This window comes from Oratosquilla oratoria, chromosome 35 (assembly GCF_046742065.1).
Source record: "Oratosquilla oratoria isolate Oo_2021 chromosome 35, ASM4674206v1, whole genome shotgun sequence".
NCBI lineage: Eukaryota > Metazoa > Arthropoda > Malacostraca > Stomatopoda > Squillidae > Oratosquilla > Oratosquilla oratoria.
The window spans coordinates 6,563,690-6,635,778 of record NC_134811.1 but is presented as its reverse complement, the minus strand read 5'-3'; the positions used below and the strand labels follow the sequence as shown (position 1 = coordinate 6,635,778).

The following is a 72,089-nucleotide window of genomic DNA, read 5'->3' as shown; positions in this document are numbered from 1 at the left end:
CTGAAGAACTACTTGCAGTGCACTGATTATTTTTTGTAAATTGTATGCAGATGCTGGATGAAAAGTATATCCCATCTGAGGAAAAGCCTTAAACTTGTTCCTGCTCAAAGTTGCCACAAAATGTTCATGGAATGCCACCTCCAATTGACAATGTGCAGACCTCTTCTGAAATTGTAATTTATTGATTACTTCACTGTTTTCATCAGGCATAATCCAGAGATGTATGCATGGGTAGGGTGGTGCTTTGAGAGTTAGAAGATTTGTTTTAGTTCTTTATTTTTGGCCTATTTAGCAGTATGAATAACTGCTTTTTTTAGTGTAATGGTTGTTCCTTCACCACTTTTGTTTGCACGCGTGTGAACAAAGGTACCACATCTTGCAACAAGTTTGTGGAGGAAATGCAATTGAAGCTAATAAGGATCTTGGTTCTGGTTTGGAGACATAGTGCCAGCCCTCTGGGGCTGCACCACAATAAAAAATGTGAGGGTATTAGTAGGATTTGCAAATGAGTATTTTTTTATTTTTTTTTTTCAATTCATTCATTCATTCATTCATACAGGTGCAATGTGTATGTTTTATTTATTCTAGTTATTTCTGAACTCCATAGGTTAGGTTAGATAGGAGGCTAAGTAAAGTTCTGGTTGAAGTGACAAGTTAAAGGTGTAATACACATCCAAAACCCCTCCCAATTTGTCATGAAATTGTGTTTGCTATGAATCTTTGAGGTGATTTTGTTCTATTTATGTATCTATTTATTTCTTTAATTTTATGTACACTTTATTTAGAGTGTTTTGGGAAAGTATTGAATTATTGGGCCTGTTTAGGCTTATTCCACCTTTTACCTTGAACTATAGGTTTTACTTCAACTCCGCAAATTGATTCATAGTTATGGCATAAAATCGATTGAACATGAAGTATTATACATTTTTTCAGCCTGGGACACCTTGTATATCAAAAAGAAATCTGTACTGGATGCTGTGGAAGTTGGCTGCAGCAAATGTGAGGAACTGCAGTGTGATGGAACTGTGGGTTTTGGCGGTGATCCTGATGAAAATGGAGAGACAACGCTGGATGCAATGATCATGGATGGGCAAGTTTATTCTCATTTCTTTTTCTCTCTCACTGTCTCTTGCAACATGTGTTGAGATTTAATTTTATTACTTTTATGAGATAGACTTGCTTTAAGTATGACTGTTTTCTAAGATTTCAGTATTAATTTATTTTTCCATGTCTGATGTATATCTATGATTTTTGTTTTCTTGTAAATTAGTTATTTATACAGTATGATGATGTCATTCTCTAGACTGGCAGAATAGTCCTGTCTCCCTGAGGAATGCCATGGCTGGAATGAGGTTTTCCCATAAATTCCTTATAGAGTGTGTTGTGTTGTTGGCATGCATGATTGTGTACAATGCAGTCTTCCATAATGTGTTGTATAGTATGAGGTAAAATGTTACATCTTGTACAGTTATCTGCAATGTTGTCATCCAGCTTTTTCTGGTTGCTTAGAAGGGCTTGATGATGGCTGCACTGTAGTTTGGCAAGGTGAACTCTGTCCTTTCGGTGGAGAGAGGATTCTGAGGGATGGATGTCATGTAGTCTGGCATGCAGCAGTATATTGTCTTTCAGTTTGTTGATATCTTTCTTCAATCAAATAAAAAAAAAATAATGAGAAATAATTTTACGCAGCCCAAAGGGATTTCTCCCCATCTTCTCCTTTCCTGCATGAGGGGACGGAGTTTATGAAGTGGTCCTGCTGTGGATGTGCTGTGTCTTGCGACACTGCTTCTGACCCAGGGCAGTGGACAGGATGCAGGGATGACCTGTCATCCAGGAGGTGCCAAGATAGGGAGGAGGGTGGAGGGGAGTGGAATAAATGGGAAATGAAATGGGTGGGAGTGATTTCTATGCCTTTTTCTTTTTGGCTACCCTCCCATGTAAGGGGGAAAAAGCCTTTGGTATATGTATGTATTTTGTTGATAGATCAGTGAGTAATATAATTATGGATATGTTTCTGGAGGCTGGTGTATGTTAGTTGTGGAGGAAGAGAAGAAAGCATTTGTGTGTGATATAGGTATTTGTGTGTTGTTTTCATGTTTTTTGGTGTGTGTGGGTGTTTTTTTTTTTTCTAAGTGCTGTGGGTGTGTTGTTTGTGGAGGCTATGGTAGGTGTATGTGTGCCTCTCATGTCAAGGTGATCCTGGACTTTGAAAACTTGTTTCATGGTGTAAATGGTCAGTAGGTGTTGTATTTATGCAGCTTGAAATTGTCTATAGGGTTTTGTTTTGTAAGGTCTGTAGGGTGTTGTGGTATGTCTTAGTGAGATTAGGGGCCCATGTGGGGCTTGCATAATTCATCACTGCACTTATGCATTGCTTATATACTGTAGTATTACTGTTTTTGTTTTGAATGATAAAGTGGCATGGTATCTATTTGTGCTCCACTGTCCAGTTGATGAGAAGTGTGGCTGTAGATTTGGTTAGGGCTATTTTGAGTCTGTTTGAAGTGAGCCAGGTGTTGAGTGTGTTGAGGTATGGTTGCAGTATTTCTGCAATATTATCTGTGTTACAGTGTGTGCATGTAATCGATGGGAATCAATACTCTGTTTCTACACAATTATATCATTATGCAGAGACAATTCTCCTTTTACAGCAGCATATTCTAAGGCATTATGCCCTTTTGACCATCCCAGTTTTAAACAATTCTTTAACTGAGCCAATACATGATCTTTATTGGTCATCTTTCTAATCACTTAAAAAGAAATATCACCAAAATCAATAATCTTTACTAGTTTTAAATATTCAGCTGGTGTACCAGACTGCAATTCATCAACCATGGATAATCTACCCAATGCAACAGTAATTACATTTTCTTTCCCTGGTTTATAAACCATTAATATTGTAAGGAATCTGCTTTTCTCTTCTAAACAAGCCTAACAAGGGTTTGCAATCTGTTCTAGCAACAAATCATCTGCCAAGTAGAAAATACCTGAATCTTTTAACAGCAAACTCAAGAGCTAATTTCTCTTTAACCAGTTGAGAATAGTTCACTTCAACTTTTGACAATTTCTTACTTGTAAAGGAAATGGGTTTTTCTATACTATCTACCTTTTGTAACTCTACACATCCATCTTCATAAGAGACGCATCTACTTTGATTTCCAATTATTGTATTTATATTTGAACTCATGTTTTATTTAAGCTTAGGCTATATCACCTTTAAGCTATTCCATATATTTATACATGTATATGAAAAACTGTATTTCATCATTCTTTTGACATGTGGTCTTTCTTAATTTACTTCCATGAACTCTTAAAGCCCTCCCATCTTTAATCAGATCACCTCTTTATTTTCGATCTTTCAAAGTTGGCAGACCCAGTACTTTTAGTCTTTCCTCATATGGTTTAACTGCTAGGCTGGGACCAGGTTGGTTGATGCCCTTTGTATTACCTCAATCTTGCTTATATCTTTCACTCTGTGTGGGGACCATATTCCTGATGCATATTCCAATCTTGGTCATATCAGGGTTTTGATGATTTTTTCATCATCTCTTCATCCATATAATGGAACGCCACTTTAATCTTCTATAATAGTCCATATGTCTCTCCCACAATCCTGCTGATATGTCTATCAGAAAACTGGTTGTCTTTCTCCTTTTTTTGTTTTTGTAATGGGTTCACTTCCCAAGGAATAGTTTAAGGATGGCCTTTTGCCACTATTGCCCATTTCCAGTACTTTGCATTTTTTGGTATTGAACTTCATTTCCCATTCCTGGCTCTGTGCAAAAAATAGGCTAGGTCTTTTTGCAACATTCTACCGTCCTCTTCATTTTTCACTCCTCTCATGATTTTTGCATTATCTGGGAGAATTATGGGTTATATAGGTCACTTAGAATTTAAGAGATGCAGAAAGAAGTTTGAATGGGTGTGAAATGAAATGTCTGAGGAGTATGGTGGTGGTGACAAGGATGGATGAAGTGAGAAATGAGGAGGAGAGTGGGGTTAGAAAGGGAGCAAGCAGAGAGGACTGATGAAAGATTATTGGGAAGGTTTGAGCACATGGAAGGAATGAGTAAAGAAAGATTAGGAAAATGAATATGGAAAGCAGAGGAGGAGTGAACTTTAGGGTACAACAAAAAATGAGATGGATAGATGGGGGTGAAAGGAGCTTTGAGCAAGATGGGAAATTCGGTTGAGCATGGGAGGTAGAAGGTGTGGGTGGAGAATGGTTGTGTACAGATGATGTTTTGATAGAGTCTGTGGCAGGGCCCTCACATGGGGGGAGGGGGTGCATATGCCTTGGAGTGGCACATTTAGGGGGGGGTGGCAATTCTAGTATGGACATGCTGCCCACAAGGCTGACAAAATAATTATAATAAAAAAAGGTCAAAGGAGCCCCTAATATCTTACCTCAATATACGAATTTTGTGTTAGAATCAACAGAATATGAAATATTTTTCCCATATCCTTTCTGCAATAGGGACATTGAATAAAATGTTTAAAATCTGTTTAATCATCTCGCAAGTCAGTAGCTATAATAGGCAGTAAAAAATTGTGGAGATTGGAAATGATGGGGTAAGGGGGTGGCATTTAGGCATGTAAGGGCTCTGGTTTGAAGGGATTTCTACTCACCTTCTCTATTTTCTGTATGAGGTGATGAAGAAGGAGGGTCACCATGTAAATAAAGTGGCCCTGCTGTGGATGTGCTATGTCTTTGCTGCATTGGTTTTGACCTGGGCAGTGAACAGGAGACAGGGATGACCTTTCTTCCATGAGGAGCTAAAATGAGAGGGAAACAAATGGGTGGTGGGTACGTCCCTTGGCTGAGTACCTCCCTTATATGGGGGAAGAGGCCTTTGGTAGATAGAAGACCTCACACAGCTGACAACTAGATAATGTTTTAAGTCAAAAACAGAAGAGCTGTCCCACACTAATACAAGACTGGCAATAATCCAAAATTTATTTTCAGAAAGATCTATGGGAAGACTTTGAGGACCTTTGCCAACCATTGTGGCTAGAGAGATCTAGTCTATGAAACTCGAGATGACAGTTACTATTATGAGTTGAGGAATTATGCTAATGTGATATCCTGTTCACTTTCATCAGGGAGACACATGATGTTGGTGCTGTTGCTGATCTTCGAAGAGTCAAGAGTGCCATTTCAGTTGCAAGGAAGGTGATGGAGCATACTTCACACACACTACTTGTTGGGAACCAAGCCACACAGTTTGCCATCAGAATGGGGTTCAAAGAAGAAGATCTTAATACAAGTTCATCTATGGAAAGTTATAAGAAATGGAAGGAAAATAAGTGCCAGCCAAACTATTGGATAAATGTCACTCCTGATCCTAAGAGTTCTTGTGGACCATACAGCCCCATTGAAATGTTGAAATATCACCATGCAGGTGTTTCTGAAGGGTATAATATTAATCTCCATAACCATGATACCATAGGTATGATTGCTGTTGATGAAGATGGTAGTATTGCTGGAGGTACATCCACTAATGGTTTATCTCATAAAGTGCCTGGTCGTGTTGGGGATTCGCCTATCCCAGGAAGTGGTGCCTATGTAGACAAATATGTTGGTGGAGCAGCAGCCACAGGCGATGGTGATGTGATGATGCGATTTTCCCCTGCTATGCTCACTGTTGAAGGTATGCGTTATGGCCTAACCCCAGACAAAGCCGCACAAATAGCTATAATTAGGATCTCAAAATATTACCCCAACTTCTCTGGTGCCATTGTTGCAACAACTATTGATGGTGACTATGGGGCTGCATGCCATGGCATGGACACGTTTCATTATTGTGTGGCAAATCCAACCCTTCGTCAAACTACTCTAGAAAAAGTAACGTGTGTAAAGACTTCAGGTGGAGTCTCAAAAGAAAGTCCTCCTTGGTGAAGAAAAATAGGTAGTTATTTGTAATCATGATAACTAGTGTTATATTGTTATGCTTTTGGAATATTGAATGCTGTAAACCAGATTATATATATTATTTGATTTAAAAAATATTATTAGATATTAAAACATTGATTTTTAGAATTATCCTACATATCTTTTCCAAGTTTTAGGTAGTAGAATTTTTTGCATGCAGAGAGGACGAAATGGTCATTCTTTCAGTATGAAATTTACTCCTCAGATCGTCCTCTAAGCACACAGCCTCACAAACTTATGATCACACAAAAGAAGGCCACTGAGATGACATGCAAAGACCAATGTTAGTATTTTGTATTTCATGGGCAATGATCAATATGTCTATCTTTGAACAATATTTTCCTAAAATACCCTGGTGACTTTATTGAGATTTGTAGGAGATATTATGAGTGATTTCATATGTGACTGGAGTGAAGGCTATAAAATTTAGATGTCCAGAGAAGTTACTTGTTTCTTTTGGGGAGCTTGTTTGGTAAGGAGTTCCTTGGGATTTAGTATGTTTAGGTTGGGGAGTATATGATTATACTCCCTGTTACCAATTAAGTGAAGCAGCCTTGCTCTGCTACATTGGTTCTGATCCAGGGCAGTGACCCGGAGACAGCGATGACCCTTCTTCCACAAGGAGCTAAGATGAGCATGGAATGGGTGGAAGTGGGTAAGTGCCTTTTGACTTGATTACCTCCCTTATAAGGTGGGAAAACCATTGGTATATAGATAGGTCGGGGAGTTTATAAAGGATTTTGTTACCTCTTTGATCTATGTCTGGCCCAGCCTCCAGAAGGAGCTTATGTTGACTCCCCTCAATGGGAAACAAGTCTCTCTTATCAGGCTTACGAGAGTAATGTTGGTGGGCTATCCTGTACCATTCTCACTGGGCAAAGTGCAGCAGTACCCGATTGTTTCAAATGCTGGGAGATGTCTTGGCCAGATGAAGGAAGCACGGAATCACATCATACTGGACATGCAGGGATTGCTCCCTGCAAAGCTGAACCTGGGGTATTGGGGCAAGTTCAAGCTCATCCTTCCCGCCTCAGAACCACTTTGTTGCTTCAGGTGACAACAGTATGGACACCATCAATTGCACTGTCGACACCAGGTCAAATGCTCTGTCTACATTGGCACTCGCCAGTCTGAAGAATACTTCAGTAAGCACAAGGAAGGGAAGGAGGTCACTCCAAAGTGCCCTAATTGCAAGGAAGAACACAAGGCATGGAGTGCCAATTGCAGCCCCCAGAAGAGAATCTAGGTAAAGGCCACCCCTCATAAGCAACTATTCAGTGTACCAGCATGGAGTAGTCAACCACAAGCCATCCCCCCACCCCCACCACCCCTTATGTCAGTGGAGGCATATACGCCCTCTGCCCCCACACTTCCCACGGTACCTCTAATGTCAGTTAAGGAATGTCTGCTGTTATCCACCCTTCCCTATACCTTGGCAGTAACAGTGCAAAAACAGAAGCCGAGTGCACATGTACTATCCCAGGCCCCTTTCCAGGCTCCCCAACCTGCCATGGCCAATGAAGGCATGAAGGAGTTAATGGCCACCATGGCTATGGCCATTATGAAGTGTATAAGGGTGGATGACCCTACCACAAACGTTCATGTCAAAGGCTGTACATGAATTATATGACCAATTGATCCGAGTTACCGCTCCCATTCAAACCTCCACGCCATCACTGTCTACAGAAGGAGAAACTGCAAGCTCAAAGGTCAAGGTCACAGCCAGCCCACCCCTCCCACCAGCCTATATCATCAGAAGCCAGTGATTTGACTTTGAAGGACCAGTACCCATTACTGTTATCTCCGTGCAGCAGCAAGAAGGATACAACAATGAAAAATGAGCAGGAGGGATAGATGGGGTTCCCCCTACCTCTACAGCACCACAGCACCCTCTACCTCTCACCCCTACCCTACTCCTCTTCCTTGTCCCCCCTTTCATCCTACTCCTCCCCCTCCTCCCCACTCCCACTAAACCTGCTAACAACTGGCATTGCATAGACAACAAACTGTATATATGAACTGTTCTGGACCACCTGTATGGTTGAGGTCTGAGCAGGTACTAGCCCCACAAACCAAGAAGAAGAAGAAGAAGAAGAAAAATGAAAAAAATTGGGTCTAGCCACCTAATAAGGTGCTAATTTAAGGTGATCTGGTAATGAATAATAAAAGTTCTCTCCGTAGGTCTTTCTCCCCCCTCTCCCTCTCCTTTTTCTTGTCCTTATTTCACATTATTGTTATTAACATCTTAGTGCTGGAGATAGTGTTATCATAAATGTCACATTTAGTGAATTTGTTTAGTAACCTATACAGATTTACTGTATTAATAGAATTTGTCAGTAGGCTTACATAAACGTTTCAAAACTTTTTGTATATTCTACATTGTTTTTGTCAAATGTTTGCCAATTCTGTTATCATTTCGTGTGTTGAGGAGGGGCTGCAGGGCTGGCATCCATTCAGACCTCAACTTAGTGATGGTCTGCAACAGTCTGCATGAAAACTCAAAAGGCAGTGTCCACATATGCCAATGTTTGGAGTAGCGGTACCAGAAGATCAAGAAGGGAAGGCACTCAACCCTAGACAGGGCCAGGGGGAGGGTGTGCCCCAACAAATTTGACCAAAATATCTGTGTTGTATCAACAAAATATTGTGCAATGCCATTTAGTCATAAAGGAGCTATAGAATTTGGACCTGATTTGGCAAATTGTGTATGAAGAAACACAAATGTGTTGTTCGTTGCATTTTATTTGGGTTTATTTTGTATAACAATAGTCATGTCTCACTGTCAGTAAATGTATTGTGGAATTGTTGAATTGATCACCCAGCCAAGCTCTGTAACCACACAGGGTGTTCAGCTGTAATAACGACATTCTACTGAATACATTGATTGGAAACGGATGATAAGTTGTCTTAGCAGAGTGCATGCACTCTAAGAAGTTCAACAAAATCCTCGAGTAGTTTTGCAGACCGAACAATATCATATCACTCAAGATCCATCATCTACAGTTCATTTGAACCTGCAAAAAGGAAATAGTTTATGTAACAGCTCTTCTATACTTGGAGGCAACTATTGTCCTGGAGAGGTGGTACAGAAGAGTAGCAGAAAGGAGGGATGGTGTAATTAAAATTTGGTAAGCACTCATTTCTTTGACTGGAGTTCCTTGATCATAGAAGAATGCTGCATGGATCTGGTCCATAGGGGTCATCTGGTTGGCCTCTTTACCTTGGATTGCCAAGTGAAAAAAGGGGAATGTTGTAAGGAGAGGATAAGCCAACTGGAGATATGAAATGAAGTTCACAATCCTTATTCCAATTTGCCCTGACAAGATGACCTATAAAAGAAGTTAGATAAAATTTTATCAGTCTTCTTGAGTAGCTGTTATGGAGTGTAATTTACCAGATTTTAGTGCATATCCATTGAACTAACTCTAGTGTTACTGGTGATATCTCCTCTGAAACATACACACATACATATACCAAAGACCATCATGAAGCCTTGATCCAGAGTCCTTCAGCCTGTGAGTTCCACATGCTACCAATGTAACATCATTTGATGCTCTGGTGGTACATTTAATAATTAGTCTTATATGGATATTATATAACTGCATCAACAAGTAAATTCTATGTTAAATCAATTATATACATGTTTGGTTAGTTGCTTGCTTAAGGTTGTCCTTTACTGTTGAGGATGACATCCTCACTTTGCTACAAAGAGGGAGGAAAAAGATGAACTTGAGCCAGGAGGTGCATAGTGGTGGCCTTTGCCCTACATGGCTGGACTGTTGGGGCAAGTAACAGACATTGCTGGGAGTCAGAGTGAAATGCAGGATTCAAAGCAGCAACAAAGAGAATGGAAGACCAGTACACCTTTGATTACAGCAGCAGTGAACTATGAATAGAGGAGTGGGAGAGAGTTCATCAGTGAGGTATTCAAACAGGTGTATAAAAAGATGAACATGAATAACTGCTTTATAACCCTCTATCACTCCTCCAGGTATGAAGTAATACATACATATACTAAGGCTTTTTCCCCCCTTACGAGGGAGGAAGCCAAAAAGAAAAAGGCATAAAATCATTCCCACCCATTCCATCCCTAAATACACTCCACTCCCCTCCACCCTCCCTCCCATCTTAGCACCTCCTGGATGACAGGTAATAAAGCGAGTAAATGGGGTCATGAAAAGCATCCTCTGCTGCCTTGTCTAGGACAATCAAACCGGATGGGATCAAATGCTACCATTTGTAGTCTTAGTTTACAACACCGCATACCACAGAGTCCTACGAGACTCTTCAGACATTTTGCTAGTCCACAGGGAGCCCATCCTCCCATACATTTATCTTACAAAGAAATGTACCCCTTGGTGTAATGTAGAAAATTCGTCTCGGGAAACGAATGTCATCGTGAACAAATGCTTTGAACAATGTGGTGCAAAGAATTCCTTGAAGCAGCCATGATAGAAAGGGATAACTATAGGCTGAGAGCAAGAGTGAAACCAATTATCATAGGAGACAGAGTATATGTTATCTCTCGGAACAAGCAAGGAATGGAAACCACACCCATGTACCAGGGTCCATATAGGGTGATAAGGAAAATTAGCAATGTTGTGTTCAAGATAAAAGATGGGAGACCCAGCAGTGAATTTTCAGTCCACACAGACACAATAAAACATGGAGGAGTTCTCTCCTCATGTGAAAACAGAAATGTGAGACAGGCATTCCCAACTGCAAGGAAGATACTTGGGAAATACTGGACAAACAGGAGTGAGAAGAGACAACAGGAAAAAGCATGGAATAAACTTAGTAACCATGTAGTAAGCGCTGAAACTATCAGTTGTTTTAAAAAACGATTAGACAACTTTATGAATGGGGATGACAGGTGGTGATGGATACGGAGCTGCCTAGTGTTGGCCTTATAGTCTCTTGCAGTCTCCTTTATTCTTATGTTCTTATGATATATGTGTAGAAACAAAAGATAATATAGAGCAGACCTCCCAGTACAAGGTAAGTTTGTATGGATGGGTAAGGTATGTGAAGGATAGACTAACAAGAGACCATGAATATTTGGTATACTAAGAAGAAATATACTGCCTTCATCTCAGCTTGTTTTTCTAGTATTCCATGTCTTAAACCAAGAACTTCAAACAAGGATGCCTTCCCTCTTGGCGCCCCAGAATTCAATGTCGTGATTGAAAAAAAAAAAAAAGGAGGGAGAGGTGGTGAATGGGAGTTGAGTATGTGGGGATCAAATGGATGGGAGTTGATTTACTCATATACTTTTGACTTTGGCTACCTCCCTTGTGAGGGGTAAAAAGCCCTTGGTATATGTATATATATATATATAAACACGTATGTATATAATATATACATATATGTATAATATAGATATTATATATGTGTGTGTGTAAAAGAGAAAAAGGCTTTGGTATATGTATATATATGTACATATATGCATATACACACACATACGTAGACGGATTCACAGCAAAGATTGGAACTCCGAAAAAGAAGGGAAATTTTTGTGGATCTCAACGTTGAAGAAGTACCTTTTTGTATTTATAGGGAAGGGGAAAGCTCGTGGCATAGTGGGAAGGTGATGAAAAAGAAGGGGAGGGAAATGAGGAAGGGGAGGACTTGGTCCAGGCAGGCAGACGCCATGTCAACAAATGAGGCCCGAAGGATTTTGGGGATGAAGAAAGGATTAACAAAAATGTAAAGATTAGAAATATAGGTAAGAGCAGCACAATGGAAGGTGAAAATAATAATTTCCATAGATTTAATGAGGGGGGGAAGCTAACCCTCCCCGATTAGCAAGCCTAGAAGAAAAAATTGAGAAAATTGTCAAACATTGGGAGGATAGGTTCGGTCAACTTACGCAGATCATGCAGAGAGTTGAAAAATTGGAAGAATTAGAGAAGGTGAACCAAAAACTAACTAAAGAAATAGAAGTATTAAAAAGACAGTTAAAAGAAGTAAAAGATGAGAATGAGGAACTAAAGAGGAATAATAAAGAGAATAAAGGGTCATTAGCAAAAGAAGCACAGGGTTGGAAAAAAATCCAAGATAGCAACAAAATTGCATTTAATGATGTAGTGAAACAACAGATGAAAGAACAAACTGAAGACACATTTATTAAAGTGATGAGACAGAAGGAAAATATAGTAAGAGACTTAGAAGATACAAAAATGTATAATTATATTAGGGATGGAAGAGAAGGATAATCTAAATAGGACTACAAAAATCAAGGAGGAAAAAGAAAAAGTAAATAATATATTAGAATTAGTTCAGGAAGATGAACCTGAAATAGGGAAACAAATTGAAGAAATGTATAGATTCGGGAAATATAGTACAGATAAGACCAGACCAATTAAGGTTAAATTCAGGTCACAAACAACAGCAGAGAATATCTTAGCAAAAACAGGGAAACTAGCAGACAGTGAATAATATAAAAAGGTATGGATAAAAAAAGAGGATGAGAAAAAAAAAGACAAGAAGCTAAGGAAAAAACGAGATGAGAACAGAGTCAGAAATAAATGAATTCTATTGGAGAGTAGTGAATATGAAAGGAAATGGGTCATAACAGAAAAACAAAAGGGAAATAGAAAATACAATGGTGGTAGCAGAAAATTACGAGTGTTACACAAATATAGCTCACTTAATAACAGGATTGAATGAACTGAATGGTTATCTGAAGGAAAAAGAACATAATGGGAATTATAGAGACAAAATTAAAAGGTCCACTATCACCCAACAGTGTAGGACATGGTGCATATGATTATTGGATTAGAAACAGAGGCAAAAAGTGGGGGTGGAGTTATGTTCCTGACTAAGAAGGATATAAACGTGAGGAATGTCACATATGGAAAGAATAGAGCACATCACCGTAGACAGCACAATCCTCAGACCAACGGTGTGTCCGTCAGAGCCCTCCAAACTTCCCCCTTTGGACGTTTATGCCTGTGTATATGTGTGTTTATATGTATATATATATGTATATATATATTATATATGTATATATAATTATATATTATGATATATATGTATATAATATATATAATATGTATATATATATTATATATGTATATATATTATATATGTATACACACACACACACACACACGCACACACACACACTTTCAACGAACGGACGGCTTGACGAACGCTCTGAAGAAAAGTGCAGATTGTGGATACCAACGCAAAGAGAAGTGCCTTTTTGTATTTGCAGGGGGGGGGGAATTGCTCGTGAGGTAGTGGGAAAGTAAGGAAAGAGGAGAGGGGGAGGGATTACTGGGGAAATGGAAGGTAATGAGGAGGTGGAGGAAATGGCCCTGACGGGCCGCCGGGTAGACAAAAGACCCCAAGACGAGTTGGATGATAACATGTCTAATAGGAATGTGAAGATTAGAGGTATAGATAGGAGCAATATAGCAGAAAGTGATGAGAATATTTTCAAGGGATTTAAAGAGAGTGGGGGGGACTCAAACCCCCCCCGACTGACAAGACTAGAGATGAAGGTTGATAAGGTGATCGAAGACTTGGAGAGTAGGTTAGGTCATATGAACACCATTTTAAAAAGGGTTGAAAGATTGGAAGAACTGGAAAAGGCGAATAAAAACTTAACTGATGAAATAGAAGAACTAAAAAGACAGTTAAGAGAGGTAAAGGGGGAGAATGAGGAATTGAAGAAGAATAGTAAAGAAAACAGAGAAACAATAGCTAAAGAAAGTAAAAATTGGAAGCAAACCCAAGAAGGAAATAAGATTTCATTCACTGACATAGTCAAACAGCAATTGAAAGAACATACTGAAGACTCAGTTATTAAAGTGATGAGACAAAAGGAGAATATAGTAAGGGATTTAGCAGACAAGAAGAAATGTATAATTATATTAGGAATGGAAGAGAAACACAACACAGATAGAACCACAAGAATCAAAGAGGAAAATGAAAAAGTAAGCCAATTACTAGAATCAGTTCAGGAAGATGAACCAGGAATTATGAAACAAATCGAAGAGAAATTTAGACTCGGAAAGTATAGCACAGACAAGACCAGACCAATTAAGATTAAATTCAAGTCACAAACAACGGCAGAGAATATCTTATCCAAAACAGGGAAACTAGCAACAAGTGAACAACACAAAAAGATATGGATAAAAAGAGAAATGAATAAAGAGGAAAGAGAGGAAGAAAAGCAGAAAAGACTGGAAGCTAAGACAAAAAACGAGAACAGAACGGAGTCAGAGAAAGAGAGATTCTATTGGAGAGTAGTGAACATGAAACTAAGGAAGTTTGACATACAAAAGAAAAACATAAGGGAAACAGAGAACACAATGGAAGTGGCAGAAAACTAAGAGTGTCTTACACAAATATAGATGGATTAATAACAGGATTGAATGAGCTGAATGATTATTTGAAAGAAAAAGAACCGGACATAATGGGAATTGTAGAAACAAAATTAAAAGGCCCACTACCACCCAACAGTGTAGGACATGATGCATACAATTATTGGATTAGAAACAGAGAGAAAAAGCAAGGGGGTGGAGTTATGTTCCTGACTAAGAAGGATATAAACGTGAAAGGTGTCATATATGGAAAGAATACAGTAGAGATGATTATGATAGAAGTGGAAGACAGAGATAAGAAGAGCAGAAAATTTGTGATCAATTATGTGCCTCCGAAAACAGCCTCATGGGAGGAGAGTGAATATAAAAGTATGTTAGAGGACACAAAGATAGCATTAACTAAAATAATGGAAGACGGAGGAAGAATAGTTATGATGGGCGACTTTAATTGCAAAGAAATCTGCTGGGAAGAAATGACAGCAAAGAGTGGTGATGACTCATGGGGAAATGCTCTACTTGAGATGATTACTGACCATTCAATGACACAATGGATACAAGAGAACACTAGGTATAGAAATGAAGAAGAACCATCGAGGCTAGACTTAATAATTACATCTGAACCTAGAATAGTGGACAAGATTGAATATAAAACACCAATAGGTAAAAGTGACCACATATTGATTGAACTGGAACTTAATGAAGAAAAATATATGAAAAGAAATGAACAATATAGAAAAGGAAGAATGATGTATGAAAAAACAAACTTTGATAAAATAAGAGAATTCTTCCAACAAGAAAACTGGGAAGAAATATACAAAGAAGAAACATCAGTGGAAGAGAAATGGAATATTTTGACAAAAATTTACAAAAAAGGAGTGGAAAAGTATGTCCCAAGACAAAAACAAGAAAAAGAATATGTAAAATGCTGGTACAACAAAAGTTGTAGGGAGTTAAAAGACAAAAGAGACAAAGCCTGGACCAGATGGAAAAAAGACAGAAGACCTGAAAAATGGAAAATATATACTGGTTATAGAAATGAATATGTACAAAAGTGCAGAGAGAAAAAAAGAAAATATGAAAAAGATGTTATAGAAAAGTGTAAAGATCAACCAAAACTATTCTACAGATTTGTAAACAATAAACTGAAAAACAAACAAGACTTGGAGAAATTGAGACAAGGAGGAGTTGAATACACTGAGGAAATGGAAATGGCAGAAATTATGAACAAACATTTTAAATCAGTGTTTACAAGGGAAAATATACAACCTGAAGAGATTGAGTGGAAAGAAAAAGTCCCCCCTATGGAAGAAATAGAAGTAACAAAGAATGAAATATTGACACACTTGGGTAATTTTGATGTCAGAAAATCGCATGGGCCAGATGAAATAGCAAACTGGATTCTGAAAGAATGCAGGAATGAACTGGCAGACAAAATACATAGCATAATAAGCAGTTCCTTAAAAGAAGGAAAAGTTCCAGAAGATTGGAAAAAAGCAAATATAGTACCTATATATAAAGGAGGAAATAAAGAAGAACCTACCAATTATAGACCAGTCTCTCTAACAAGTACAATAGCAAAAATTTGTGAAAGAATTATCAAAAGTAGAAGGGTAAAATACTTGGAAAAAAACAACGTACTAAATCCAAGGCAATTTGGATTCAGACAAGGACGGTCATGCGTCACCAATTTAATATGTTTCTATTCAAGGCTAATAGATATAATACAAGAAAGAGATGGATGGGCTGATTGTGCATTTCTAGACCTAAAAAAAGCTTTTGACAAAGTACCACATAAGAAGTTGCTTAAGAAATTAGAATATGAAGGAGGAATACAAGGTAAATTGCTAAATTGGATGGAAGACTTTTTGCAAGAAAGAAAAATGAGAGTAGTGATAAGAGATCAGCACTCAAAATGGAATGAAGTAATAAGCGGTGTCCCGCAGGGAACAGTTCTGGCCCCAATAATGTTTGCTATATATATTAATGATATGGATGAAGGAATTGAAAGCTATATGAGCTTCTTTGCAGATGATGCAAAACTACTGAAAAGAGTGAAAACTGAAGAAGATTGTGAATCACTACAGAGGGATCTAAATAAAGTACAAGAATGGAGTAGGAAGTGGGAGATGGAGTTCAATACAAAAAAGTGTAGTATAATGGAATTTGGAAAAAGCAAAAACAGAATAGCAGGATCATATAATTTGGGAGAAGAAGGAATAAAAAAAGTAGAAAATGAGAAGGACCTGGGAGTCATTGTTATGAATAATATGTCACCTGAGAAACATATAAATAAGATTTTTGGAGAAACTTATAATTTAATAAGAACAATCAAAGTGGCATTTACATACCTGGATGAAGAAATGGTGAGGAAAATCCTAATCACCCTGATAAGACCAAGATTGGAATATGCAGCAACGATATGGTCACCAAGTACAAAAAAATGTATAAAAAAACTTGAAAGGATACAAAGAGCAATTACAAAACTGGCACCAACACTCTCAAAACTATCATATGAAGAGAGACTACAAAAACTTAAACTACAGACACTAGAGCAAAGAAGAGAGAGAGGAGATTTGATAGCTATTTACAGAATCATGAAAGGCATAGAAATTACTGATAGAGAGAATCTGATAAAATGGGATGACAGAAATACAAGAGGACACGGAAAGAAAATAAAAAAAGACAGCTATAGAAGAGATTTTAAAAAGAACAGCTTTCCTCACAGAGCAATAGACAGTTGGAACAAGTTAGATGAGAAAGTGGTGTGTGCAAAAACAATACATGAATTTAAAAATAGTTTAGATAAAATGAGATATGAAGACGGTACCCCACGAGCATAGCTCCCCTTCCCGTAAAATACAACTAGGTACAACTAGGTAAATACATGTATATATATATATATATATATATATATATATATATGTATATATATGTATATATATGTATATATATATATGTATATATATATATATATATATATATATATAAATAAATATATATAAACAAATATTGGTACAAGATTAACACAACTAATCGCAACTCTAAATTTAATTATATTTTTCCATATATTAATGATATAATGTGTGTGCGCGCACGTGTGTATGTATTTATGTAGCCTCCAATTACATAATATATCTACACCGTACAGTATGTTACGTTACTAGCACACAGGAAGTATGAATTCATACTGTCGAACGCCCACTTCAATCGTCGCAGTTATCAGTTTGTGTGTGTGTAATATATATATATATATATATGATGAAGGTGGAAAAAGAAGTCACGGGTCTAGTTCCGAGTTACTGAGTTTATTCCTGACCGGTTTCGCTCTATGCTTCTTCAGAGGAACTAGACCCGTGACTTCTTTTTCCACCTTCATCAACTTGTCATAATGTACCAACATATATATATGTATATATATATATATATATATATATATGTATATATATATATATATATATATATATATATGTGTATGCATATATGATATATATATATATATATATATATATATATATATATATATATATATATATATGTGTGTGTATGTATGCATATATATATAGTATATAATATATATATGTTTATATATATAATATATGTGTATATATAATATATATTATATATATATATATATATATATATATATATATATATATATATATATATATATATATATATATATATACTGGTGCCATGTTTGTCTTCATGTATTTACTTGTATTTTGAATTTAACAGGAATTAACCATATGTTAATTTTTACAGTCATTAAATTTACGCATTTTGACAAAATAAGCAGTGCTATCTTTGTTCATATTAATTAATTAATTGCGATACGCTATTCCAAGCGTCACTACTCATTATTCGATTTGATCTCTGTAGTGTGTTTTAGATATTCGAAAAGATTCTCCTAGTACTTAAAAGATGTAAATGATATGTTTCCTGTCATTTTGGTTGACACGTGAGAAACTTTTTGCAGATTTCAGCCGATTTTGGCTCGCGCTAAAAAAGTTGCCCACCCCTCACCTACTAACTAGTCCTCGAAATTTTCAAGTCGGTAAATTAAAAAAGAAGATTGTTGCCCTTTCCTGATTTGAAAAGAACCAATATATAAACAAATAAATAAATTAACAAGCACGTTATCATACATCAGAGAACACGACTTGTTTTAGAATGAAATGCAGTTGTAAATAACCGAAAGATATGCCACGGGCTGTTTCTGGGCCCGTGGAAATACTCGTAGTCATAACCCGCCATAATGGCTAAACATGGCGCATTGACAATATTGTCGTAATTTAACTTTACATCGATTTCAACGAAAATATCGTCACAATTTATGGGATATGATTTTTTTTTCAGCACAATTCCTTTCTCCCCATCCTACCTTTTTCTTTTCATTTGGAATCATGAATCATATTGTCTTAGGGACTAGTGGCCTTCGTGGAAGAGCAGGAGCGTCGAAGGGCAAATGTTGAAGAAGAATGTCGACGAGTCGAAGATTCTCCATCCAAGGGAGGGCGAGGCGACAACAAAGGTCCCCCTGTACATCTTTCTTCTAGACGCGAAATTATCCTCGACAGGTGGGAAGTCAACAGGGAGTGGGAAATTATTCTGTACAATTTATTTATATTAGCTCTAAATATACTGAGTGGTACTGATTTATTGACCTGGCGCATAAATAAGAAGACCAACAGATGGATCAGGTAACAGTCACTGTTATATTAACAGAAAATTGATATACCGTTGCTATTTCTTTTGAGTATGAGAGGGAATGTTGTTAAGCATGTAGCCTGATGTAGGTATAGGTTACATCTATAATCTCTTAAGATTGTCATGACATTCCACAGGATATTCCGTGCAAATGCCACATTTCTTACAGAATTCGTATTTCGATTAAAAAAAAAAAAAAAAAAAAAAAACGCTGCGCGTCATTTCAAATTGTCTATTAATTTCAAACGTTGTACCTTATTTTCGGGCACAAATTTCTTGTATTCTCACCTGTGTACCTGGGGTTGCCAGACGGGCCTGCTCAGGTGCCAAGTTTGACAACCCGAGCAGTGTGCTGCAAGAAAACGATAAAATTAACTCATGTTTTATGTAGTTAATATTAAATTGTAAAATATGTAATGAAACAGTGAATGCCACAATGTTAACGCAATGCAGTGATTAAGTGACAAATGTATCCCGGAGTATTATATATTCATAAACAGCAAATTTGAGTTGTTGCCTTGGGGTGGGTGGGTGCTTGATGGCATTCGAACTTGAAAAAAAGTTTCAGTTTTTCATTCATTTTTCACACCACTTCACGTTATTTTCGGGGCATTGTGAAACTTAAAGGTAAATAGAAAAATATTTGCATGTTTTTTTTTAATGTCATTATTTACGATTTAGTTGAAAAATATTGCATGAGAAACCGAGAAGAGGATTGTTTGTACGGATATCTGATCCTAAACCGCCTGTGAAGTGTGAAAAAAAAAAAATAACAGGTGGATCCAATGGACCAAATAATTTTATTTTAATTAATTTTTATTCATACTACCACTATTTCCTAGCTGCATTATATATGATATCAGGTGAATGAAGAAATGTTTCTCACAAATTTTAACAAAATGTTGACAAAACTGCAGTTATGTACTGTACTATTTAGAATTTTTATTTGGGATGAGTATAATCAGGTTTTGATAGTGAAGAGAATAATATTGCAATCTATTAAGAGCGACTTTTCAAAGCTGGTACAGTAAAGTATTGGATGAATTCTAAGGAAAAGGAAATGAAAACAATTGAGACGTAGTGACCACAAAATTAATACATCACAAATTACTGGCGCGGTTCACTGGGCCCAGTTTTTAAACTTATTATTTTTCACTAACTAAGGTTTCACAGTTATCTTATATATAATATAAGTATAGAAAATAGTGGAAATTTTAAAACTGAATTATGCAATTTGTATTTGCAAAATTGCACTTCTTAGCAATGAACAAAAATATCATTGATCTTAGCCGGCATAGTGCCTACTGAATTACTGTTCTTTATGACAGTGAATGCACACACCGTTGGAATGTTTTCGGCAAGCATGAATATTCTTATTTTTTTCCACTCGAAGAACATCTTCATGTTTTCGTTGGCTGAGGAATATCAGAAGAGCTAGAAGATGGTCTTCTTTTCTTGTTTTGTTGAGAAATGTCTGAAACGAGAAGACTGTCTGAGATCTTTTTTTAGCATTAACTCCAGCAAATTCCTTTCCTAACTGAATTAAGATTTTTTCTCTATCCTTGAAACTTTGGAAGTGAAGCCGTTTTGCAATAATGAAGGCATTCACTGCACATATATCAATCGATGTTGTAGAATATAGCAATAGTGAATAGGCCATCTTCCAAGTCATTCTTTTGCAAATGTCCTCACCGGCTTATCTAGGGTATATATTCCTTTTGTTTTGTTGTTGTATATAATAACTTTAGGCCTTCTTTCAGAACTTTTTGAATCATTTGAAGGCTGAGAGTGCATTGTACTCATAAGTGAGTAAATAATTTTTCTTTGGGATAGGATCAGAGTTCTTTTAAAATAAAAAATATTGGGTTGTTGATTTCTCTTTTCCATTTGTGAGAGCACTTGGAAGTTCAACTTATTTTTTTTTATAATTGTTCCAATAAATGTAGTTTTCTTGCAATGGAACTTTCCAGCCAATCCTAAACTTATAGAATTATGATCAGAAGTTATATTGTGACCACTATAGTGACTATTTTCAAGTTCTTTTATTAGGCCTTCCACAAATCTTGAACCATGATTTGTCTCTCTCCCTTTTCCTGGGTTATTCCCAATGTAGCTTTGCATTTTCCAGGCATAAGGTGCTTCACTGTCACATATTGCCCAAATTTTACTTCCATGTTTCCCTGGTTTTGAAGGGATATATACCCAGAATGGGCAGCACCCTCTAAATGAGACTAATTGTTCCTCAACTGTCATGCATGAACATCTTGTAAATCCTGATTCCATATATCAAACGCTTGTCTTATGAGCTCCAATGTATCATCACTTATCTTTCTTTTTCTTGTACTTACATCATCAAAACTCAACACTTGTAAAATCTGTTGAAATTTTCCATGCCTCATAATTTTGTTGAAGATTGTGCGGCTACCTTTTTGACCGTATAAGTGAGTGACAGTTTCATATTTGGATTTACAAACAACTATAAGAGTAATACATATACCAACCACTTTTTCCCCCTCACAAACCTGGGTGCCTGTTGTCTTGGTCTGTGTACAGGAGAGGGGCAGCAAAGCCACAGGTTGTCACTGGATGACTAACTTCTCAGGTGACCCAAGTTTGATGTTGGAGAACATTGCAGTCATCTTGTTGTGTTACCGGGATTGTTCTCCTGTGAGAGGAGATTCCACCTGCCTGGGTCACCTAGTTGGCAAAGGAGACTCTGAGGAGATCCATCTCTGCCATACAAACGTTGATCTGATTCATAGGGATGCTTCCAAAAACCTTAACTTATTAACTACATATCTGCAGTCATTGATATCCTAAATTTATATATATAATTTCTGCTCTTTGTGGAGATGTTTGGAAAACTTTTTGTTTTGTTTTTAACTTTGGTTGCTGAGTGTATGGAGCATAAAGGAATCTTATAATTGACGAAACAGAGAAGCTACACTGCTTGTCCCTCTGGATTCTTTGAGTTGAACAACGTAACCATGTTAGAAACAGAAGTTCTGTTGAGATGGTGTGGCCAAGTACCATTTGTTGTGGCTCCAATGATAGGAGTCAAGGTTTGATTCCTGAAAATGGTGAATCATAAGTACAATCTTGTCATAAAGTATGTATATATTCTTTTGACAAGCCTGTGGTCAGCGAAATAAAGAAAATTATATTGTGATTTTGTGGGTGTTCTTTGCTGAAAGCTTTCGGTTAATCAAGTATTTTGAATATCTTTCATCTTGGATTCGCTGTGATAAGAACCAGAAATTAGTTGCTAAAAGTCAAACGACAAGTTCAGTTTGTTATGATTTACAAGCAGATGTTTGACAAGAAAAATGTATCTACCCAATATTTTACCAAAGTGGAGTTATTCACATCTGTACAAACACTGACATGACAAAACTGGACAAATAAGTATATATTGTGTTACACACGAGGGCAATTTCTAAAAAGTGAATAAAATGTCGAGCTGAGAATGGTAATTACCCTAGATTACAAAAATAATACATTACAGGGGAGCTTCCCTCTCGAACTTAAGCAGCTTACCTCAGCCCCAACAGTCGCCATTGGCCGCAGGAGCCCATACCCAGCAGCACCTCGACGATCGCCTGCGGTCCATGATCAGGAACATCAAGCGTGGTGCCAGCTCACTCCTGTTTGGTGCCTATCAACATTTGGTTGTTGATACGTAGGTTTAGTCTTTATTCAGTCCAAGGTGGGGGCCACAACACTCCCTAGTGATAATTCTTCAGGCAGTCTTCTTTAGGTAAACGGTATTCTTTGACTGACTTGGTTCTTTAACCTAACTGGCATCTATATTTGATTCTTTTGTATATTCTGGGTAGCTCCAAGCAGTTTTATTCAGCTGAGGGAAACTTACAAGTATCAAGGGGTTAAGAACTATCTTTATTAACCCTTTGGTGTCTGCATTAGATTCACATGTTTATTTTGGCTGCTGGCAGCCACCTTATTCAGGTGAGGAAAACATTTATAGGTGCCAAAGGTCTTCTTTCACTGTCACCTGGTATAACGGCTTTCTTCGTCCATTGTCTTACAGGAAACATACAATAACTTTGGTTTCATTGCATGTTTATGTGCACACAATCTGTGTAAGAACTTTGAAATAAATCAGCTGATGACAGATGGTGTTCCTTTGTTTTAGGAATAACCCTGACATTGACAGGAGTCCTCACCCTAATGCAAGATCATATCTACTTTAGCAGGACAGTTGCTGTCACATTCCATGCCAGTGCCTTTGAAGTTTTATTAACTTTTCAGGAACAATTATTATTCCTTGTGAACTTTGCACATGTCAAACTTATTAGGGAACATGACAATCTGGTCCTCCTCCCCTGTAAGGGGTGGTGATGGTACTTTGACAAACGAGTGTCTATACTATCTGCCTTAGGCATGACTAAACATGTTTACAGACTGAAGAGCACTGGCAGAATAGACACGAGCTTAACATATGAATATCTAGTGTGGACCTCTAGCAAGAACCTGAGAGGGCAAACAGTTGACTATGTAACCTCATTGTCATAATGTGTTGATACTAGGCCAACCAACAACAACAAGAACAGCTTATTGATGTTGTTACTGAAAGGAGTAATTTTGGTCAGAAACCACCAATAAACTATGTTGACAAAATCACAATGTATGTTTCCCATACAGCTGTTCCTGATACTTGTCTTTCTAAGGTTGTTCTGCATGCCACTGGTAATATGATAACTGTAAATTGTGTCTTGGGTTTCATACAGACTTTATTGCATGAGGATATTCTTTTGCACATACTACATGCACCCTACAACATTCATTGTAGTCTGTCTTTAGTATCCTCTTTATACTGCCTGTTATCTGATGTAGATGTTAATTATGTTATGAATATTGCATTTGTTATGCTATAGGTCAGAGGTTCTCAAACATGGGTGGAGTGAGGAACATTTTGGTCAAAGATGTTTCTGCCTAATATGGTCTGGTGGTCATGGGTGTTTTGGATGTGGGTTTGGTCAGAGGAGGATGTTTTGAAATTATGTGCTTCATGGACAAGTCAGCAGTGTTTCTACCCTTTGTGTATGTTCTCCTTCAATGAAAGTTGTGGATGTATGGAGAAATGCTTCGAGACTAGGAAGCCAGTGAGTGTGACTCAATCACAGCAGTCATTGACTGTGGAAAGACTGTCCATCTTGCCCTTTAGCAAGTGTTTCATGGACTTGTTATTTTGCAGTTTTGTTTCTGTCACCCCAGCCAATCCATTTGGTGCAAGATTTAGCATTTGGTTCTTGTGAGTCTTTATGAGTCAGACAATGAGTTTTGTGTATTTTGTAATGAGATAAATGCTCGAGATGTAGATGAAGTTTGATGACATGTGGTATCTTTGAGATTGAGCACCAGATCAAATCATTCTGGTACTTGAATACTTTGATGCAACATCCATCACAGGACATTAGAAAGTGGCAACACAGAGCATGGCCAAGATCACTGTGAATAGGCATTTGTCTACATCCACTAGCTTTCCCAATTCAGTTGTTATGCCTGCAATTACCATCAGTGATAAAGCACTCACTAGTATATACATATACCAAAAGGCCCTCTCCCTCTCATTAGGGGTGTGGTTGAGTCGGAGCATACATCCATTGTATTTTCTTTCTTCTTTGAACGGACACTGTGCTCATATCTTAATGTAAAACTTGAGCAATCGTGCCACACTTATCCTATAAACACTCAATTGGCTTCGAGATTGTGAGATGGGAATATCCAACTAAAGTCTTAAGTTTATTGTTCTAACTTTCTGATACATCATTAATATATAATTGCAAGATTTCATACTAATAATGTGTCAGGAAGCTTTAACAATAAAATTAAGACCTTAGTTGGGTATTCCCATCCAGCAATCTGGAAACTTAATTGAGTATTTACAGGTGTGGTATGGGTTGTTGGAGTATCATTTGAAGATGAGGATAGCGTCCTATTAAAAAGAGAATGAAGAAAATTGACCCCACACTCTAAAACAAGGTCCACAATTAGTGCAAGGAGAGAGCAATAGGTCAGGACTATTGCAGTAATGCTTTAGGGAGTCAGCTTGACCTGTGAGATGTGCGACCTAATCTGTGAAAAGTCTCGTTCATATCTAACATTTCAATAATTTTAAATTCCCTGTGATTGAATAAGTATAGTGTACTTTTTTATTTGGTTTAACAATGCAAAACTACCCCCTATCAGGAGGCTAGGATGGTGCCCCCTACAGAGGACTTGGTAGCATGGAACTTAATGAACTGTGCCCTTGGTTCAACTTGCCAGTGGTATGGTTCAAACCGCCATCACCTTGACCTCTTTTTGAAGGAAAAACGCCCTAACCTGCCTGGCCATGGAGCATCCTTAGTGTACTTAGTCATGCATAATTGAGTGTGCATGTATGTCTGCATGAGCATATCATATCACTGCAGCCGAAAATCCTTCCCATACCCAGAGCTGGGCACATAACCGCTTGACAGGTAGTGCATTATCATCAGTGCATTACCGAAAAATCTGGGGTGCATTTCAGTCAGTGCATTACTGATTTTAATTTCCTTAGAGCAGTCCACATTACTGCGTATGCGCATATGTGAGTGTGTGTGTGTAAGGAAATTAAAATTAGTAATGCACTCCAGATATTTTGGTAATGCATTGACGGTAACGCACTACCTGTCTGACAGTAATGCGCCAAGCTCTGCCCATACCAAACTCATGTCCAAAACATCCATCATTTGAAATACCTGTCCACACATTTTAAGCATCACAGATTAAATGAGCAGAAAAGGTAAATATTTCACCTTTTGAGTAATAAAAAAAGGATGCAGGGGACAAAAATTATTTGAGAACCACTGCTATGGCTAGTGTCAAATATATTTATGTTGTAAAAACTAATCATAATTAATCTATACTGTAAATATGACTTATATTGACAGTGCTCAAGGTAGGTATTGATAATTAATTTTTGTATATGCTAATGAATGCCCTCATCATACTGCAAGTTTTATGTATACAAGTTCTTAGAATCCTGCCCACTAATGCTTGAAATTGGCTGACTCGGTACAGTGACTTAATAGGTTTGTGTTCAGGCTTATGTCAGAGGATTTGGTATTATTATATGGCTTGGCCAGTATGATAAACTTTATTTTTGGTTTTATTTTGTCAGCATTAGGTGCTGCTTCAGTCCTTAGGGGACAGTATAGGTGGTAGAGGAGAGATATAATAAAGACGGCAGAATGGAGGGATAGTTGGAGTTAAAAGTAGTCAACCTTCGTTTGAGAAGGGATTAGTCACCAATCATAAAACAATGCTATGTGACCCAAGTCTATGAAGATGTCACACTCAAATCCCTAAAACATTGACAACATAAAACTTTCTGTAGTTAGTATCCAATATGGGAGCTAATTTTAGTTAGTATGTAGGTAGTGTGTTAGGATGAGATCAATTTGTATGAAATTAGCAGGAATGCCAACCTGTAGAAAATGCTACCTTGTTGAAGGGGCACACACATTACTAGATAAATGTCAGAACCTAAGTGTTAGGCTTAAGTTGTTGCTCAAACAATGCTATGAACGTTAACTAACACTGTGCCTTTGTTATGTTCATACCAACTCTGCCTTATCACTGCTTTCATAACATTTGAAGAGACCATAGTGATAATTGTACAAGATTTTATTGATAATTAGTCATTACCATTAGTCCTACTATAACTTTATTTTTTTCAGCTACTCTTATTTTAACAATACTATTTTGGCTTTCCAGTTATTTTTTGTTTTATTTTGAATATTGTTTTTGTTATTCCTGAATGATTCCATTTCTGAAAAATTAGCATTGCTTCATGGTTGTCATATTGTCTCCTAATTTACCATGCTTTATATCACTAGGCTACTATTACTAGAAGCTAGTAGGGATGATATTACTAGTTCCAGGCACAAGAGACCAATGTGATAATTGTACAAAATTCTATAGATAACAGCAGTTCATCATTGCAAATATGAAGCCTACTGTCACTTTCCATGATTATTTTTAGTAGTTACTAAGGATATTGACTTGACTTCTCATAGGAATAGGGTTGTAGAGAACAGGACCTAATACCATAACTCCATCCCATTTTAGTCACCTTTTACGACCCGAATAGGAAAACTTGGTGGCAGTATTCTTTCTTCCCCCTGCCACAGTGAAGGGCAGTGGGTAGGGTACAGGGATGACCCGTCATTCATGAGGAGATAAGATGAGAGGGACGATAAGGTGGTGGAGGGGAGTGTATTAGGCTGGTTGAAGTAAACTGATGGAGAGAGAGTTGGTTTTATTTAGCAATCAATTTGGGTGCCAGTGTTATGATAGGGCTCGCTCTAAGGACGAGAAAAGGGGAAGGGTACAAGATGGCGAGGGAGGTGATGACTGAGTTTCAAGTCATGTCTCAACTTGGTCTTCTTGTGGGGGAGGGGAGAGGAAGCAAGAATGCAAGGAGCAACGAGCCAGGCTGTGTGATGCTCTTAGGCAATCTGAATCTTTGGCGTTTGTCCAGCCTTTATATACATGGGCAGGTACCTGTGGTCCTACAGAGGGTATGCATTCTTCATTGAACCCAGTGTTTATCATCACATGGCTCATGTGGCTGGCCAAGGTGCAGGTTAGTCATCACTGGTCAGTGCTGGTACTGCACGTGTTTCCTCAAGAAGGCTTTGTCCCACCTGTGGGCCTCAAGGAAGCTTTGGGTTGAATCATGCAGCTGGGTGGCGTGAACATGTCCCATGGGACCACTTGCGGGTCAGTAAGTTTGTGGGATGGGCAGAGAAGAGGTGAGGACAGGGGGAGTGAGGACTACTTCCTAACAGAATGGGATGGGTGGGAGTGGCTATGTGCCTTTTGGTTTGGCTGCCTCCCCCATAAGGGGGGAAAAAGCCTTTGGTACATAGACTAAGAATATTATTATTTCTGTGTTGAGTGATTTATGGGCCAATCTAGTGGCTGTTGCAGATTACCTGGTAGCTATGGATCTCCTGCAAAGAATGCACGTGTATGTACCTAATTGTACTCCCCTCATTGCAATGTACAGGAAAGGAGCTACATTTATAGGGTCTCATTTTTATTTATTTATTTATTTTATTTGAATTCATTTTTCCTTACTGTTCAGATTTAGGTTAGACTTGCTTATTTTGACAACTTATACATATTGTGCTGTAGGTGTACATAGAGAATTTGTTTGAGGTTTACAGTAGCTGTTAGACCAAACACCAAGATGGAAATAACCCATGAGTATAAAGCATAAGCCCATGTCTGTAGTCATTGAACAATAGTTTCACTAATTCTGATATCTTTTCCTCATATCTGAATTCCCTGGCCATGAGCTCAACTTGCAAATTTCCCTTCTGAAAGATCTCCACACTCTCTAACAGGAAACACTTCCTATCCTTCTGCCCAGTCTTCAAGGCTGCCAGCACTTCGTGGAGCATCAGTCTTCTTCTCCTAAATGAAGCTTGGAATGAAAATAAAACCATGGAATTGCAGCCTGTGATTCGACAGGTCTTCCCAAAGATCTCAAACCTGGCAGGACCAATGGTAAGTAGAATTGGTAGTGGTACCAACATTTGTAGCATTAGTAGCTGTATTATTATCATTATCTTCATTGTTATTATTATGGTTTTGATGTTATTGTTATTTTATTATCATTAATGTAATAGTAAATTATTAGTAGTGGATGAAATAAGTTGAGAGAAAGAGGAATGTCTGTTGACCAAGGAACAGTGGAAAGTGTATTTACCTAGTATTTACCTAGTTGTATTTTACAGGAAGGGGAGCTATGCTCGTGGCGTCCCGTCTTCATATCTCATTTTATCTAAACTATTTTTAAATTCATGTACAGTATTGTTTTTGCACACACCACTTTCTCGTCTAACTTGTTCCAACTGTCTATTACTCTGTGAGGAAAGCTGTTCTTTTTCAGATCTCTTCTATAGCTGTCTTTCTTGATTTTCTTTCCGTGTCCTCTTGTATTTCTATCATCCCATTTTATTAGATCCTCTCTATCAATAATTTCTATGCCTTTCATGATTCTGTAAATAGCTATCAAATCTCCTCTCTCTCTTCTTTGCTGTAGTGTCTGTAGCTCAAGTTTTGTTAGTCTCTCTTCATATGATAGTTTTGAGAATGTTGGTGCCAATTTTGTAATTGCTCTTTGTATTCTCTCAAGTTCTGTTATACATTTTTTTGTACTTAGTGACCACATCGTTGCTGCATATTCCAATCTTGGTCTTATCAGAGTATTTTCTTCACCATTTCTTCATCCAGGTATGTAAATGCCACTTTGATTGTTCTTATTAAATTATAAGTTTCTCCAAAAATCTTATTTATATGTTTCTCAGGTGACATATTATTCATAACAATGACTCCCAGGTCCTTCTCATTTTCAACTTTTTTTATTCCTTCTTCTCCCAATTTATATGATCCTGTTATTCTGTTTTTGCTTTTTCCAAATTCTATTGTACTACACTTTTTAGTGTTGAACTCCATCTCCCACTTCCTACTCCATTCCCATACTTTATTTAGATCTCTCTGTAGTGACTCACAATCTTCTGTGTTCACTTTTTTTTAATAGTTTTGCATCATCTGCAAAGAAGCTTATATAACTTTCAATTTCTTCATCCATATCATTAATACAGCAACTATTATTGGGGCCAGAACTGTTCCTTGTGGAACACCACTTATTACTTCATCCCAATTTGAGTGTTTGTCTCATATCACTACTCTCATCTTTCTTTCTTGCAAAAATTCTTCCATCCATTTAAGAGTTTGCCCTGTATTCCTCCTTCAGTTTCTAATTTCTTAAGCAACTTCTTGTGTGGTACTTTGTCAAAAGCTTTTTTTAGGTCTAGAAATGCACAATCAGCCCATCCATCTCTTTCTTGTATTATATCTATTAGCCTTGAATAGAAACATATTAAATTGGTGACGCATGATCGTCCTTGTCTGAATCCAAATTGACACATTGTTTTTTCTAAATATTTTACCCATCTACTTTTGACAATTCTTTCACAAATTTTTGCTATTGTACTTGTTAGAGAGACTGGTCTATAGTTGGTAGGGTCTTCTTTATTTCCCCCTTTATATATAGGTACTATATTTGCTTTTTTTCAATCTTCTGGAACATTTCCTTCTTTCAAGGAACTGTTTATTATGCTTTGTATTTTGTCTGGCAGTTCATTCCTGCATTCTTTCAAAATCCAGTTTGCTATATCATCAGGTCCATGCAATATTCTGACATCAAGATTACTCAAGTGTTTCATTATTTCATTCTCTGTTACTTCTATTTCTTTCATAGGGGGGACTTTCTCTTTCCATTCAATCTCCCCAGGTTGTATGATCTCCCTTGTAAACACTGATTTAAAATGCTTGTTCATAATTTCTGCCATTTCTATTTCCTCTGTGTATTCAACTCCTCCTTGTCTTAATTTCTCTAAATCTTGTTTGTTTTTCAGTTTGTTGTTTACAAATCTGTAAAATAGTTTTGGTTAATCTTTACATTTTTCTATGACATCTATTTCATATTTTCTCTTTTCCTCTCTGCACACTTGTACATATTCATTTCTATAACAAGTATATATTTTCCATTTTCAGGTCTTTTGTATTTCTTCCATTTGGTCCAAGCTTTATCTCTTTTGTCTTTTAACACTCTACAACTTTTGTTGTACCAGCACTTTACATATTCTTTTGTTTTTGTCTTGGGACATACTTTTCCACTACTTTTTTTTTTATAAATTTTGGTCAAAATATTCCATTTCTCTTCCACTGTTATTTCTTCTTTGTATATTCTTTCCCAGTTTTCATTTTGAAAGAATTCTCTTATTTTATCAAAATTTGTTTTTTCATACATCATTCCTCCTTTTCTATATTGTTCATTTCTTTTCATGTATTTCTCCTAATTTAGTTCCAGTTCAATCAATATGTGGTCACTCTTACTTATTGGCATCTTATATTCAATCTTTTCCACAATTTTAGGTTCAGATGTGATTATTATGTCTAGTCTTGATGGTTCTTCATTTCTATACCTAGTGTTCTCTTGTATCCATTGTGTCATTGTATGGTCGATAATCATCTCGAATAGAACATTTCTCCATGAGTCGTTTCCACCCTTTACTGTCATCTCTTCCCAGCAGACTTCTTTGCAATTAAAGTCACCCATTATAACTATTCTTCCTCCATCTTCCATTATCTTATTTAATGTTATCCTTGTGTCTTCTAACATACTTTTATGTTCACTCTCTTCCCACGAGGCTGTTTTTGGAGGCACATAGTTTATTACAAACTTTCTGCTCTTCTTATCTCTGTCTTCCACTTCGATCATAATCATCTCTACTGTATTCTTTCCATATGTGACACACCTCATGTTTATATCCTTAGTCAGGAACATAACTCCACCCCCTTGTTTTATCTCTCTGTTTCTAATCCAATAATTATATGCATTATGTCCTACACTGTTGGGTGGTAGTGGACCTTTTAATTTTGTTTCTACAATTCCCATTATGTCCGGTTCTTTTTCCTTCAGATAATCATTCAGCTCATTCAATCCTGTTATTAATCCATCTATATTTGTGTAAGACACTTTTAATTTTCTGCTACTTCCATTGTATTTTCTGTTTCCCTTTTGTTTTTCTCTAGTATGTCCCATTTCCTTACTTTCATATTCACTACTCTCCAATAGAATTTCTCTTTTTCTGACTCTGTTCTTATCTCGTTTTTTTCCTTAGCTTCATGTCTTTTAATTTTTTCCTCCTCTCTGTCCTCTTTATTCATACCTTTTTATATTGTTCACTTGCTGCTAGTTTCCCTGTTTTTCCTAAGATATTCTCTGCTGTCGTTTGTGACCTGAATTTAATCTTAATTGGCCTGGTCTTATCTGTACTATACTTTCAGAGTCTAAACATCTCTTCAATTTGTTTCATGATTTCAGGTTCATCTTCCTGAACTAATTCTAGTAAACTGCTTACTTTTTCTTTTTCCACTTTGATTCTTGTGGTTCTATTAAGATCATACTTCTCTTCCATTCCTGATATAATTATACATTACTTTTTATCTTCTAAGTCTCTTACTATATTCTCCTTCTGTCTCATCACTTTAATAACTGAGTCTTCAGTTTGTTCTTTCATTTGCTGTTTAATTATATCAGTAAATGCAACTTTACTGTTCTCTTGGATTTTTTTTTAACCCTGTGCTTCTTTTGCTATGGACTCTTTATTCTCTTTGTTCTTCTTTAATTCCTCATTCTCATCTTTTACTTCTTTTAACTGTCTTTTTAATTCTTCTATTTCTTTAGTTAGGTTTTTGTTCACCTTCTCTAATTCTTCCAATTTGTCAACTTTCTGCGCAATCTCTGCCATTTTACCGAACCTACTCTCCCAATGTTCGGTCATTTTTTCAAGTTTTTCCTCTAGTCTTGCTAATCGGGGGAGGTTGGTATCCCCCCCCCCTCATTAAATCCCTGGAAATTATTATCCTCACCTTCCATTGTGCTGCTCTTATCTATATTTCTAATCTTTACATTTTTGTTAGTCCCTTCATCGTCACTAAATTGACGTTTGTTTATATGGCGTCTGCCTGCCTGGACCAAGTCCCCCCACTTCCTCATTTCCTTCCATTTCCCTCAGTAATCCCTCCCCTTCTCCTTTTTCCTCACTTTCCCACTACACCACAAGCTTTCCCCTTCCCTATAAATACAATAAGGTACTTCCTTGACGTTGAGATCCACGTAAATTTTGATTTTTTTTTCGGAACTCCAATCTAACTCCAATCTTCGCCGTCCATCCGGCGAAAGTGTGTGTGTGTGTATATATATATATATATTATATATATATATATATATATATATATATATTGTATATATATATATATATATATATATATATATATGTATATTTATGTATATATATATATATATATATACACAGTCAACTCTCAATTAACATGAGTTTAACTAAAGCATTTTCGATTTAACACAAGTTGATTTTTAAGGATTTTTTTTTTTAAATAACACGGCAATTTTGATTTAACACAATTTTAATTTGGTGGTAAGAGCACTGAGAGAGAGGGCCTCCGCACGGTTAGTCTCCCACGCGCTGTTTTGATCTCAGTCTGAACTAGCCCACACTGTGAGTAGAAGTGTCTGTGTTAAAGGTGAGGACCGTGATAATAAGTCATAAAAGCTTGAAAAATTGTTACAGAAAAATGAATAATTTAGAGATTGTAAACTCTCGTTTTCTGTTCTACACCAAAACAAAAAAGAAAACGGTGTTACCAACCCACAATTAATGGTAAATTAATTTTTAAATGTATGGACTGTGATTATAAGTCATAAAACTTGAAAAATTATTACAGAGAAATGAATAATTTAGAGATTGTAAACTCTCGTTTTCTGTTCTACACCAAAACAAAAAGAAAACGGTGTCACCAACCTACATTTAATGGTAAACTAATTTTTAACGACGAGTGCCCGGGATTCGGAGGAAGAGGCGAGTGAGGCGGAGAGTGGCTGGTGACGAGTGCACACATAGAATAAATAACTGTGTACAGTACTACAAATAAATACAAAGAATGTGTGTTTTTGTTGTTTCTGATTAACACAACGTCTCCAGGAATGTAACCCTTGCGTTAATTGAGAGTTGGCTATATATATATATATATATTTATATATTACAGATGAAATGGGTGGGAGTGGATTTAGGCCTTTGACTTTTGCTACCTCCTTTGTAAGGGGAAAAAAGCCATTGGTATATGTATGCATGTTTATATACATGAGGTGGTGAGGAGCATGGGGAGCTGCCATATAATAAAATGGTTGTGGGTATAGTAGCTCATGCTGTTGGACTATGCTGCAGAAGTAGTGTCATGCTGCATTACCTTTGATCTGTGCGATGTGGCAGGGGACGTTGAGGATTTTATGCACAAGGTGCTAAGATGGGTATCAGGAGATTATCTCTCCCATCTGAGCACAAACACTTTGCCCTAACAAGTTCCTAGTTACTCCATCAAAGTTGATATTCTGAGTACCAATTATTAATTAGCATTTGGCGCAAGTTTTGCACATCATCATGAAGCAATTGTCACGGGGAGAAAATAGCAGTTCCCTGGCAGACATAAGCTCTATTGATGCATATTTTGTAAATATGAGACATTCTCCTTTGTTCATACAGTTACCTACGTAGAGAGTTCATGAATATGATTGCCATACATTTTATCCTCTATCCTTATATGGTGGAAGAAGCCCTTGGTATACAGATATAGCTGCTTTATCAACAAGATCTGGAACCATGTTAGTCACTGCTCCTTGAATTTTCTGTTTTAATTATATCCTTCTTTTTGTGTGCTTTGACTTTACCACTTTCTCTACAATGGGGGAAAGAGCCTTTGGTATCTGTATAGTACATTGTGTACACTTAAACAATCATTAAATGCTAATATGAACTTTCTAATTGCCTTGCTCAGCTGTCTCATTGCATCACACATGCACAGCTACTAGCATACTACTCAGACGTATACGACAACATATCAAGCCTCCTGATAAGCGGGAGTTTGTGATGTTAAACCAAATTACCATCACCACCTGTATCATACATTACATTCACTCAAAAAAATATTCACACCCGGATAACAAAACAAGCTCTTCAAAAACAGACCACCAAACTCAATACTCCACCAAACCCAACCCTCACCCTCACCCGCCCCCAGACATCAAACCTACAGGAAAGTCACTCTCAGGAGAAGCAAGAACCACACTAGCATGTTCAATCAGACCAACATTCAGTTCTAAGACAGTACCTGCACAGAATAGGCCTTGCTGCAGAATCAAGCTTTCCTAGGTAAAGCCACGGCTCAGAAGACACTGAGCTAGTAATTCTGTACTGCCCCACATTATCCATGGACAGCCACACACTATTTCTTTCCCGAGCAATCTAAAGGCTTCTCTGGTGCCCATTGCCAATTGCATTGGAGCTGTGGGTCGCCAGCAAGAGAGATCTGGGGAAACAAATTTATTGATTTCAATTACCCAGGAGCATGTGTTACCATTTAAATAACTGTGGAATAGATTGTAGCATTAGAAGTTACTTTAGTAAGAATTGAATTGAATAATGGAATTCTTGTGTCATAAAAAAGGAAATAAAGTAAAATACAGGTAGTCGTCGACTTACGACCGAGTTCGGTTCCGACATACAGGTCGTAAGTCGATCTGGACGCAAGACAGACTTTATATATATACAGTATATATTACCCTTCAATATTATTTTTGTTACTATATACATGTATATTCTATATTATATTTAGCATACTGAAATAATCTTAGCATCTTTGAACTATGTTGTACAGTATTTTTTAAACCTTTTTTTTTTATAATTTTATCTGATTTTCTTTGAGAAACGTAGCATACTGAATAAAATCCTATCATCTTTGACCTATGATATTTAATACTGTATTTTTTAACATTTTTATTATTCTATCATCAGACTTTCTTTAGGAAACGTATGCATACTGAATAAAATCTTATCATCTTTGAGCTATGTTAATATTCATTATTCTTTTTATAATTGTCGTTAGGAAACGTAGCCTAGGCCTACACATACTGAATAAAGTCCTGTCATCTTTGACCTACAAATACCTTTTTGTTGGTTAAATTAAAATCATTGTACTGTATAGTTTACATCTTATTAATTGCAAAACATTAAAAATACTAAATGCAAGGCAAAATTAGGAAAACAATTATTTCAAAACACATTCTTTTCGATTACGTACTGTACCGAAAATATTGTTATCGACAACAGACTAGGCTTAAACAAAGTTTACTGTTTCATTTTATCAATTGCAAAACATAGAAATACATAATGCAAGGCAAAATTAGGAAAAAAAATATTTCAAAACATTCTTTTCGTTTACGTACTGTACCGAAAATATTGCAAAACATAAAAATACAAAATGCTGTACCGAACATATTCATTGTTATCGACAACAGACTAGGCATAAAAAGTTTTACTGTTACATTTTATTAATTGCAAAACATATCAAAATATAAAATCCAAGGCAAAATTGAGATCCTCTCTTTGTCTTTTAAAATTATCGACACTGTAGAATGTGATAACTGAAGTTCACATGCTATCACATTAATTTTCTTCCCTCCTTCATAATGTTTTATCACTTTCATTTTCGTGTCAAGATCAATAACCTTTCTTTGTTTCTTGGCAGGCTTGGAAATATCGAAAGATAATTTTCTTTTAGACATCTTCATGGGGGTTTGAAGCACAAAAAATTTAAAGATATAATCCTTGTCATGAATGAAGTCAGAAATACCGCATGCTCCTGAATGAGAGAGAATCTGACGCTGCCGGTAACCTGCCAAAACTATCGTACTCACGTGTCGCAGTGTGCAAAGTAATTGTACTGCACTGCCAGGCATAACATTGCAATTGTATTACTCTATTAAATGTTAAATATTATTGCACTATCTCGTGGTCGTAAAGTCGATCAGTCGTAAGTCGCATAGGTCGTAAGTCGACGACTACCTGTAGAATAGAATAGATGAATCCATTACTATGTGTCTCACTTACAGGGCCTACAGCTCCCAGGTAACAAGTAATGGTCATTGGATCAATCATTCAATCTATTGCCCCAGGTCTTTAATTTAGAAGACCTGTGGCCTCTTTGAGGAGATGGGGTTGTGTGTGTCCACTTGGTGTTGGATAACGGCCATCTGTCTTCTTGGGATTTTTTTTTTTTTTTTTTTTTTGTAAGGGGGAAAAAAGCCTTTGGTATATGTATGTATGTATGTTTTCTCTCTCTCTCTCTCTCTCTCTCTCTATCTATCTATATCTCTATCTTGACACTTAATGTAACAGCTTGAAAACTGGACACTGCAGCACCTAGCCACTGGGTTGGCCCACAAGTAACTTCAAGTTATCTCGGTAAGGGTAGCGTAGGGCAGCGTAGGATGCTGTGTTCATTGTCTTGTATACAGTGATTGTACCTGAGGCATTTTGCTTCTGTGGCCAGGCCTGTTCTCTTGGCATTGTCTTAAAGCTGGATAGTGGCATGAGTGTAATTGCGCTAATATGGTTATAACATGGGAGTGTGAGGGATTTCTCTGCAGGGGTGATGTCTAGAGGAGGTATGTGGAGTAGAGAGTGTGGTGGTCATTCTTAGAGTGTATGTTTTATGATCCAAGTGTTTATGTATTTTTAAGGTTGTGGTGTGATGTAGGTTTTTGTAGATGTTTGAGTACTAAGTTTTCTTTTTGTTGGTTGTGTTTATATGTTGTGTATGGATGATATTTTGACAAAGCCTGAAATGATTTGTCCCCATCTTTATTTTCTGCATGAGGGGATGGAGAGGGGAGGGCATTGCTGTGTTAGTGAAGCAGCCCTGCTGTTGATGTGCTGTGTCTTACTGCATTGCTTCTGACCCAGGGAGTGGGTGTTGTGTCTTTACTGTAGGGGGTGACAGTGAAACATGTGTTTCTAATGGTTTAAAGTAGTTATTAGAAAGTTCTGTAGGACTACACAAAATGCCGTGTTGCAACACAATAAGCAACGACAGAGTGACTGGCAGGACGTGATCTCATTTCCTGGGCGTGCAGTGTTGCCAGGTGGTAATTTGGCCATTTATTATTATACTTAGTAGACCTGTACTCTGGGCATAATTACATCATATATGGCATTGGCATGCTATGATGCTTGCAACAGCATCCGAGTGCTATGATGTGTGCCTCAGCACAACAGTATAGGCTTACATGCCACTACACTGAACATTGTGTGACACGCTTGCATAACTAACCATGTCACAGTGTGACATGCTACACCACAGTGGGCAGGTGATGGGGATGACCCTTTATCCAAGAGGAGCTAAGATGAGAGGGACAACAAGGATGGTGGGGGAGAAGAAGCCCTTGGTATATAGATAGATAAACAGATAGAAAGGTTGTGTTTATGTTATGTAATAGGATGGTGGTGGGATTGAGAGCTCTTGCCCAAAGCTGTGTGCTTATCATTCTCATGTGCTGTTTCAGCTGTTTTGGTTTTTGTGTAGATGCTTTGATGAAGTGGTTTTAGTGCACCCTCTCATTTTAATATTGCTTTGCTCTGTGTTGTTTGGAGGGTATCTTTGTTTTCTTGATTGTAGGGAACCATGCAGGGAGGTATAATGGAGTGTGTTTCTCATGAGCCATTTGTGTGCTGTAATTAGAATGTCTTTCTGCTGACCCAAAACCTATGCTTCTTACTGATCTTGGTATGTTTTGTTTTCTTATTGATTTTCACTGTTAGGTCCTTGATGTGTGTGCTGAAGGAGATGTGAATATCAAAAGTGAGTCCCAGGATTTTAGGGCTCTTGTCCAATGGAAGAAGTATGACACTAAGGCAAATTGAAGAAAAATTGTAGGGGTGGTAAAGTAGAGACTGAAGGTAGGTGGCAGAAAGGGGTAGTTGTGATGATAATTGTCACCTTGAGTTTTACTGACTGAATCAATTGTTGTCTTGAGTTTCACTAAGTGGGAAAACCTGCAGCTCCACTGTTGTCTGTGTTGTATTAATGTGAGACTGTTTCTGTGTCACCAGCTGAAAATGGTAGGGAGAGGAAACTTGTCACTGGCTGGCAGCTCTCCATGTGTGAAAATAGGCTAAGTTATACAGTTGAACTTAAAAGATCTTGGGCACTGTCCAGTGACTGAGTGTCACCAAGTGAAAGCTGCATTTCCTGATGGAAATGAGGGGGTTGATGGGTTTTGAAAGTGGGTAGCTTCACTTTCCATCTTGCAGGACCACTACATGCAGGAACCTGTCACTGTTCCCTTTGCTGACTGAAAACTCACAGGCCTAAAGCGGCTGGAAAAATTCTATGGGCCCTTTTATGGATCTTTCTGGGAAGAAACATTGGAGTGTTGTTTGTGTTGTATTAATGTGGTATTTTCTGTGTCATTGGCATACAGAAGTAGCAAGAAGGAAGCCATTGCCAGTTATTGGCTTGTTCTGTGTGAAAAGATGGAGGAAGTGCAGTCAAAATTGGGCCTGGAGTCTGGGAGTTGGGACAGAGTGTCAGGCCTTTGGTGGAGTTCAGGGTATTGACGGTTTTTGAAGACCAGTTGCAGGGAAATGATTCTCAGATGCTTATTGTACAGGACCGCCACATGCAAGTGCCTGTCATTAGTCCAAGGAGGGGTAGTAGAAGTTGAGAACAGATCAGCATTTCTTTTTTGAGTGGAAATTAGTTTCCAGTATAAAACGGAATGCTGGGCTATAGGGATGCCACAAAACCAATAAATTCAGTACCTCCTTAGGGGTGTACAGTGGCGGGAGCTATAGCTGGTACTGGTGTCATGAAGATACACAGTGACATCTTCCAGAAATAATGTATTTATTAATTTTTGTTTCCCTTTTAGATGACTGAGGGAACAACAAGGTTTATTGTGGTGCGCCACCCATTTGAGAGGTTAGTTTCCTGCTACAGAGACAAATTCGAGGATGCCAAGAAGGACTTCTATTATCGGCGCTATGGGGAAACCATGGTGCGTCGCTTCAGAACTCTGCCGTCTTCCATTTCAACTTCACAGGTATGATACTACTGATTAAATGTAAAGACGTGTGAATAGATAGTTTTCCATACAGATGCATAAACACTTGGAATAGCTTAGAAGGCACTATAGCCCAAGCTGCTGGAACAATACCTAAATTTAAATCTAAGTATGATAATTGGAAAATAAGGATATAGTCCGGGTTGGAACCATACATGAATTTAAAGTTAGGTATAATAAGTTAAGTAAGAGACAGGACCCCATAAGTATTGCTACTTTCTTGTGTACTACAGTTAAGTAGATACAGTTAAGTAAATACAGTTCTGTATGTTCAGAAATCCTTACCATTTGGAAGGAAAAAAACCCATAGAAATATTTGGAAATACATCAAAATTCTTCTTATTCAGAAGCGGGTTGCCTGATTTTTTTTGCTCTGAATGGCTTTCAAATTTTAGGTATTCTAAATAGAGAGAACTATATTCTTTCTTAAAATCAACAAAATCCTTATAGATTTCAACCAGGAGAACTTCATTTTCAGTAATCATCATTTTCCTACATGGTTGATAGTAAGCCATCCATATTTACATATGCAGGTTTTTATTTTCTTACCTGGTCTCCTGCAGTTTTGCTCTCTCTCTCTCTCTCTTTCTTTCTCTCTGTTTCTCTCTCACTTTTGATAATTTCTGGGTTGTAGTTTAAAACCCTCTCGCATAAACTGTTGCCTCTTGTTCAGTTCTGTTCTTGTTATTAACCTTGGCATCATTTACAAACTCCCTTGTTATAATTCTTCTTCAGTAACATCTTTTCTGATCCATGTATTCATGAATTTGTACTTGTTTGCTAACTTCCAAGACTTGACAATATCTTTGTCTACCAATAGTAACTTGAACTCATATTCAATATAGTATTTTAGTCATCTTTGATTCAATGTTTTCTTTATTGTCCTATTTTGGAAATAAGAATAGTATTCTGGGATTTTTCAAACTAGTTTTGTTTCAAGCTCTGGAAATTTGGATTCCTGATCCAAAACTATTTCTCATAGGACTGTTCTGTACCTGTTTTATTATAATCTGGAAGTTGGTTCCATCAATCATTGCCATTCTAACACTTTTATTTGATTTATCTTGCATATCTTTTTTGAAAATCCTTCAAATTCAATCTCATGCTTATTGGTGGGTTCTTTTGTCATCAAAGCATTTTTGCTATTGTGAGATTTTTTTTAGTTTTGTTCAGTTTATCCCTATGTAAGTGCCTTTTGCTACATGTACCATAAGTGATAGACCTCATATTCATGAACTAGACTATAGATCACCCTGAGGTGCTCCTTTCGTCATTTTACAACTGCTATGAGTGTCCCGTGATTTAGGAGTGGTGATCAGCCCTTCATCTCATGTCATCTCTTCTGATTTGTGTGTATCTTTATTCTTGTGTACCCTTATATGTCAATACGTCCTAAAATATATATACATATATATATATTGGCTTATGTATATAGTTTTGAGAAAATATCTTTCCCAAGAATGGAAAGATTCTTGTAGAGTTTTGAGAAAATTCATCTTTACTCGGCAGGGAAGGACACTGTTGCGCCAAGTGAAGGACTATGTAAATAACCCACGGACAAAAGATTTTATTGCTCTACGTGACAACCCGTACGCAAATCCTGTGGGTCCGACCTTCATTGAATTTGTCAAGTATGTCGTCACAGTCCGTGTTGATGACGAACACTGGCGCCCGTATAACCTTCATTGCTCCCTCTGTTACATCAACTATGACTTCATACTCAGGTGAGTATTGTGACCAGTAGGAACTGTCTGCAAGTATTGTGACTTTTTTTTCATTTATTTATTTTTTTTATTTACTAAATTATAAGAACAACACTGGCATGATTGCAAGGACATCATCCAGCATTGAAACAGTACCAACACAGAATAAGCCTCTCTCATCTCTCTTCTATTCTCTCTCTCTCTCTCTCTCTCTCTCTCTCTCTCTCTCTCTCTCTCTCTCTCTCTCTCTCTCCCTCTCTCTCCCTTTGTCTTTCTTTCTCTTCTCTCTCTTTCTCTCTCTTTCTCTCTCTCTCTCTCTCTCTCTCTCTCTCTCTCTCTCTATATATATATATATATATATATATATATATATATATATATATATATATATATATACAACCACTCCTGGTTTAATGACGACAATTGGGACCAGCGCGCCGTCGTTAACCGAATTGGTCGTTAAGCGAAAGTGTATACATATACGTACATGTACTGTATGTACAATGTCCAGCAATACATGTATCTTTATTTTCGTGTATTTTCCCTCTTTTATACAGTACATTAAAGCTTTATTTACTGTTTATTTACGGTGGTTAGGTTCCTGAAATTACCGTATATGACCAAATCCGCGTATGCTGACATTCCATATTGAATACCGGGGTATTTTTTTAGTTTCGACCATGGGCGCAATATAGCAATAGAAAATTGATTATTAATTTTGTAAATTAAAATGTATCAACGTAATATGCAATTTTGTGGGCGGAAATGAAAGTAAAAAATACCATGCTACAAGAAAATATGCTAATGAACGAAGTCGGTAGCATAGGATTGGGACGCCATCTTGTCGTCTGCCAACGTCTATCACGACGACGACAACGAGGACGAGCCGGATGACATTTAATTTGCAGGTAATGATTTATCAAACACAGGTCAGGTTAGTTTAGTTTAGGTTAGACGAATTCATCATCCTTTTATTTCTTTGACATCGGCAACTATCATAACAAACATGGTGTACCATTCGTCCGACATGACTTCGTTACTTACGAAATTTGTTTTAGCACCTTTTTTTTTTGCTCACAAAATTGCATATTACTTTGATACATTATAATTTACAAAATTGATAATTAATTTTCTATTGCTATATTGCGCCCATGGTCGAAACTAAAAATTTACCACCACCGGTATATACTGTACCCCAGGTAGTTTTTGCAGCTTGCAGGATGGTAATGTAGACCTAAGCTTCAGAACACTTTACCTCACAGCTAATATCCACCGTACAAGTTCAATTATAACATCATACAAATTTGCCTCAGCCAACTTAATTATCGTACACGACGTCGTAACTTCGGGAGATTTACGTTAAACGTCTGTCATAAAGCCCGTCGTAACTCCGCGTCGTCGCTAACCGAGTAGGTCGTTAAACGAGGAGTACCTGTATATATCATCTAACTGCTAACTGGGCAGCCTAGTCAAAGTATACACCCATCCTTTATCTGCCACATTAATCTATGTAAAAATATTGTAATGCAACTTCATTTGTATAAGTAGGTTTTGCTGTTTGAGATTTCTTTCCTCATAAACCCTTTGTAGTATAATAGATTTTGTTCTGGCTAAGAGTATGCAATTTTATGTAGTTGAGATGGCTAACTCTGACTAGGCTAAGTCTTGGTAAATGAACATCTTTCCAGGTGTCCACCCCTTCAGTTGTGTGAAGTAATCTGTTCTTAATTGGAACAAAAGTCTCCGATGTGCATCACCGTTTCAAAGGAGTTGAAGTACACTCGTGTCAAACTTGAGATGTTGTCACAGTTATATTACTTTGGTCTTGAGGGAACTTGCAGATCGTAGCTTTATCGTCAAGTCAGTCAGTCTGTTGCCTCGGGTCTCTTTTCCAGGAAACCCACTGCTCCAGGGGACTGTCAATGGCCACTGGGCAGGCTCATAAGTTGCTCTGGGAAGAAATATTGTGTTGTTGTAAAAGTAGTGTTAGTGTGGGATATTGTAGAATGAGGTGCATGGTTTCTTCAATGTGGTGGTTCCATCTGGGTCAGTTTGGTGCTGAATGGTGTCTTGAAAGCAAGCATGTCATCAGTTTAATTCTTATTTCTCTTGAGATATAATATTTTGTGGGGCTAATGTCTGGGAATAAGAGTGGGGGGGTTGGAGTATTAACCACTTCATGCCGGGCCAAAATCTCGCGGGCAGCATTAGCTGCCAGACGTACAATGTTGCGTCATAATACTCGCATTATAAAAAATAAAGTCACCGCTGTATCAATCGTTCTCTCTTTCACCTGTGAATTTTGATAACCATAGAAAATATGATGAAGCCAGTTTACAGAGTATGGGGGTCACGCAGGTACAACTACAATAAATATAATCAAGACGCCGATATGGCAGCCTCCCGTACCCAGTTGCTCCTCATGACGCCTATGTAGGCATCACCGTATGGAAGGGGTTAAGTTTAAAGGTCTGTCTTGGAGACAACTTTACTGATATGTCCAGATTGTCGAGTGTGAACTTTGTAGTGTACCTTGTTTCAAAGTCTGATGAAATCTTTAACCACTTATGTGCTCTATTGTCAGGTTTGAGAACATGTATGATGAATCCCATCACTTCATCACATACATCAACCAGACAGAGAAGATCAAGCCAAGATGGGACAACCCAACTAAAGATGGAGCAACCAACATCGATGTGTCATCCCAGTACTTCAAGCAGCTTCCCTCCTATCTCATCAAATTACTTATCGAAAAATATAGGATAGATTTTGATTTATTTGAATACTCATATGATGAGTATTTAAGACTGGCATCTGATTATGAATCTTTGTCTTGAGCAAACAGTGAGTAGTATATCTGTTCCATCAATGTGAAAGGCTCATAGTGAAGCTATGGGTACCTAGGATGCATTTAATTATCTCTTCATTTTCATTAATCCCATTGTTTGGGTTGACATTGGTTGCCGAAGTCACATGAATTTGCTTCAAGTTTCACTGATTATAATAATGTAACCCTACATTAGCAAACAGTGATCCTAAGGTCCTTCTATCAATCTCTCTGAGAAGAAACTTTGGCCAGTTGTCTGCGTTGTATTTACCCAATTGTAATTTACAGGAAAGGAGCTATGTTCATGGTCTTCAATCTCTGTCTCTATCGATCAAACTTATCCTTAAATTCATTTGTGGATTTAGATTAGACTTTCTCCTCTCATAGGCTTCAACACGGGTTGATATATCTGTACAGGAAACTATTTGTGTATATACTTGGGGCACATGGTCTTTTTCACTTTTTTTATCCATGACTTCATCGAGCTTTCCCATTCCAGCCGAAGAGGCATCTCTGTCCAGTTTATGCACTCTTACATTAATGTAAATACAACCATGTTGCTCCCTTTTTTTTTTCCTTTTTTTCTTTTGATAACAGGAGTTCCAATATTTCTGTTCTTTCCTTAAACCACATTTACACTAGTCAACGAAAGGGTTGGATTCCAATGACTCAGATGGATGTCATTCAAGGTTTGAGGAGTTGGTTTTGAATCCAAGCTTAGGGATGCCAAAACCAACACAATACCATCATAGTCCATACCTTGGAAGAGATCCGAAGGAGAAAAACTGAAGATATATGTTAACAGTGTTCATATTTATGACATATTTGAAAAAAAATTATACATACAACTTATTCAGTAATAAGAGATGAATTATTCATTAGTGAAAAATTATCTTGAAATAGAAAAGAAAATTTGTGAAATGTAATAGGTGGCAATAATCAAGCAGTCATTTTACTACTGCTGTATTGTAAACATTGCTCAATTTTTGCAAGTGAAAATGCATGAAGGGACGGAGAGGGGGGGTCACCAATTAAATGAAGCGGCCTTGCTCAGGATGTGCTATGTCTTGCTGCAGTGCTTCTGACCCTGGACAGTGGGTGAGATGCAGGTATGATTCATCATCTAGAAGGAGCCAAGAAAAGTGGGAGGGAGGGAGAGGTGGTGAGTAGGAGTGGAATGTGTGGGGATGAAATGGGTGGGAGTGGGCTTATGTCTTTGACTTTGGCTACCTCCCTTGTAAGGGGGAAAAAAGCCATTGGTATATGTATGTCTGTATATATGAAAACTCTTCTCACCTTATGCTTGGTATCTACACTTTGGGATGTAAGGCATCCTGATTATACTAAGAAATAAGGATAGTAATCACTTTCTATCTGAGTCAGCCCTTCTGTTGCTGTTCTCTGTGGATGACAAACGTCTTCTACTTACCGTATATACTCATCTATAGGTCGATTTCGTGTAAAGGTCGATCCCCCATTTTTGGCCAAAAAATTTGGAATTTTCCATATACCTCATGTACAGGTCGAGTATGATGGGGGTTACTAGGCTGGATAGTGTGAGAAATGAGGAGGTGAGGAGGAGAACAGGGGTGGAAAAGGGGTTGGGAGATAGGGCTGATGAAAGAGTATTAGGATGGTTTGGACACATGGAAAGAATGAGTGAAGAAAGACTAGTAAAAGAGGTATGGAAGGCAGATGTGGAGGGAGTGAACATGAAGGGACGTCCTAGGATGAGGTGGATGGATGGGGTGAAGGGGGATTTGGGGAAGAGGGGAATATCTGTTGAGGAAGGACGGGAGAGGACAGAAGACAGGGGTGAATGGAGAATGTTTGTATATGGAGGATGTTGTGATGCATGAGGTGGAATGGGTTGGGGGATGGGGGGGTGAGGTAGTATGTGTGAGCAAATTTTGATGCAGCCTGAAGGGATATCTCCCCATCTTCTCTTTTATGCATGGGGGGATGGGGAGGGGGGGTCGCCGATTTAGTGAAGCGGCCTTGCTGTGGATGTGCTGTGTCTTGCGACACTGCTTCTGACCCAGGGCAGTGGACAAGGTGCAGGGATGACCCGTCATCCAGGAGGTGCTAAGATGAGAGGGAGTGTGGAGGGGTGTGGAGTGTATTCAGGGATGGAATGGGTGGGAATGATTTTATGCCTTTTCCTTTTTGGCTACCCCCCTTGTAAGGGGGAGAAAGCCTTGGTATATGTATGTATATGTACAGGTCGAGTGGCTTGTTTTTGTTTTGGTGCTGTGAGCATTCCACTGTCTTAATGCTTTGAAGTGGCGTGGCTTGCCTGGTATAGCAATTGATTATTATGTTTTTTTTCACTTCATTAATTCTGATGTATTTTGGTTTATGTTTTTTTCAAGTTCACTGATTTTAATATTTAATAAGGTTCACTGAAGTTGCCATTTCAGCAGAGTGAAAAACTTGAACAGATTACCAAGTAATGTACGGTATACGGAATAAACTGGCTAGGCGTGTTTCGTTAGAAACAATTTTAACCAACAGTGTCTCAGAGTAGTCTTGTAATCTCAACTGTGCGGATGATCAGGCTAATGATAATGTGGAGGAGGAAGATGATGTTAATGTTCCTATGGCTGATGAAGTTGATCCGTATGATGATACTCTACACAGAAGTGAGTGGGAGGAGCTGTTTGGTGGTAAAGATGATGACAGCAAGGAAAACGATTTTAGTGGATTTTAGTTAAAATATTTAGGATTATACCATGTGTCACTGTAACAGTAACAAGATGGCAATACTGAACAGTTTGTTTTCGTGATGGTGAGATCCATGCATTGTTTTGGTAATGGTAACAATAATATATACCATATAGAAAGCTAAATTTGGGTAAATTTTTTGTTTCGACCATGGGCACAACATAGCAATAAAAAATTAATAATTAATTTTGTCAATTATAATGTATCAAGGTAATATGCAATTTTGTGAGCGGAAATAGAAAACAAAAAAGGTGCTAAAACAGATTTCGTAAGTAACGAAGTTGTGTCGGACGAATGGTACGCCATGTTTGTTATGATAGATGCCGACGTCGAAGAAATGAAAGGATAAATTCGTCTAACCTAAACTAACTTAACCTAACCGGTGTTTAATAAATCATTACCTGCCAATTAAATGTCATCCGGCTCGTCCTTGTTGTCGTCGTCATGAGAGACGTTGGCGGGCTTTTCAACCACTCTTTCAGCTTGCGGGGTATACAAAGTTCTTGCAGCTTGAAGGGATGCATGTATCTCCGCTCCATAACATTCCTTCAAGAAAATGTACCTGGTGAGGTACTGTCAGAAGTACCGAGGCCGCCAATTGACAGACGACAAGATGGCATCCTGATCCTATGCTACTAACTTTTGTTGTACCAGCATTTTACATATTCTTTTTCTTGTGTTTGTCTTGGGACATACTTTTCCACTCCTTTTTTGTAAATTTTTGTCAAAATATTCCATTTCTCTTCCACTGATGTTTCTTCTTTGTATATTTCTTCCCAGTTTTCTTGTTGGAAGAATTCTCTTATTTTATCAAAGTTTGTTTTTTCATACATCATTCTTCCTCTTCTATATTGTTCATTTCTTTTCATATATTTTTCTTCATTAAGTTCCAGTTCAATCAATATGTGGTCACTTTTACCTATTGGTGTTTTATATTCAATCTTGTCCACTATTCTAGGTTCAGATGTAATTATTAAGTCTAGCCTCGATGGTTCTTCATTTCTATACCTAGTGTTCTCTTGTATCCATTGTGTCATTGAATGGTCAGTAATCATCTCGAGTAGAGCATTTCCCCATGAGTCATCACCACTCTTTACTGTCATTTCTTCCCAGCAGATTTCTTTGCAATTAAAGTCGCCCATCATAACTATTCTTCCTCCGTCTTCCATTATTTTAGTTAATGCTATCTTTGTGTCCTCTAACATACTTTTATATTCACTCTCCTCCCATGAGGCTGTTTTCGGAGGCACATAATTGATCACAAATTTTCTGCTCTTCTTATCTCTGTCTTCCACTTCTATCATAATCATCTCTACTGTATTCTTTCCATATATGACACCTTTCACGTTTATATCCTTAGTCAGGAACATAACTCCACCCCCTTGCTTTTTCTCTCTGTTTCTAATCCAATAATTGTATGCATCATGTCCTACACTGTTGGGTGGTAGTGGGCCTTTTAATTTTGTTTCTACAATTCCCATTATGTCCGGTTCTTTTTCTTTCAAATAATCATTCAGCTCATTCAATCCTGTTATTAATCCATCTATATTTGTGTAAGACACTCTTAGTTTTCTGCCACTTCCATTGTGTTCTCTGTTTCCCTTATGTTTTTCTTTTGTATGTCGAACTTCCTTAGTTTCATGTTCACTACTCTCCAATAGAATCTCTCTTTCTCTGACTCCGTTCTGTTCTCGTTTTTTGCCTTAGCTTCCAGTCTTTTCTGCTTTTCTTCCTCTCTTTCCTCTTTATTCATTTCTCTTTTTATCCATATCTTTTTGTATTGTTCACTTGTTGCTAGTTTCCCTGTTTTGGATAAGATATTCTCTGCCGTTGTTTGTGACTTGAATTTAATCTTAATTGGTCTGGTCTTGTCTGTGCTATACTTTCCAAGTCTAAATTTCTCTTCGATTTGTTTCATAATTTCTGGTTCATCTTCCTGAACTGATTCTAGTAATTGGCTTACTTTTTCATTTTCCTCTTTGATTCTTGTGGTTCTATCTGTGTTGTGTTTCTCTTCCATTCCTAATATAATTATACATTTCTTCTTGTCTGCTAAATCCCTTACTATATTCTCCTTTTGTCTCATCACTTTAATAACTGAGTCTTCAGTATGTTCTTTCAATTGCTGTTTGACTATGTCAGTGAATGAAACCTTATTTCCTTCTTGGGTTTTCTTCCAATTTTTACTTTCTTTAGCTATCGTTTCTCTGTTTTCTTTACTATTCTTCTTCAATTCCTCATTCTCCACCTTTACCTCTCTTAACTGTCTTTTTAGGTCTTCTATTTCATCAGTTAAGTTTTTATTCGCCTTTTCCAGTTCTTCCAATCTTTCAACCCTTTGTAAAATGGTGTTCATATGACCTAACCTACTCTCCAAGTCCTCGATCACCTTATCAACCTTCTTCTCTAGTCTTGTCAGTCGGGGGGGGTTTGTGTCCCCCCCACTCTCTTTAAATCCCTTGAAAATATTCTCATCACTTTCTACTGTATTGTTCCTATCTATACTTCTAATCTTTACATTCTTATTAGACATTCCGTCGTCCTCCAGCTCGTCTTGTGGTCGTTTGTTTACTTTACGGCGGTCTGTTTGGACCAAGTCCTCTACTTCCTCATTACCTTCCATTTTCCCAGCAATCCCTCCCCTTCTCCTCTTTCTTTACTTTCCCACTACCCCACGAGCAATTTCCCCCCACCCTGTAAATACAAAAAGGCACTTCTCTTTGCGTTGGGATCCACAATCTGCACTTTTCTTCAGAACGCTCTTCAAGCCGTCCGTTCGTTGAAAGTGTGTGTGTGTGTGTGTGTATATATATATATATATATATATATATATATATATATATATATATATATATGCATGCACACATGCATACATACATACATACAGCCAGTAACATTGAGTTCTTTTGTAAGCAGCAAGTCCAAACTTTCAAGTGTCATTTTCTCTTAATCTTGTTATTCAATAGACAAAAATCAAACAATATTCTTTTATAATTGGAGAAAAAATTTTACGCAGGAAGCTCGCTGGCCGAGCAGGTTAGGGCATCGTTACTTGAGGTAAAGGTTGAAGGTATAGCAGTTCAAATCCTGCCACCAGCGAAGTTAAACCAAGGGCATGGTTCATTAAATTCCATGCTACAAAGTCCTCTGTAAGGGGTATCATCCTAGCCACCCAATAGAAGGGAGTTTGTGACGTTAAACCATATCATCATTATCATCTTCATTAATGTTTACTCAAAGAAAAATTCTGATGCTTTTAACCTCTATCAGTTTTATCTGCTACCCTTCTTAAATCTTTCTTACACTTCAGTAACACCACATCATCTGCACATTCTTGGTTCTCAGTGATGAAATGCAACACAGTATTTGCCTATCTTAAACCCAATGGCTCATTGTGCAATCCATTGTAGTATCTAACCAGAAGTGGGCAATTAAGCAATTGGTCCCATAAAGTTTTGGTTCTGCAGTTGCAGAATTGATATAGTGATTGTGGTTTTGGGGTTGCAGTAAACTTCAGGAAAAATTATGGTTTTGCTTGCATGGAAATGCTTTTGCAATCTGTAAACCATGCCCATGAATCAGCCGTGCAGTAATGGATGAGAGACTCCTCTGACAGGTATCTTGTCAAGGAGGATGACACAGAGGGAGAGTAAATTCAACCTGTTGACCAGGCCCTGATTATAGAGGTGAAGAACAAGGACATTGCCTTGTACTTGCCTAAAAACAAAATGTGCAACATAGACCTTTTGAAGCTGAATTTTTCTCAGCCATAGGAAGGGTCTTCTGAGTGAGGAGTGAAGGTTAATGAGGGAAAAAGGTGGAGGGATGTCTTGTGTAACAGACTGTCAATGTTAACTTGACAATTGTGAGCTGTGAATTATAATAAAATTATACCAATTTATTATTACTTTACTTGTTTACCCAGATTGTAGTGAAAACATTACTAATTAGATCATTAGAAAGGCTAAGAGGAAAACATATCGGTGGAGTAGGTGTTTGTTGAGGAATTTTATTAAGATGTTTCAGAAGACAGTTACCCCTTGTCTGGGGGTATTGGCTGCACGTTACTGAGTGACATAATTTGTGCAGTAGCATGTAGCTGATACTTTAGGGACTACATGGGGCACCCTCACAGACCAGAGCCACTCATCATTTTGTCTCTGTTAGAGGAAATCGCTACTCAGAGAAATGATGCTACTTTATTGTCCTGTGACTGTCCCTGTTATGCTGCCTCCCCCCTCTTAATGCTGTCCTGTACCACTTCTTTGAGTATGTATTTCCCTTTTTGCCTCTGCCCCCTGTGATAGGGAGGGAAGAAAATACTGCCAGTCTACCCACTCAGGTCTTAAAGGCAGCTAAAACAGGATTGAGTTATAGGACTAGGGATCCTGCATCCCTACAATAAGTCAAGGCAAAAGAGGGTCTGGGAGTTTTCCAAACAGAACCCTAAGGTTTGGATTTTTTAATGAATGTGGGTGTGGTACAGATGAGAGTAAAAGGGAAGAGATAGGCAGTACCTTTGTGAGAAGGAAGATGGATCTGTTGGCTTTTAATGAAACTAAGTTGAAAGGGAGGGGTGATTTTGAGTTTGGGAGGGTGTTGGGAATAGGGAGAGAAGGGGTGGCTCTATTAGTAAGTGAAGAGATAGTAAAGCATGTGTTGGAGTGGAAAGAAGTATCTTCAAAGTTGTTGTAGTTCCCTAGACTGGCCACAGCGGGAACAGGGTTTTCCCACTAAACCTTTATAGAGTGTTATTGGTGTGCATGATTGTGTACAATGCAGTCTTCCATAATGTATTGTATAGTATGGGGTGAAGTGTTACATCCTGGACTGCTGTCTGCAATGCTGTCATCCAGTCTCTTCTGGTAGCTTAAAGGGGCTGGAAAGTGGCTGCATCACAATCTGGCTGGGTGGACTCTGTCCTTTTAGGGGAGAGAGAATTCAGAGGTATGGATATCAGGGGGTCTGACAGGTTATTGATGGAGCAGTGGGTGATATGATTATGGATATGCTTCTGGAGCTGGTGGATGGGGAGGAAGAGAAGAGAGTATTTGTGTGTGATATAGGTATGTGGGTGTTATTTTAATATTGGTATGTGTGGGTGTTCTGCTATGTACTGTAGTGGGTGTGCAAGTGTTTGTGTACCTCATGTATCAAGGTAATCCTTGACTTTGGGGCCTATTTCATGGTGTAAATGGTTTGTAATTGTATTTGTGCAGTCTGTAATTGTCTTTAGGGCTTTGTTTTGTATGGTCTGAAGGGTGTTGTGGTGTGTCTTAGATTAGGGGCCCATTCGGGGCTCGCACAATTCATCACTGACTATTCATTGTATACTGTAGTATTAGTTTCTTTATGTCCGAATGTTGTTCCTGCGTGTTAGGTCTAGGTGTGGATTTAGTTTCCATGTGATGTGTTGTTTGAATGACATGGATGTATTGTATGTTACACCAAGAATCTTGGGTGTATGTATGTTAGGCTGTTTGAGGCAAACTCTGATGGAGAGTTGGTATTATTTAGCAATGAATGTTGGGCGCCATTATCATGATAGGGCTAGCGTTATGGGCGAGAAAAAAGGGAGGGAACGAGATGGCGAAGGAGGTGACAACTTGTGTGTCCCAACTTGGTCTGCTTGAGGGGGAGGAGGGAGGTGAGAAAGCAGGAGCAGCGAGGCAGGCTCACGTGTGATGCTCCGAAGCTATCTGAATCTTCGGCGTTCGTCCAGCCTTTATATATATGGGAAGGTCATGACCCGTGCTCCTAATTGGCATGAGGTCAAGTGTGATACATGGGAGGTCTGAGGCAAAACGTTCTGACGCCGGTGACTCACGAAGATAGAGGGTATGCGTCCTCAGTGAATCCAGTGTTCATCATCACGTGGCTGGCCGAGGTGCAGGTTAGTCATTGCTGGCCGGTGCTGGTACTGCACATGTTTACTCAAGGAGGCTTTGTCCAACCCGTGGGCCTCAAGGAAGCTCTGGGCCGAGTCACGCGGCTGGGGTGACGCGTGTGATGGTCTCTGTATTATACATATTGCTCATTTGGAAACTAAACCTTATCCCCATTAATTGTATTATCAACTATTCATTGTATTATCATTGTATTATTAATTACTGATTGTATATTGTTAATTCATAATGTATTTTAACTCTGAACAACATATGTAAGAACCAAGTGTTCGGCCCACGCGTGCTTCTGTGAGTTTGCCCGCCGAGCCCGAGTGTACACACTCTAACATCCCTAGACTCAAATTCATGTACAGTTCCAACTTAATGTATATCTTTGATTTCCAACTATATTTACTTTGAATTCATGTACTGTTTGAGCTTGGGCTATATCACCTAAGCTATTCCACATATATATATGTCTCTCTTCACATCTTTTATTAATTTACTTCTATGACCTCTTAAAGCCCTCTCATCTTTAATCAGATCTCTTCTATCTTCTTTAATGACCTGAACATTGTAATTATGTCATCTCTTTCTCTTCGATCTTTCAAAGTTGGTAGGCCCAGTACTTTTAGTCATTCCTCATGGCTTATCTACCAGACTGAGGACCAGTTTGGTTGCTGGTTATGTTGCCTTCTCCTTGTCTTTCACTACCATTTTGATGATATGTCTCATAAGTGTACTTTATGTGAATCTTATTTTTTCAATCTGAAGAACTGAATTGTCATACAAGAATTCACATGGATGGTAAGTTTTTATTATGTTCTTGAGTCTCCAGTTATTACTTGGCCCCCAACTTTGAAGAGAACTTGCACAAATGATCTTCATTGGTTTTCCCTAAGAATATGAAGATTCATACAAGAGATCACATTGGTTATAAGTCTCATAAATGCATCTCATGCGACTTCATTTTCTCAAGATGGTGATCTGAATCGTCATATGAAAAAGTCACACTAGTGAAAAGCCTCACACATGTACTTGTGTATCTTCATTTTTTCGATTTGGAGATTTGAATTGCCATGTGAGTACCCACTCAGGTGATAATAATATAATAATAACAATCTTTTATTTTGGCACTGAATCAATATACATGAAATGCAGATAATGGAAAGAACAAATAGTTTGAAATAACAATTACAATTGCAGAGGATAACACACAAAAGTATGTACAATTGCCGAGGATAACACAAAAACGTAAGCTTATTTCCATTGTTGTCCTCAATACTTATTTCCATTGTGTGCCTTCTATATGTGAATCTTCATTCTATCTGGGCATTTAAGTAACCATATGTTAATTTACACAAATTTTATTATTTTTTTATATACCAAGGCTTTTTCCCCCTTCCAAGGGAGGTAGCCACAAAGGGGAAGGCATAAAAACACTCCCACCCATTTCATCCCTAAATACACTCCACACCCCTCCCACCCTTCCTCTCATCTGAGCACCTCCTGGATGACGGGTCATCCCTGAACCCTGCCCACCGCCCTGGGTCAGAAGCAGTGTCGCAAGACACAGTACATCCACAGCAAGGCCGCTTCATTTAATCGGCGACCCCCCCTCTCCGTCCCCCTTTGCATTACACAAATACTAAACCTTATAATGGTACTCTATGCCAACGGACACTAAGTGCTCAGGATGCAATCACCACACGGAAGACAGGTGGTGAGGAGCCTATACCAGTAGGCATATAGTTGCGGCCAAAGCTGTCACCTTTGCCTTGTGTGCTTGGACTCTTGGGGCAAGTAACAGTCACCTCTGGGAATCAGAGAGAAGTGCAGGACTTAAAACCCACAACTAAGTGAATACAAGAACAGCACATTTCCAATTATGTCACTAGTTATAATACACAGTTTTACACTCTCACTCCAGATGACTTGTAGTCTGTGGGCTAAATGATTGCTGTAGCCCATTTCTTGGGCATCATAAGTCTCCTGTAAGAGAGAATTGAGCAATGGATTGATTTAATGGACTAAAATGTCTTAAAAATGTTGAAAAGAGCAAATTCTCGATAGTGATTTATAAGTATTATTATTTTAATGTAATAAAATTGTATGGTTATAAGTGAGTGTATGAATGTCCTTTAACTTATACTTTGAATGTTTGGACTTCTTCCCTTGTGAAGTTTGAGCATTACATGTGAAAAACTTCAGAAATGTTGCCGAGCGCTGCTAAATATCTTTGAGTAATTAATTTTAAATGAACAAGTTGACCCTCTATACAATTCTTTCAAATGAGTCCAAAACATTAGTAAATAAAAAGATGCCTGAAGAAAAAATTAGTCTTATAGTGAAAGAAAAGAAGTACTGTAGCTACTAGTTAACTTGTACAATGTATGTTTTGAAAATAATAGTTGTTGCCTTGAGTTTATTTGTAATATTTTTTGTATGTGTTTGCTTTCTGTTGGGGTGCTTTCTGCTGAGGATTTAGTGTGTGGGCAATAGATCAAGTTTGTGTACTATTTTATAATGTGATTAGTGTGATACATGGTTCACATGGCAGCTGGTGCTGCTCACGAGAATTTGACTCATACTGACAGGTTGTCTTTTATTAAATCTCCCAAATCTTTCTCCTTATGAGGACCACAATGGAAATAAGCATACATTCTTTTTTGTGTTATCCTCAGCAAATGTAATTGTCATTTCGAACTATGTGTTCTTTTCATTATCTGCACTTCATGTATATTGATTCAATGAATGCGCGAGTGGTTACCACTTATGATGTACTGGTATAGATTTTATGTAATTTTTTAGCTTAGCTAGTTATGGTATTGTCCATTATTTATTGTTATTCTTGTCTATATTATGTTATTTTACTCGTGTTAACTCGTATGTAAACTGTCGGAAATAGATGTAGTCACTAAGAATGGTGACAATCGGTAACTGACTCAGGAGAAGTCACCGCGCCCCAGCTTCAAGGCGTGGGGTTCTCTCTTTCGCTCTCACTTTTCAACCCTCGAACAAAGCAGATTTCTAATCTGCTCTCCCATTGCTACCCTAGGGTAGCGTGGTAACGTATTTTGTATATTAAGTTGGGGGTAGGAAAAAACCCAGATGGTATTGGTACAACCTTGCAGGTGAAGGATAATATTGGACCCAGGCTTCTTATGTGTCAACCTCGCCGTGCACTGTGCCAAACTCTCATGCTGGGCTAAGTTTTGGCCAAATCGGTCACCTGCCAATTTTCGGCAAAATTCATGGGTCTCTTTGAAATTTTTTCCATTTTGGGTCATTTTGGTCACCTGCCCCGATTTACCCACCATCTCAAAGCGATCAGGGCTCCTGTGGGGTTCACTTGGACACTGCTCAGGCCAACAGTTGGACCTTTTCTCCCATTTTTCACTTTTGGGCCTCTGGCGCCCGTACTGTTGGCTTGAGCAGTGTCCAAGTGGACCCCACAGGAGCCCTGACCGCCCTCGACCTGTGGGTGAGATGATGGGTAGATTGGAGCAGGTGACCAAAATGACCCCTCAAAATCGGCAGGTGTCCGATTTGGCCCAGAGGAAGAGAGTCGGCCACAGTGGACGGTGAGGTAGACGCGAGGAGTCTGGACCCGATGGCGTGGCTGTCGCATTCTCCAAATTTGGGCCTTTTCTCCGATTTTCCCTTTTGGGATTCTGCCGCCCATGGTGTTGGGTTGAGCAGTGTCCAAGTGGACACCACAGGAGCCCTGACCGGCCGCGACCTGGGGGTGAGATGGTGGGTAGATTAGAATAGGTGACTAACATGACCCCTCAAAATTTGCAAGGATGTTGGCCAAAATCGACAGGTACCCGATTTGGCCCTAACTTAGCCCTGAGGGAGAGATCCGGCCACAGTGGACGGCGAGGTAGACACGAGGAGCCTGACCAAGGGCGTGGCTGAGGCACCCCTCCAAATTTGGGCCTTTTCTCCCATTTTTCACTTTTGGGCCTCTATCGCCCGTACTGTTTGCTTGAGCGATGTCCAAGTGGACCCCACAGGAACCCTGACCAGCCGCGACCTGTGGGTGAGATGATGGGTAGATTGGAGCAGGTGACTAAGATGACCCCTCAAAACCGGCAGTTGCCCGATTTGGCCCTAACAGCCCAGAGGGAGAGGGTGGGCCACAGTGGATGGCGAGGTAGACGCGAGGAGCCTGGACCCAATGGCGTGGCAGTTGCACCCCTCCAAATTTGGTCCTTTTCTCCCATTTTTCACTTTTGGGCCTCTGGCGCCCGTACTGTTGGCTTGAGCGGTGTCCAAGTGGACATTATAGTAGCCCTGACCAGCCGTGACCTGTCGATGCGATGGTGTGTACATTGGAGCAGGTGACCAAAATGACCCCTCAAAATCTGCAAGGGTACCCATGGATTTTGGCCAAAATCGGTAGGTGCCCGATTTGGCCCTAACTTAGCCCAAAGGAAAGAGTCGGCCACAGTGGACGGCGAGGTAGGCGCGAGGAGCCTGGGCCCAAGAGCGTGGCTTTGGCACCCCTCCAAATTCGGGCCTTTTCTCCTATGTTTCACTTTTGGGCCTCTGGCGCCCGTGTAACTAGTGAGCTGTTACTGGGCTAGTGACACAGGGAGAGATTGACAGTCGGTTTAGGTTAGGTACTTTATTGAAAGGACACTGGAATACACACATATACGCATGTTGGCAGGCCCGAGTCTGAAAGAATACTGACCGTGACCTGACCTGACACACCTTTATGTACCCTCGCAGGCTGGGACAGGGTTGCTGGGCGTAGCCCGGAATTGTGTTTTTGGTAGCCTACAAATATATTACAAGAGTATTATGGCCGTAGCCCAAACATACATGCTCTGACGCATAAGGCTAGTTGTCCTTACACTTTCTCCCAAGAGGCTGCTCACCACATGCCTCAATATGTTCTTGCGGGGGACTGTTCACCACACCAGTACTGTTGGCTTGAGCGGTGTCCAAGTGGACCCCACAGGAGTCCCGACCAGCCGAGACATGTGGGTGAGATGTTGGGTAGATTGGAGCAGGTAACCAAAATGTCCCCTCAAAATCTGCAAGGGGGCCCATGGACTTTGGCTAAAATCGGCAGGTGCCACATAGGACGGCGAGGTAGACACGAAGAGCCTGGGCCCAAGGGTGTGGCTGTGGCACCCCTCCAAATTTGGGCCTTTTCTCCCATTTATCACTTTTGGGCCTCTGGCGCTCTTACTCTTGGTTTGACACCCACAGGTCCGGGCCCCCCTGGGATGCCCTCCAGTGCCGTGGCACACCAGCCGGGCACACGGTATCCGTGCCACAGGCATAAACGTCACAAGGCACAACTTTCCACCCCTCTCACCGACACACCCTTGGTCTCACCATTCTCCTCCCTACGCCGCTGTGCACCCTATCCCACTCCCTACTTGTGGCGCAAGTTTGGTGCAAATCGCTGACCTTCGCATTTCCCCCCAAATTCCATGGGGGACCCCCTTGCCGATTTTTTTGATTTTGGGTCATTTTGGTCACCGACACCGATTTACCCGCTAGGACACCCACAGGTCCGGGCCCCCCTGGGATGCCCTCCAGTGCCGTGGCACACCAGCCGGGCACACGGTATCCGTGCCACAGGCATAAACGTCACAAGGCACAACTTTCCACCCCTCTCACCGACACACCCTTGGTCTCACCATTCTCCTCCCTACGCCGCTGTGCACCCTATCCCACTCCCTACTTGTGGCGCAAGTTTGGTGCAAATCGCTGACCTTCGCATTTCCCCCCAAATTCCATGGGGGACCCCCTTGCAGATTTTTTTGATTTTGGGTCATTTTGGTCACCGACACCGATTTACCCGCTAGGACACCCACAGGTCCGGGGCCCCCTGGGATGCCCTCCAGTGCAGTGGCACACCAGGCAGGCACACGGTATCCGTGCCACAGGCATAAACGTCACAAGGCACAACTTTCCACCCCTCTCACCGACACACCCTTGGTCTCACCATTCTCCTCCCTACGCCGCTGTGCACCCTATCCCACTCCCTACTTGTGGCGCAAGTTTGGTGCAAATCGCTGACCTTCGCATTTCCCCCCAAATTCCATGGGGGACCCCCTTGCAGATTTTTTTGATTTTGGGTCATTTTGGTCACCGACACCGATTTACCCGCTAGGACACCCACAGGTCCGGGGCCCCCTGGGATGCCCTCCAGTGCCGTGGCACACCAGCCAGGCACACGGTATCCGTGCCACAGGCATAAACGTCACAAGGCACAACTTTCCACCCCTCTCACCGACACACCCTTGGTCTCACCATTCTCCTCCCTACGCCGCTGTGCACCCTATCCCACTCCCTACTTGTGGCGCAAGTTTGGTGCAAATCGCTGACCTTCGCATTTCCCCCCAAATTCCATGGGGGACCCCCTTGCAGATTTTTTTGATTTTGGGGCGTTTTGGTCACCGACACCGATTTACCCGCTAGGACACCCACAGGTCCGGGGCCCCCTGGGATGCCCTCCAGTGCCGTGGCACACCAGCCAGGCACACGGTATCCGTGCCACAGGCATAAACGTCACAAGGCACAACTTTCCACCCCTCTCACCGACACACCCTTGGTCTCACCATTCTCCTCCCTACGCCGCTGTGCACCCTATCCCACTCCCTACTTGTGGCGCAAGTTTGGTGCAAATCGCTGACCTTCGCATTTCCCCCCAAATTCCATGGGGGACCCCCTTGCAGATTTTTTTGATTTTGGGGCGTTTTGGTCACCGACACCGATTTACCCGCTAGGACACCCACAGGTCCGGGGCCCCCTGGGATGCCCTCCAGTGCCGTGGCACACCAGCCAGGCACACGGTATCCGTGCCACAGGCATAAACGTCACAAGGCACAACTTTCCACCCCTCTCACCGACACACCCTTGGTCTCACCATTCTCCTCCCTACGCCGCTGTGCACCCTATCCCACTCCCTACTTGTGGCGCAAGTTTGGTGCAAATCGCTGACCTTCGCATTTCCCCCCAAATTCCATGGGGGACCCCCTTGCAGATTTTTTTGATTTTGGGGCGTTTTGGTCACCGACACCGATTTACCCGCTAGGACACCCACAGGTCCGGGGCCCCCTGGGATGCCCTCCAGTGCCGTGGCACACCAGCCAGGCACACGGTATCCGTGCCACAGGCATAAACGTCACAAGGCACAACTTTCCACCCCTCTCACCGACACACCCTTGGTCTCACCATTCTCCTCCCTACGCCGCTGTGCACCCTATCCCACTCCCTACTTGTGGCGCAAGTTTGGTGCAAATCGCTGACCTTCGCATTTCCCCCCAAATTCCATGGGGGACCCCCTTGCAGATTTTTTTGATTTTGGGGCGTTTTGGTCACCGACACCGATTTACCCGCTAGGACACCCACAGGTCCGGGGCCCCCTGGGATGCCCTCCAGTGCCGTGGCACACCAGCCAGGCACACGGTATCCGTGCCACAGGCATAAACGTCACAAGGCACAACTTTCCACCCCTCTCACCGACACACCCTTGGTCTCACCATTCTCCTCCCTACGCCGCTGTGCACCCTATCCCACTCCCTACTTGTGGCGCAAGTTTGGTGCAAATCGCTGACCTTCGCATTTCCCCCCAAATTCCATGGGGGACCCCCTTGCAGATTTTTTTGATTTTGGGGCGTTTTGGTCACCGACACCGATTTACCCGCTAGGACACCCACAGGTCCGGGGCCCCCTGGGATGCCCTCCAGTGCCGTGGCACACCAGCCAGGCACACGGTATCCGTGCCACAGGCATAAACGTCACAAGGCACAACTTTCCACCCCTCTCACCGACACACCCTTGGTCTCACCATTCTCCTCCCTACGCCGCTGTGCACCCTATCCCACTCCCTACTTGTGGCGCAAGTTTGGTGCAAATCGCTGACCTTCGCATTTCCCCCCAAATTCCATGGGGGACCCCCTTGCAGATTTTTTTGATTTTGGGGCGTTTTGGTCACCGACACCGATTTACCCGCTAGGACACCCACAGGTCCGGGGCCCCCTCGGATGCCCTCCAGTGCCGTGGCACACCAGCCAGGCACACGGTATCCGTGCCACAGGCATAAACGTCACAAGGCACAACTTTCCACCCCTCTCACCGACACACCCTTGGTCTCACCATTCTCCTCCCTACGCCGCTGTGCACCCTATCCCACTCCCTACTTGTGGCGCAAGTTTGGTGCAAATCGCTGACCTTCGCATTTCCCCCCAAATTCCATGGGGGACCCCCTTGCAGATTTTTTTGATTTTGGGGCGTTTTGGTCACCGACACCGATTTACCCGCTAGGACACCCACAGGTCCGGGGCCCCCTGGGATGCCCTCCAGTGCCGTGGCACACCAGCCAGGCACACGGTATCCGTGCCACAGGCATAAACGTCACAAGGCACAACTTTCCACCCCTCTCACCGACACACCCTTGGTCTCACCATTCTCCTCCCTACGCCGCTGTGCACCCTATCCCACTCCCTACTTGTGGCGCAAGTTTGGTGCAAATCGCTGACCTTCGCATTTCCCCCCAAATTCCATGGGGGACCCCCTTGCAGATTTTTTTGATTTTGGGGCGTTTTGGTCACCGACACCGATTTACCCGCTAGGACACCCACAGGTCCGGGGCCCCCTGGGATGCCCTCCAGTGCCGTGGCACACCAGCCAGGCACACGGTATCCGTGCCACAGGCATAAACGTCACAAGGCACAACTTTCCACCCCTCTCACCGACACACCCTTGGTCTCACCATTCTCCTCCCTACGCCGCTGTGCACCCTATCCCACTCCCTACTTGTGGCGCAAGTTTGGTGCAAATCGCTGACCTTCGCATTTCCCCCCAAATTCCATGGGGGACCCCCTTGCAGATTTTTTTGATTTTGGGGCGTTTTGGTCACCGACACCGATTTACCCGCTAGGACACCCACAGGTCCGGGGCCCCCTGGGATGCCCTCCAGTGCCGTGGCACACCAGCCAGGCACACGGTATCCGTGCCACAGGCATAAACGTCACAAGGCACAACTTTCCACCCCTCTCACCGACACACCCTTGGTCTCACCATTCTCCTCCCTACGCCGCTGTGCACCCTATCCCACTCCCTACTTGTGGCGCAAGTTTGGTGCAAATCGCTGACCTTCGCATTTCCCCCCAAATTCCATGGGGGACCCCCTTGCAGATTTTTTTGATTTTGGGGCGTTTTGGTCACCGACACCGATTTACCCGCTAGGACACCCACAGGTCCGGGGCCCCCTGGGATGCCCTCCAGTGCCGTGGCACACCAGCCAGGCACACGGTATCCGTGCCACAGGCATAAACGTCACAAGGCACAACTTTCCACCCCTCTCACCGACACACCCTTGGTCTCACCATTCTCCTCCCTACGCCGCTGTGCACCCTATCCCACTCCCTACTTGTGGCGCAAGTTTGGTGCAAATCGCTGACCTTCGCATTTCCCCCCAAATTCCATGGGGGACCCCCTTGCAGATTTTTTTGATTTTGGGGCGTTTTGGTCACCGACACCGATTTACCCGCTAGGACACCCACAGGTCCGGGGCCCCCTCGGATGCCCTCCAGTGCCGTGGCACACCAGCCAGGCACACGGTATCCGTGCCACAGGCATAAACGTCACAAGGCACAACTTTCCACCCCTCTCACCGACACACCCTTGGTCTCACCATTCTCCTCCCTACGCCGCTGTGCACCCTATCCCACTCCCTACTTGTGGCGCAAGTTTGGTGCAAATCGCTGACCTTCGCATTTCCCCCCAAATTCCATGGGGGACCCCCTTGCAGATTTTTTTGATTTTGGGGCGTTTTGGTCACCGACACCGATTTACCCGCTAGGACACCCACAGGTCCGGGGCCCCCTGGGATGCCCTCCAGTGCCGTGGCACACCAGCCAGGCACACGGTATCCGTGCCACAGGCATAAACGTCACAAGGCACAACTTTCCACCCCTCTCACCGACACACCCTTGGTCTCACCATTCTCCTCCCTACGCCGCTGTGCACCCTATCCCACTCCCTACTTGTGGCGCAAGTTTGGTGCAAATCGCTGACCTTCGCATTTCCCCCCAAATTCCATGGGGGACCCCCTTGCAGATTTTTTTGATTTTGGGGCGTTTTGGTCACCGACACCGATTTACCCGCTAGGACACCCACAGGTCCGGGGCCCCCTGGGATGCCCTCCAGTGCCGTGGCACACCAGCCAGGCACACGGTATCCGTGCCACAGGCATAAACGTCACAAGGCACAACTTTCCACCCCTCTCACCGACACACCCTTGGTCTCACCATTCTCCTCCCTACGCCGCTGTGCACCCTATCCCACTCCCTACTTGTGGCGCAAGTTTGGTGCAAATCGCTGACCTTCGCATTTCCCCCCAAATTCCATGGGGGACCCCCTTGCAGATTTTTTTGATTTTGGGGCGTTTTGGTCACCGACACCGATTTACCCGCTAGGACACCCACAGGTCCGGGGCCCCCTGGGATGCCCTCCAGTGCCGTGGCACACCAGCCAGGCACACGGTATCCGTGCCACAGGCATAAACGTCACAAGGCACAACTTTCCACCCCTCTCACCGACACACCCTTGGTCTCACCATTCTCCTCCCTACGCCGCTGTGCACCCTATCCCACTCCCTACTTGTGGCGCAAGTTTGGTGCAAATCGCTGACCTTCGCATTTCCCCCCAAATTCCATGGGGGACCCCCTTGCAGATTTTTTTGATTTTGGGGCGTTTTGGTCACCGACACCGATTTACCCGCTAGGACACCCACAGGTCCGGGGCCCCCTGGGATGCCCTCCAGTGCCGTGGCACACCAGCCAGGCACACGGTATCCGTGCCACAGGCATAAACGTCACAAGGCACAACTTTCCACCCCTCTCACCGACACACCCTTGGTCTCACCATTCTCCTCCCTACGCCGCTGTGCACCCTATCCCACTCCCTACTTGTGGCGCAAGTTTGGTGCAAATCGCTGACCTTCGCATTTCCCCCCAAATTCCATGGGGGACCCCCTTGCAGATTTTTTTGATTTTGGGGCGTTTTGGTCACCGACACCGATTTACCCGCTAGGACACCCACAGGTCCGGGGCCCCCTGGGATGCCCTCCAGTGCCGTGGCACACCAGCCAGGCACACGGTATCCGTGCCACAGGCATAAACGTCACAAGGCACAACTTTCCACCCCTCTCACCGACACACCCTTGGTCTCACCATTCTCCTCCCTACGCCGCTGTGCACCCTATCCCACTCCCTACTTGTGGCGCAAGTTTGGTGCAAATCGCTGACCTTCGCATTTCCCCCCAAATTCCATGGGGGACCCCCTTGCAGATTTTTTTGATTTTGGGGCGTTTTGGTCACCGACACCGATTTACCCGCTAGGACACCCACAGGTCCGGGGCCCCCTGGGATGCCCTCCAGTGCCGTGGCACACCAGCCAGGCACACGGTATCCGTGCCACAGGCATAAACGTCACAAGGCACAACTTTCCACCCCTCTCACCGACACACCCTTGGTCTCACCATTCTCCTCCCTACGCCGCTGTGCACCCTATCCCACTCCCTACTTGTGGCGCAAGTTTGGTGCAAATCGCTGACCTTCGCATTTCCCCCCAAATTCCATGGGGGACCCCCTTGCAGATTTTTTTGATTTTGGGGCGTTTTGGTCACCGACACCGATTTACCCGCTAGGACACCCACAGGTCCGGGGCCCCCTGGGATGCCCTCCAGTGCCGTGGCACACCAGCCAGGCACACGGTATCCGTGCCACAGGCATAAACGTCACAAGGCACAACTTTCCACCCCTCTCACCGACACACCCTTGGTCTCACCATTCTCCTCCCTACGCCGCTGTGCACCCTATCCCACTCCCTACTTGTGGCGCAAGTTTGGTGCAAATCGCTGACCTTCGCATTTCCCCCCAAATTCCATGGGGGACCCCCTTGCAGATTTTTTTGATTTTGGGGCGTTTTGGTCACCGACACCGATTTACCCGCTAGGACACCCACAGGTCCGGGGCCCCCTGGGATGCCCTCCAGTGCCGTGGCACACCAGCCAGGCACACGGTATCCGTGCCACAGGCATAAACGTCACAAGGCACAACTTTCCACCCCTCTCACCGACACACCCTTGGTCTCACCATTCTCCTCCCTACGCCGCTGTGCACCCTATCCCACTCCCTACTTGTGGCGCAAGTTTGGTGCAAATCGCTGACCTTCGCATTTCCCCCCAAATTCCATGGGGGACCCCCTTGCAGATTTTTTTGATTTTGGGGCGTTTTGGTCACCGACACCGATTTACCCGCTAGGACACCCACAGGTCCGGGGCCCCCTGGGATGCCCTCCAGTGCCGTGGCACACCAGCCAGGCACACGGTATCCGTGCCACAGGCATAAACGTCACAAGGCACAACTTTCCACCCCTCTCACCGACACACCCTTGGTCTCACCATTCTCCTCCCTACGCCGCTGTGCACCCTATCCCACTCCCTACTTGTGGCGCAAGTTTGGTGCAAATCGCTGACCTTCGCATTTCCCCCCAAATTCCATGGGGGACCCCCTTGCAGATTTTTTTGATTTTGGGGCGTTTTGGTCACCGACACCGATTTACCCGCTAGGACACCCACAGGTCCGGGGCCCCCTGGGATGCCCTCCAGTGCCGTGGCACACCAGCCAGGCACACGGTATCCGTGCCACAGGCATAAACGTCACAAGGCACAACTTTCCACCCCTCTCACCGACACACCCTTGGTCTCACCATTCTCCTCCCTACGCCGCTGTGCACCCTATCCCACTCCCTACTTGTGGCGCAAGTTTGGTGCAAATCGCTGACCTTCGCATTTCCCCCCAAATTCCATGGGGGACCCCCTTGCAGATTTTTTTGATTTTGGGGCGTTTTGGTCACCGACACCGATTTACCCGCTAGGACACCCACAGGTCCGGGGCCCCCTGGGATGCCCTCCAGTGCCGTGGCACACCAGCCAGGCACACGGTATCCGTGCCACAGGCATAAACGTCACAAGGCACAACTTTCCACCCCTCTCACCGACACACCCTTGGTCTCACCATTCTCCTCCCTACGCCGCTGTGCACCCTATCCCACTCCCTACTTGTGGCGCAAGTTTGGTGCAAATCGCTGACCTTCGCATTTCCCCCCAAATTCCATGGGGGACCCCCTTGCAGATTTTTTTGATTTTGGGGCGTTTTGGTCACCGACACCGATTTACCCGCTAGGACACCCACAGGTCCGGGGCCCCCTGGGATGCCCTCCAGTGCCGTGGCACACCAGCCAGGCACACGGTATCCGTGCCACAGGCATAAACGTCACAAGGCACAACTTTCCACCCCTCTCACCGACACACCCTTGGTCTCACCATTCTCCTCCCTACGCCGCTGTGCACCCTATCCCACTCCCTACTTGTGGCGCAAGTTTGGTGCAAATCGCTGACCTTCGCATTTCCCCCCAAATTCCATGGGGGACCCCCTTGCAGATTTTTTTGATTTTGGGGCGTTTTGGTCACCGACACCGATTTACCCGCTAGGACACCCACAGGTCCGGGGCCCCCTGGGATGCCCTCCAGTGCCGTGGCACACCAGCCAGGCACACGGTATCCGTGCCACAGGCATAAACGTCACAAGGCACAACTTTCCACCCCTCTCACCGACACACCCTTGGTCTCACCATTCTCCTCCCTACGCCGCTGTGCACCCTATCCCACTCCCTACTTGTGGCGCAAGTTTGGTGCAAATCGCTGACCTTCGCATTTCCCCCCAAATTCCATGGGGGACCCCCTTGCAGATTTTTTTGATTTTGGGGCGTTTTGGTCACCGACACCGATTTACCCGCTAGGACACCCACAGGTCCGGGGCCCCCTCGGATGCCCTCCAGTGCCGTGGCACACCAGCCAGGCACACGGTATCCGTGCCACAGGCATAAACGTCACAAGGCACAACTTTCCACCCCTCTCACCGACACACCCTTGGTCTCACCATTCTCCTCCCTACGCCGCTGTGCACCCTATCCCACTCCCTACTTGTGGCGCAAGTTTGGTGCAAATCGCTGACCTTCGCATTTCCCCCCAAATTCCATGGGGGACCCCCTTGCAGATTTTTTTGATTTTGGGGCGTTTTGGTCACCGACACCGATTTACCCGCTAGGACACCCACAGGTCCGGGGCCCCCTGGGATGCCCTCCAGTGCCGTGGCACACCAGCCAGGCACACGGTATCCGTGCCACAGGCATAAACGTCACAAGGCACAACTTTCCACCCCTCTCACCGACACACCCTTGGTCTCACCATTCTCCTCCCTACGCCGCTGTGCACCCTATCCCACTCCCTACTTGTGGCGCAAGTTTGGTGCAAATCGCTGACCTTCGCATTTCCCCCCAAATTCCATGGGGGACCCCCTTGCAGATTTTTTTGATTTTGGGGCGTTTTGGTCACCGACACCGATTTACCCGCTAGGACACCCACAGGTCCGGGGCCCCCTGGGATGCCCTCCAGTGCCGTGGCACACCAGCCAGGCACACGGTATCCGTGCCACAGGCATAAACGTCACAAGGCACAACTTTCCACCCCTCTCACCGACACACCCTTGGTCTCACCATTCTCCTCCCTACGCCGCTGTGCACCCTATCCCACTCCCTACTTGTGGCGCAAGTTTGGTGCAAATCGCTGACCTTCGCATTTCCCCCCAAATTCCATGGGGGACCCCCTTGCAGATTTTTTTGATTTTGGGGCGTTTTGGTCACCGACACCGATTTACCCGCTAGGACACCCACAGGTCCGGGGCCCCCTGGGATGCCCTCCAGTGCCGTGGCACACCAGCCAGGCACACGGTATCCGTGCCACAGGCATAAACGTCACAAGGCACAACTTTCCACCCCTCTCACCGACACACCCTTGGTCTCACCATTCTCCTCCCTACGCCGCTGTGCACCCTATCCCACTCCCTACTTGTGGCGCAAGTTTGGTGCAAATCGCTGACCTTCGCATTTCCCCCCAAATTCCATGGGGGACCCCCTTGCAGATTTTTTTGATTTTGGGGCGTTTTGGTCACCGACACCGATTTACCCGCTAGGACACCCACAGGTCCGGGGCCCCCTGGGATGCCCTCCAGTGCCGTGGCACACCAGCCAGGCACACGGTATCCGTGCCACAGGCATAAACGTCACAAGGCACAACTTTCCACCCCTCTCACCGACACACCCTTGGTCTCACCATTCTCCTCCCTACGCCGCTGTGCACCCTATCCCACTCCCTACTTGTGGCGCAAGTTTGGTGCAAATCGCTGACCTTCGCATTTCCCCCCAAATTCCATGGGGGACCCCCTTGCAGATTTTTTTGATTTTGGGGCGTTTTGGTCACCGACACCGATTTACCCGCTAGGACACCCACAGGTCCGGGGCCCCCTGGGATGCCCTCCAGTGCCGTGGCACACCAGCCAGGCACACGGTATCCGTGCCACAGGCATAAACGTCACAAGGCACAACTTTCCACCCCTCTCACCGACACACCCTTGGTCTCACCATTCTCCTCCCTACGCCGCTGTGCACCCTATCCCACTCCCTACTTGTGGCGCAAGTTTGGTGCAAATCGCTGACCTTCGCATTTCCCCCCAAATTCCATGGGGGACCCCCTTGCAGATTTTTTTGATTTTGGGGCGTTTTGGTCACCGACACCGATTTACCCGCTAGGACACCCACAGGTCCGGGGCCCCCTGGGATGCCCTCCAGTGCCGTGGCACACCAGCCAGGCACACGGTATCCGTGCCACAGGCATAAACGTCACAAGGCACAACTTTCCACCCCTCTCACCGACACACCCTTGGTCTCACCATTCTCCTCCCTACGCCGCTGTGCACCCTATCCCACTCCCTACTTGTGGCGCAAGTTTGGTGCAAATCGCTGACCTTCGCATTTCCCCCCAAATTCCATGGGGGACCCCCTTGCAGATTTTTTTGATTTTGGGGCGTTTTGGTCACCGACACCGATTTACCCGCTAGGACACCCACAGGTCCGGGGCCCCCTGGGATGCCCTCCAGTGCCGTGGCACACCAGCCAGGCACACGGTATCCGTGCCACAGGCATAAACGTCACAAGGCACAACTTTCCACCCCTCTCACCGACACACCCTTGGTCTCACCATTCTCCTCCCTACGCCGCTGTGCACCCTATCCCACTCCCTACTTGTGGCGCAAGTTTGGTGCAAATCGCTGACCTTCGCATTTCCCCCCAAATTCCATGGGGGACCCCCTTGCAGATTTTTTTGATTTTGGGGCGTTTTGGTCACCGACACCGATTTACCCGCTAGGACACCCACAGGTCCGGGGCCCCCTGGGATGCCCTCCAGTGCCGTGGCACACCAGCCAGGCACACGGTATCCGTGCCACAGGCATAAACGTCACAAGGCACAACTTTCCACCCCTCTCACCGACACACCCTTGGTCTCACCATTCTCCTCCCTACGCCGCTGTGCACCCTATCCCACTCCCTACTTGTGGCGCAAGTTTGGTGCAAATCGCTGACCTTCGCATTTCCCCCCAAATTCCATGGGGGACCCCCTTGCAGATTTTTTTGATTTTGGGGCGTTTTGGTCACCGACACCGATTTACCCGCTAGGACACCCACAGGTCCGGGGCCCCCTCGGATGCCCTCCAGTGCCGTGGCACACCAGCCAGGCACACGGTATCCGTGCCACAGGCATAAACGTCACAAGGCACAACTTTCCACCCCTCTCACCGACACACCCTTGGTCTCACCATTCTCCTCCCTACGCCGCTGTGCACCCTATCCCACTCCCTACTTGTGGCGCAAGTTTGGTGCAAATCGCTGACCTTCGCATTTCCCCCCAAATTCCATGGGGGACCCCCTTGCAGATTTTTTTGATTTTGGGGCGTTTTGGTCACCGACACCGATTTACCCGCTAGGACACCCACAGGTCCGGGGCCCCCTGGGATGCCCTCCAGTGCCGTGGCACACCAGCCAGGCACACGGTATCCGTGCCACAGGCATAAACGTCACAAGGCACAACTTTCCACCCCTCTCACCGACACACCCTTGGTCTCACCATTCTCCTCCCTACGCCGCTGTGCACCCTATCCCACTCCCTACTTGTGGCGCAAGTTTGGTGCAAATCGCTGACCTTCGCATTTCCCCCCAAATTCCATGGGGGACCCCCTTGCAGATTTTTTTGATTTTGGGGCGTTTTGGTCACCGACACCGATTTACCCGCTAGGACACCCACAGGTCCGGGGCCCCCTGGGATGCCCTCCAGTGCCGTGGCACACCAGCCAGGCACACGGTATCCGTGCCACAGGCATAAACGTCACAAGGCACAACTTTCCACCCCTCTCACCGACACACCCTTGGTCTCACCATTCTCCTCCCTACGCCGCTGTGCACCCTATCCCACTCCCTACTTGTGGCGCAAGTTTGGTGCAAATCGCTGACCTTCGCATTTCCCCCCAAATTCCATGGGGGACCCCCTTGCAGATTTTTTTGATTTTGGGGCGTTTTGGTCACCGACACCGATTTACCCGCTAGGACACCCACAGGTCCGGGGCCCCCTGGGATGCCCTCCAGTGCCGTGGCACACCAGCCAGGCACACGGTATCCGTGCCACAGGCATAAACGTCACAAGGCACAACTTTCCACCCCTCTCACCGACACACCCTTGGTCTCACCATTCTCCTCCCTACGCCGCTGTGCACCCTATCCCACTCCCTACTTGTGGCGCAAGTTTGGTGCAAATCGCTGACCTTCGCATTTCCCCCCAAATTCCATGGGGGACCCCCTTGCAGATTTTTTTGATTTTGGGGCGTTTTGGTCACCGACACCGATTTACCCGCTAGGACACCCACAGGTCCGGGGCCCCCTGGGATGCCCTCCAGTGCCGTGGCACACCAGCCAGGCACACGGTATCCGTGCCACAGGCATAAACGTCACAAGGCACAACTTTCCACCCCTCTCACCGACACACCCTTGGTCTCACCATTCTCCTCCCTACGCCGCTGTGCACCCTATCCCACTCCCTACTTGTGGCGCAAGTTTGGTGCAAATCGCTGACCTTCGCATTTCCCCCCAAATTCCATGGGGGACCCCCTTGCAGATTTTTTTGATTTTGGGGCGTTTTGGTCACCGACACCGATTTACCCGCTAGGACACCCACAGGTCCGGGGCCCCCTGGGATGCCCTCCAGTGCCGTGGCACACCAGCCAGGCACACGGTATCCGTGCCACAGGCATAAACGTCACAAGGCACAACTTTCCACCCCTCTCACCGACACACCCTTGGTCTCACCATTCTCCTCCCTACGCCGCTGTGCACCCTATCCCACTCCCTACTTGTGGCGCAAGTTTGGTGCAAATCGCTGACCTTCGCATTTCCCCCCAAATTCCATGGGGGACCCCCTTGCAGATTTTTTTGATTTTGGGGCGTTTTGGTCACCGACACCGATTTACCCGCTAGGACACCCACAGGTCCGGGGCCCCCTGGGATGCCCTCCAGTGCCGTGGCACACCAGCCAGGCACACGGTATCCGTGCCACAGGCATAAACGTCACAAGGCACAACTTTCCACCCCTCTCACCGACACACACCCTTGGTCTCACCATTCTCCTCCCTACGCCGCTGTGCACCCTATCCCACTCCCTACTTGTGGCGCAAGTTTGGTGCAAATCGCTGACCTTCGCATTTCCCCCCAAATTCCATGGGGGACCCCCTTGCAGATTTTTTTGATTTTGGGGCGTTTTGGTCACCGACACCGATTTACCCGCTAGGACACCCACAGGTCCGGGGCCCCCTGGGATGCCCTCCAGTGCCGTGGCACACCAGCCAGGCACACGGTATCCGTGCCACAGGCATAAACGTCACAAGGCACAACTTTCCACCCCTCTCACCGACACACCCTTGGTCTCACCATTCTCCTCCCTACGCCGCTGTGCACCCTATCCCACTCCCTACTTGTGGCGCAAGTTTGGTGCAAATCGCTGACCTTCGCATTTCCCCCCAAATTCCATGGGGGACCCCCTTGCAGATTTTTTTGATTTTGGGGCGTTTTGGTCACCGACACCGATTTACCCGCTAGGACACCCACAGGTCCGGGGCCCCCTCGGATGCCCTCCAGTGCCGTGGCACACCAGCCAGGCACACGGTATCCGTGCCACAGGCATAAACGTCACAAGGCACAACTTTCCACCCCTCTCACCGACACACACCCTTGGTCTCACCATTCTCCTCCCTACGCCGCTGTGCACCCTATCCCACTCCCTACTTGTGGCGCAAGTTTGGTGCAAATCGCTGACCTTCGCATTTCCCCCCAAATTCCATGGGGGACCCCCTTGCAGATTTTTTTGATTTTGGGGCGTTTTGGTCACCGACACCGAT

The 72,089-nt window shown here is 42.3% G+C and overlaps 2 protein-coding genes across 4 annotated transcripts in view; both read left to right on the top strand.

The window, feature by feature from the left end:
* Positions 1-6,374, top strand: part of LOC143018491 (N(4)-(Beta-N-acetylglucosaminyl)-L-asparaginase-like) — a 10,548-nt gene extending 4,174 nt beyond the window's left edge. The window contains exons 2-3 of one of the 2 annotated variants that reach the window (XM_076173868.1): positions 934-1,094; positions 5,108-6,374. In XM_076173868.1, coding sequence (XP_076029983.1) covers positions 934-1,094; positions 5,108-5,899 — 953 coding nt within the window. In that variant the 3' untranslated portion in view covers positions 5,900-6,374. Of the gene's footprint in view, positions 1-933; positions 1,095-5,103 lie in introns of both variants that reach the window. The other variant, XM_076173867.1, reaches the window with a different exon arrangement.
* A 12,279-nt stretch (positions 6,375-18,653) lies between these two features.
* On the top strand, positions 18,654-45,820 carry LOC143018490 (carbohydrate sulfotransferase 11-like). 2 transcript variants are annotated; one of them, XM_076173865.1, is made up of 5 exons: positions 18,654-18,842; positions 28,371-28,533; positions 39,383-39,553; positions 41,084-41,298; positions 43,862-45,820. In XM_076173865.1, exons 2-5 carry the CDS (start codon positions 28,471-28,473, stop codon positions 44,112-44,114), a joined length of 702 nt encoding a protein of 233 aa, XP_076029980.1. In that variant the 5' UTR covers positions 18,654-18,842; positions 28,371-28,470; the 3' UTR covers positions 44,115-45,820. The 2 variants fall into 2 exon arrangements, with proteins under 2 accessions (XP_076029980.1, XP_076029981.1); XM_076173866.1 differs by lacking the exon at positions 18,654-18,842 and adding an exon at positions 38,271-38,408 and having other exon boundaries at positions 28,404-28,533.
* Positions 45,821-72,089: the final 26,269 nt, after the last annotated feature.

Excerpts from the sequence above, each read along its gene's own strand:
- LOC143018490 (XM_076173865.1), top strand. The coding sequence starts at position 28,471 with ATGGAATTGCAGCCTGTGATTCGACAGGTCTTCCCAAAGATCTCAAAC. Across the intron at positions 28,534-39,382 it reads CAAACCTGGCAGGACCAATG|ATGACTGAGGGAACAACAAG; the intron begins GTAAGTAGAATT and ends TTTCCCTTTTAG. Across the intron at positions 39,554-41,083 it reads CTTCCATTTCAACTTCACAG|GGAAGGACACTGTTGCGCCA; the intron begins GTATGATACTAC and ends TTTACTCGGCAG.